This window comes from Gossypium arboreum, chromosome 13, assembly GCF_025698485.1.
Source record: "Gossypium arboreum isolate Shixiya-1 chromosome 13, ASM2569848v2, whole genome shotgun sequence".
Taxonomy (NCBI): domain Eukaryota; kingdom Viridiplantae; phylum Streptophyta; class Magnoliopsida; order Malvales; family Malvaceae; genus Gossypium; species Gossypium arboreum.
In genome coordinates this window covers 28,812,232-28,884,320 of record NC_069082.1, presented here as the reverse complement: position 1 = coordinate 28,884,320, position 72,089 = coordinate 28,812,232, and the positions used below count along the sequence as shown (strand labels likewise).

The 72,089-nt window shown below is 33.0% G+C and overlaps 4 protein-coding genes and 1 non-coding gene across 7 annotated transcripts; 3 read left to right on the top strand and 2 right to left on the bottom strand.

The window, feature by feature from the left end:
* Positions 1–24,822: 24,822 nt before the first annotated feature.
* LOC108463406 (xylan glycosyltransferase MUCI21-like) lies at positions 24,823–28,488 on the top strand. Its single transcript, XM_017763350.2, has 3 exons — positions 24,823–24,973; positions 25,088–25,269; positions 27,070–28,488. The coding sequence occupies exons 2-3, from the start codon at positions 25,092–25,094 to the stop codon at positions 28,317–28,319; spliced, it is 1,428 nt and encodes a 475-aa protein (XP_017618839.1). The 5' UTR covers positions 24,823–24,973; positions 25,088–25,091; the 3' UTR covers positions 28,320–28,488.
* Positions 28,489–31,730: 3,242 nt separating this feature from the next.
* LOC108461329 (chorismate mutase 3, chloroplastic) lies at positions 31,731–35,459 on the top strand. 2 transcript variants are annotated; one of them, XM_017761141.2, is made up of 7 exons: positions 31,731–32,013; positions 32,744–32,972; positions 33,057–33,143; positions 33,895–33,967; positions 34,224–34,303; positions 34,629–34,721; positions 34,835–35,459. In XM_017761141.2, the coding sequence occupies exons 1-7, from the start codon at positions 31,835–31,837 to the stop codon at positions 35,075–35,077; spliced, it is 984 nt and encodes a 327-aa protein (XP_017616630.1). In that variant the 5' UTR covers positions 31,731–31,834; the 3' UTR covers positions 35,078–35,459. The 2 variants fall into 2 exon arrangements, with proteins under 2 accessions (XP_017616630.1, XP_017616631.1); XM_017761142.2 differs by lacking the exon at positions 33,895–33,967 and having other exon boundaries at positions 31,737–32,013; positions 34,160–34,303.
* Positions 35,460–35,826: 367 nt separating this feature from the next.
* On the top strand, positions 35,827–38,074 carry LOC108461441 (uncharacterized protein At5g01610). The gene is made up of 3 exons (XM_017761282.2): positions 35,827–36,170; positions 36,912–36,966; positions 37,546–38,074. Exons 1-3 carry the CDS (start codon positions 36,069–36,071, stop codon positions 37,923–37,925), a joined length of 537 nt encoding a protein of 178 aa, XP_017616771.1. The 5' UTR covers positions 35,827–36,068; the 3' UTR covers positions 37,926–38,074.
* A 681-nt stretch (positions 38,075–38,755) lies between these two features.
* LOC108461901 (protein RETARDED ROOT GROWTH, mitochondrial-like) lies at positions 38,756–42,423 on the bottom strand. Of its 2 annotated transcripts, XM_017761878.2 has the most exons (7): positions 41,992–42,419; positions 41,771–41,882; positions 41,194–41,353; positions 40,634–40,782; positions 40,318–40,469; positions 39,633–39,747; positions 38,756–39,107 (listed from the first exon to the last, which is right to left on the bottom strand). In XM_017761878.2, the coding sequence occupies exons 1-7, from the start codon at positions 42,276–42,278 to the stop codon at positions 38,967–38,969; spliced, it is 1,116 nt and encodes a 371-aa protein (XP_017617367.1). In that variant the 5' UTR covers positions 42,279–42,419; the 3' UTR covers positions 38,756–38,966. The 2 variants fall into 2 exon arrangements, with proteins under 2 accessions (XP_017617367.1, XP_052880280.1); XM_053024320.1 differs by lacking the exons at positions 38,756–39,107; positions 39,633–39,747 and adding an exon at positions 39,856–40,035 and having other exon boundaries at positions 41,992–42,423.
* A 9,311-nt stretch (positions 42,424–51,734) lies between these two features.
* LOC128287365 (small nucleolar RNA R71) lies at positions 51,735–51,841 on the bottom strand. Its single transcript, XR_008278065.1, has one exon. It is a non-coding gene; the product is annotated as a small nucleolar RNA R71 (small nucleolar RNA).
* Between the last annotated feature and the right edge of the window lie 20,248 nt (positions 51,842–72,089).

The window sequence follows — 72,089 nt, the reverse complement described above, 5'->3', positions numbered from 1 at the left end:
TATCACCACACATTGGATGCGCAGATCTTCATCATACCATAATGACTCAAAGAGTCAAACTTGTCCCATAAGTGAAGCATATAGCTAACACTCTCCAACACACCACATATACATATCCCGATGAATGGAGCTTAGCTCACATTCCCTTATCTCTCTGAAATTGTTCCTGGGCCTCAACGCCCCACATATATCATAACACAAAGTTGAGTACTGACAATTCTATGGCATGCCAACTATATTCAACAGTCTCATAAGGTCACAAGGCCAAAATATCCACATTATTATCACATATTTGCTTACCGATTTTCTGTACATATTTACTGCGTATTCATATTAGTAGCACAATATAATTTGTCATATGGCATGATGACATATCCACTAATTTACTGTCACATGGCATGAATAACATATCTTCATATTCACTTTCCTAATGGTCATCACAAACTTATAGCATATATCATAGCATTTCATATATGTTCATGATTCCACAATTTCACAAATTCACAAGCAAACATATTTCATATTTAATCATAGGTGTGAGAACACTTACACTCAGAATTTAGAGTAGGGGTCTAGGCTACCTCTAATTCCCAATTACACAATGAATCATCTACGAGTAGCAATCTCAAAACACTCACTAGGAATATGCTTTCACCGAAAAGCCGAAAGCTTAGACAATCTTTTCTTTGCCTTTGTCTTTACTCGTTGAAGGCCCTATAGAATCCGACACTTCAACAAGACAAACCATACAAGCACACAATCAAAAATCAATCGGCGACTCACCTTAAACGATAAAAAATAATAGCCTAAGCTTTGTTCAATTTTAACCGAAACTTTCGACATGAAAAACTTTAAATTGAAATATCTCAGCTTACACTTCATCTTTTCGCACGAAAAAAAAAATTTCATCTACATAATCATCTACGACTAATTCCCAACCTTTAAACTACACAAAACTACACATTTTAAGGTATTGACATTTTTCGACAAGTTTTGGCTAGTATGACGAAAATTCATTAAAACTCGAGAATTCCTTAACGAAACTTCAAAATAACTTTAGAAACCTTCTAATCATATTGAAAAAAAAGTTGAAAAACACTTTAAAACCAAATTTTAATCCACAAACCTGAAATTCACCATTAATGACCAAAATTTCAAGTTTTATCTAAAACATGCATTTTAAAGGCTAGAAATTCTATTTAACAGTCTAGATAACATTTAAAACTAATAGAAAGATGATTGGTTACCTTGAACGTAAGAAAAACAAACTTTGGCAAAATTCCAAAAATATCCACTCTTGAAAAAGATGATGGAATTAATGAAATTTTTGGGTATTTTCTTGGTATCAATGGAGATTTATAGTTCAAGAGATGTTGGAAATCATGAGGGATTAGGAATAGGAAGTAAAAATCAATTGGGAGAGAATATGAAAGCAATTCATGGCACAAGTATGGAGAATGAAGAAACTAACATGAAACCAAATTAGAAAAAGGGGGTTTTAGGTTGAAATTTAAAGTTTGGTCAAATTGCTTCATAAAAACTCTCAATTTTGACTCTTTTACAAATCAATCCTATTTCCAAAATTAAAGATATTTAAAACTCATTTTCAGAAATTGGTTTAATATCCTAATAGCCTTTGTCGAAAACATTATAAGTTACTAAACTTATGAAATTCCGAGCACATATAGGCTAAAATTCTTAAAATACCCTCGAAACTTTTAGGCCCAATTTTGGAGTGTGACAACTCAACTGTTGAATTTTCAAAACAACAATCAAAACAAAGTTTCCGAACAAGATACGAACTCCTCCCCACACCTGCATTTGCTTCCAACAAACATAAAACACTAGGATTTTCAATATGTAACATATCACAACTGTTGGAACATCTCCAAAACATATATAATGTTCCAATAGTTGCAAATAAAAAGTTATGTCACATTGTTATGAACCAAAAGTTGTCACTAGGGATGAGTGTTTGATCGAATCGAATGACAATTTGTTAAGTTAATCAAGTTGATGAATCATATTTTGTCTCCTAACTCTATTTGAAATTTTCTCAAATTGAGTCGAGTGAGATGAAATTCGAATTGAATTAAATCGAATGTATTTGTTCAAGTTACCTTAGAAAATGACTCTGATGTTGTTTCAAAATCAATTAGGGATGGAACATCTTAAAGTCTTCAATAAATTATTTTAAGCACAATTCCAAAATTTTTTTAAGGCAAGATCCAGATCTAAAGCTGCTACTCCAACTTAAATTAAAGTAAAAAGTAAGGAAATTGATGCTTATCAATAAATTGTAATAGTAAAAAAATTTATAGGGTTACCTTTCATTCTAAAAACTGAAGAAAACATGCACAAGACCGAGATTTCCTCGATTCAATGGTGGTCCTTGAATTTACATAAACTAACTAGAAAAAAAAAAGAGTACCAAACTAGTAAATTAAAAAATTACTAAACTTTAAGTCTTGATTCCCATAATAAAATATAAGAAAAATGAAAAAAAAAACACAAAAAAGTAATGCAATGACCAAAGAGGTCAATTGTTGCTCTTCATCTCTAGGCTGAGCAAATTTGCGATTTGTTAGTTCGTGAGTGAAATAGGTAATGAACCGAACCTATAACAATCCCACAAATCTAAAATAAAAGCAAAAATGTTTCATAACCAAACCTAGGCTACTGGGTCTAAGGTTAAGAAAATGTAGAAAAGTCGAGGTGAAGAGTGAAGACTGAAGAGAATGAAGCAGCCAAAAGGTACGCTAGTTTCGGATATCCAATGGTAGTTTATTTTGCAGTAACAACAACATCAACAACCTTTGCCACAGCAGTAGCTTTTACAGCAACAATATTAGCAACACCAAGTACACATAGCTACAGTGAGGGACAGTGAGAGATTTTCCTAACTTCAAAAACTGATGAAGAAGAACTGAAGAAGGATGGGGGATTTGATTTAGGGATTTTGATTTGGGAATAAGAAATAGGAATGAGATTTTCATTTGAGGGAAAATGGTGGGGCAGACGGGGGGAATGTAAAATAATTATCGATTAGAGTAAATAATATAAATTTAAAATTTAAAATAATATAGTTTGGTATTTAGTTTATTCGAATTATTTGATTTATTTGAATTCGAAAACTCAACTCGATTCGAACTCAAAATTTAAAAAAAAAATTGAGTTGATCAGATTAACTCGATTCAAATAATTCAAAATTCAAACTTTTTTCAATTTTTTTTAGTCGAATCAAATTTTTCTCACCTCAAGTTATCACTATTTATAGTGATGAGTTATGTCTCTTAAATTCAAAAGCTATTTCATTTGATTATTAACAAAAAGTCATTATTATTCAAGTATATATCTATTGAATACTTATGCTTATTGTTAAAAGCTGTGACTACCCATTTAGATATTTGTGTTCCTATGAATAAACATGAGAAATACTATAAATAAGGGTCAAAATTCAATTGTCTAGCACACCAGAAAAACATATCAAAGTTTTCTTTTTATTCTTCCACCATCTTTTATATTCCTAGATTATTCTATAAAGAATTACTTCAAAAATTCTTTATAGAAATTGATATCCTTGCTATGCTCCGCTCGGTGAACTGTTTTTGTCAGTTCAAAATGTAGACAGTTATTGGCCTTCATTGGATCCTCAAGGTTCATTTGCCAATAACTCTTTTGCACAACATAATATAGGTGGGGGTGAATAAAACCTTAAAGAAAGTGGTATTGATACACACCTTAAAGCCTTCACTAATTTCACATAAGTTTATTTTTATCCTTACATTCTAACAACGACAACTACATAAAAAAAAGTTTATTACCAGTCCCTCAACTATTCCAAACAACTATTTTCATTGGTCAACAACAAAAGTAAGTTGTTGTTCCTATGAGTTAAGTTTATGCATTGCCTGCGATGAATTGCATGATTCCATTCCAACCTCCATCTCTTGCATGGTGGTATCGAGTGAGTCATCCGAGCGTTTCGGCACATGGATAGTCTTAGAAACCAAACTTGAAACAAGAGCCAATTGTCAATTGGGGATAGCTGATACCAAAAACGTCCCCAGTAGCTGTGCATCCAATTGGATGTCGCATGTCAGCTGATAAAAGTAGTAGGACAAGATAAAATTAAATTAAAGGGATTGGATATGAAATTTGAATATTATAAAAGAATTAAACCAAGATGAATGAATGTATTCAATCATCTTTAATGCAATAACTACCTTGAATAAATGAAGTTTTAATTAGTAAATTTAGAAAAAGGAGGTGGGGGGCAATAAAAAGAACCATATGGAAGATGAAAACGTAAGATTTAGGCATTCCAATTTCAGTTAAAACAGGATTATCTTACCTTAGTTGGATTACTTTCATTAAGTTTGAGTGATGAATAATATGGGGAGGGTAATTATAATTTCAGAAAACCAGTGAAAGTTGCATTGAGTTATTATTATTAGAGTAAATGAGATATGACTCACATAATTTCAACCTTTGCTCCAAACATGCATTACCAATATTTCAAGCTTCATTTGAAATAACAACTTAAAATTAAAGAATAAAATGTAAAATTTTATAATTTTATTGAGGTAGGTAATATATCATTTTAGAAAAGTTGTATTTAAATAAGTTTTATTTTATAATTAAACTTATGCATTCTATAAATATAAAATTAATTTTATTTTTCGAATTTAAGATTCTAACGGTTATGTATGAAAGCGCTAACTAGAAGCGGAAAAATAAAATAAAATAATTTTATATTTAGAATGCATTTCAAAATTCACCTAAATTTATTTTAGATTCAACATAAAAATGGATATAAATCATATCACTTTAACTTGATAAAAGATGGAAATTTGAGACCAATTGTTTGCTAGATGGTTGTGAAAGTAATTTTAAAACATTTACAAGGCTAATATGGTAAATCCAGTGAAATGCCAAAATGTTAACTCCGACGCCGATCTGTGTCCACGAATCTTGGGCTTGGGGAAAAAGAACAAATCAAAATGACGAAATTACCCTCCTTTGGTCCCACACGAAAGTGGAGCAATCAAACTTGCTTTTCGAGAAAGTAACTACAAAAAATTGTCACCCTCTTTTAGAAATTTACCATTTTTGTCTCCTTTTAGTTTTTAAGGTTAAAATATAAGCAAGATGAATTAAAAATATTTAAAATTTTGGAAAGTTTTGTATGAATATGAGACCTTCACCATATTACCAAAAATTAAGGTTACAGGGCTTCCGTCTCCACATTCAAGTTTATATTTCATTATGCTAATCCCACATATATTATAATATCAGACATAAGGAGGCTTTAGTGTATGAGACCGTCAATATGGGGTACTTACATTAAATTTGATTTCAGTCTCACTAATCAACACGTGTAAACTCTATCCAAACTTTTTTTAACCAAAGTTTGGATATATTCTATATCTACATTTCTGCATTACATTAATTGATTCTAATTGTAGTTATATGAATTTATTATTTGTAATTATGTAGCTTAATAAACATGTAAATTTTATATTTTAAATTTTTTTTGAACTAAGTTATTTTGGAATTATTTTTAAATTAAGGTTAATATATTATTTGCTCTTCAAAATTGTACTCAATTATCAGTTGGAAAAATTGTAATTTTTGGAAACTTTAATACATATTCTTGATTGGTAAATGTGAAGAGTTGAATTATAAAATTATGGTTTTATATTTTGCTCCAAGAGACCTTTACAATGGTATATCATATGCTCAAAATGGTTAAGTGATGAATGAGAAATTGATACTCAAAGTAAACTAACTGTGAATATTTGTTAAGAAAAATGAAAGTTTAAATCCCACATTGGTTAAATACCAAGTGTGATATATATATATATATATATATATATATATATATATATATATATGAGAACCCACTTGAAAAGTTGTTGATTAAAAGCTTGAAACCCATTCCACCCAACACAAAAATTATTTTTCTCATCAAATATTATACAAAATCTATTTTAAAAGGACATATATCTTAATTTGGTTTGATTCCAATCTATTTTAAAAGGACATATATCTTAATGCAGATTTGTATATTTATTCATGAAAATTTTCATAATTCCACCATATTGAATGCTTATAAAAGTCTAAAGAATTCTATAGAATATTTTGACAGGCACACAACCAAAAACCTTTCTCTTTTCTCTCCAAATTTTCCAACGTTTTAGTGATAGAAGAAGGTAAGGTTTGTTCGTTGATCACTGCAAATGTATTACTGTCGCGATTATTTTGTTGTTGTATCTTAGGAGACAGTCGACCAATGTTTCTCCAAGTACTATAGAAACGGTCGAATCTATCTTAAGAAAATTGTGAAAACATACCTCAACATTTGTAAAACTCGATTCCTTTATTTCATTTCTGGTTTTTCAAAATTCTTGTGTTTTCAAATATGAAGTTTTTAAATTAATATAAATATTTATTTAATCTGTTTTATTTTAAATTTGGTGTTTTACATAAATATAAATATTTGTTTATATTATTTTATTTCAGATCTTGTATTTCTTATAAATATTTATACTTATATTTATATTTATATTTGTTCACTAATGTCTTTTATCCAACAATTATCACTTTGGTGTTTAAAGAAATTTTTGTTTCAAGTTGGTACCTAAAGTTTCCAATTTGTTATTAGTTTGCCCCAAACGTTAATGTCATTAAGAAAAAGGGTGATGTGGCACACTTTTTATGAAATAAATTAAAAAAAATTTATAAAATAAAAGTATATAGAATTATATAAAATTCCAAAAAAATTATTTTAAAAATACATAAAACACAAAAAGAGAGAAAATACAAAAAATTGTCAAAATATTTTAATAAATCAGAAAAATATATGGAAAGTTATATAAAATTTATAGAAATTTAAAAATATATTTTTTGTTTAAAATACATAAATTTTAAAAGAGAAAAATAAAAAAATTGTCAAAAAAGAAGAAGAAAAATCTCAAAAAATTATAAAATCAGACAAAATATAAAAAAACTTTAAAACATGAAGATTGACTGTGAATGAAATTATAATTTTTTTTTAAAAATGATTTTGGTTGTTTTTTTTCTTTACTTTATATGGAAAATTTTAAATTCAATTATTAGATTAAAAATCTTTAATGACATATTACACTATGTGAATGAATATGTAAAATCAAAGTGAAAGAAATTGTTTTCAATATTTTAAAGCTTTCCATATTCTTTTTCCAATTTTATATTTTTTGAGATTTTTTAAAATTTTTAATTTTCACTTTTTTAACTATATGTATTTTTAAACAGAAAATATTTTTTTTATTTTCTGGAAATTTTATATAACTTTCCATATATCTTTCTGATTTTTTTTTTGAGATTTTTCTAAATTTGTTTGATAATGTTTGGATTTTTTTTCTTTTTCTTTTGTGTGACAATAAAATATTTACATGTGAAAAATAATAAAATAAATAAATTATTCATGAAGTTAAAAAATAATTCTTAATTTAAAGAAAATAAACGTAATTATCTAAAAAGGGTTTTAAATGAATGCATACGTTTGATTCTTGAGAGGTTTCAAAAGATAATTAATAAATCAAACCGAAATTACTAAATGTGTGCATTCATTTTGAAATTTTTTTTTAGATAATTACGTTAGGTTGATGGCAAAAAAAAGCTCAAAAATATAATTAAGGCTATTTTGACAAAACATGTAAACGTTAATGGCTAAATTTGTCGTTAAGAACATTAATTGCCAAATTTGTTGTTAAGCCTTTTTAAAAATAAAAACACAATATTTGTGATTTTTATATAATTCTATATATTTTTATTTTTATAAAATTTGAGATTTTTCTGAATTTTGACTTTTTCTTATTCTAATCGTTTTTCTATTTTAAAATTTATTTTTAAGAAAATAAAGTTTGGATAACGTGGCACACTCAGCACGTCATTCACCAATGTTTTTTTTTAACGATATTAATAGTTGAAGCAAATTGATAACAGATTGGAAACTTGAATTAACAAATTGATATTAAAATTCTTTAGATATCTAAGTGATAATTGAGTACAATATTAGGGAGTAAATAGTAGATTAACCCTTTAAAAAATTATTTTTTAGTGTTATCTCCATAGCTATGAATGTGGATGTGGATGGCTAGGCCTATTATACTTCATATATACTTTTCTACAAATTAAGGGGTACGAGATTCATGGAAAATTGACACCTAATGAATCTTGAGAACACAATTTATAATATAAAAATCATAAATTTTTTAGTAAAATAGATATTGCACACTGGAGTGAATTTTTTAAAAATATGGTTAAATTTTTATATTTGTTAACAACAATAATTTGATTGGATTAAATGAAATATATAAGTGATAGATACAAAACCAAAAAAAAAGAAGAATATAATTTCACCCTTACATAAAAATAATACTGTTATTTATATTAATTAAATGAATTATTTGCTATACTTCAAAAAAATATATATCATAATTTTTAAAGTTATATTTAAAATATTGTATAAAATAAAATCTTATATTTGTAATTATTTAGTATATTAAAATATTAATAATTTAATAATAAAACAATATATCATTTCTTTTACGTATTTTTATTTTTCAATGCTCTCCTCCCTTGCCAGTTCCCTCTCCATCTTCCTCATCTCTCAAGTTTTTTTTTTTTTCTCAATCATCTAATGGAATAGAGCAATTTAGAGGTTATAGAAAAGCATGTTCTTACTTGCCATTCTAATCCTTCTTTTATTTCTCCATTTCTCTTCTTTCTAGTTTGTTCATCTTCCCTCTCCATCCTTCTCATCTCTCTATTTTTTTTCTCAATCATCTAATTTCATTAATGGAGTAGAGTCCTTCAAAGGTTCTAGAAAAGCCCATTTTCACTTGTCATTCTAATCTAATCCTCCCATCTTTTTTCTCCATTTCTCTTCTCTCTAGCTTGTTCCCGTTCCCTCTCCATTTTCCTCATATTTCTATTATTCTTCATTCAGTAACCCAAAAAAGCAAATTTTGAGAATTACTACATGCATTGCTCGTCGCTTCATTAGTTCATATTTGACTCCAAATATATATATTTTTTTTAATTAAGAAAAGAACTCATGATTTCCTTACCTTTAGATTTACAGGTACGGCATTTACTTCCCATATTCTCTTCAAGTTGAAAGAAATTTTTTGTTTTTTGATTTTTTTTTTTAAAAAAAAGTTAAAATATTTTATTTTGACTTTGACTTGTGATTTGTGGTAGAAATATTGGATGTATGAAGGAGATGTTGAGAAGAATTTTTTTGTAACTTCCCCAACTCGGCCAAGACGTTAAGTTCGAATTCGGAAGATTATATTGGCCACCGAAATGGACCAGTAAGTTATCAAAGTCATTTTTAAACGTTTGTTTATCATTTGAAGAAAATTTAGTTAATTTTTCATTTATTTTTTACTCACAATTTTAATTACAATCTAGGAGAGGGAAAATGACATTCAACTTAGTTATAATTTAATAAAATCAGAATTATTTTAAGTATCATTAATTCTGAATCCATGTTTCCATGACCTAAATTCAAATTAAATATCATGCATGCTTAATAAACCCAAAATTGAAGTTCCCATATCACAATTCAAATAACGCGATATAGTACCAAAACAATAATAATAGAAAATAGAAAATCTATAATACTTCTAATAAAAAGATCAAAACAGTTCTGAGCCCTTTGAATGTCGCACCCGCGTCCTTACCTGATGGGTTATAAGGATGAAAAATAAAGGGGAGTGATCTATGAAGCTTAGTGTGAGTTCTCTTACAAGAAAATCAGTGCAAACGATTAAGCATACAAAATCGTGACCCATAGAATAATTCATCATAACAATTTCATAATATTAGTATTTCAGGTCAGCTCAACAATATATATCATCACAGAAATCTCAGTACTGTATGCACATGCTTTATGAATGTAATACAGTTTTGGTTTAGCAAAAAAGATCCTACACCGCTACTACACACCATAGCAAGAGTTCCCCAGAACTAGTCCATCCCTACACACTGGGTTGTGGATAAACCACAAAGTTACATGTTAATATGTCACTAGATGGTTGTAAATGAACAACATTTTTGCATATGAGAACTGCTAGAATATAGGTGGATGAAACACCACTGTTGCAGGTTAATACACTACCAAATGGTTGATAATGCACAGCCTAATTGCAAATAAAAGCTACCAGAAAATAGGTAGATGAACCACCAGTGTCGCAGGTTAATATACTGCTAGATGGTTGTGAATGTACAACATAGTTGTAGATAAAAGTTGCTAGATAATCTGTGGATGAACAACCAGAGTTTTGTAGATTATTAATTTGCCAGAACTTCCTCATTTCAAAGCGTCCCACCCCATTCAATGTAATATGACATGCTTTTAACAAATCAAAAGGGTAGCAAATAAAGTAATTATAACATATCAGTATAACAACAATAGGTATGCTTTTAATTAATCAATACAATAGCAAAACATATGATTTTCATGGATTTTTTTTAACAATATCATACAACATGTGTGAACGTATAATTAGAAATACAAATGCAACAGACATATCTTTTACTCACATATCATGTATATATAATATAATATAGTCAATCAGATAATGGATTTTAACATGGTTCATATTATCAGGGACTGTATTGAATAAACTAAAACACTAAAAATGGTTTTGGGAATAACTAAGGACTAAACTGCACATAACATAAATTTCAGGGCAAAACTATAAAAAAAAAGGGACACGACCGTGTAACCAGGTCGTGTGAGGTGTTATAGGCTATGTGGAAGGGTTACATGGTCATGTGTTTAGGCCATGTAATAGATTGTGGCCATGTGAAAATTGCAAAATTAAGTTACAGAGGAGACACGACCGTGTGGAAGGTTCTGGGCTGTGTGAGATTCAAACTATAATAGGGTTTCAGAGGTACATGGCCATGTGGCAAACCATGTGGCCCTAATCCTAATCATAGTTTGCCCCGGTTCGCTTGTAACAGTACACACCTTTCACCAGAATCCTAAACGACGTCTCTCACGGTCAAATCTGGTTTGATGCACCTAAAACAAGTCCTTCAAAATACATTTATACACCGGTAAACTATTGATTTCAAGATTGACAAGATTTACTCAAGATTTAGGTAAGAATCTACTAAAGATTATTTGATTGAACAAATATTTACGTTGTTCATTACTACTAAGCAATTTACAAGGTTTGATCATTGAAACGAGGGGTCCTTACCGATCTTGGAGGAAAAGAAATAGATGTTTTCAATGGAAAAATCGACAATTAATAGAAAAATGATTTACACGAAAATTGATTTTGATTTGAGAGATAACAATAATTTCAGCAATTGAAGAGAAAATATGATGCAAAAAAGATGAAAAAGAAAAGGGGGAAGAAATAGGAAAAAGGGAGGAAAATTCTGTTTAGATCTGAAAAAGAAAGCAAAAATTCTAATGTAATTAGGAATAGAGCTAAATACCTAAGGTTTTCAAACTTTAGGGGGTTGTATAGTATTTTACCCTTGTTGCCGAAAATAAAAGGGAATTGGTGACTTGAACCTAAGACCTCTAGGAAGTGCATTAACTACTTAACCATCAAGTCTAAGTCATTTCTTGGTTAATTATTTCAATTCACCTCTATATTTTAGGGCATGACATTTTTTTTGTACAATGAGGGTTTGAATAGCTATTCTGAGCCTTCGTGTTAGGATATTATTATGGGATATTATCATTTAGCAATTTGATTCCTACATAACTACTACTTTATATATATACTCTTAAGGTCTATAAATAAAATTCAAGAGATTACCCTATTTTTGTCATGGCATATGAGCAATGTTTTTAACACAATTTTTTTTCTTTTTTATCATTCTAAATTACTTGGGACGAGACTTGTCCTCCTCCACCACCATTACCAAAATTGAACCTAACTCTCCATTTTTCTTGGGTCATTAAGATCGACTCTGTAACACCCCAAAATTGTGCTTTAGAGGTTTTGAGAGAATTTTAGGATTTTTAGTTTATAAGTGCTCAAAATTTTGCAAGATTGGTAATTAATAATGTTTTCAACAATAGCTATTAGGAAATTAAGTCAATTTTTGAAAATGAGTTTTAAATACCTTTAATTTTGAAAATAGGACTGATTTGTAAAAGAGTTAAAACTGAGAGCTTTTATGAAGCTATTTACCCAGAATTTTAAAATCAACCTAAAACCCTATTCTGCAGTTTGTTTTCACTAAAGCTAGCCCCCTCTTATTGCTTGTTTTGTCCATTTCATTCTCTCAACTCTCCCAATCAATTCCACTTCCAAATCCTAATTTCTCTAAATTTCTAACATCCTTTGAACTATAAATCTCCATTGAAACCAAGATAACACTAAAAAATCTATTTAATTTCATCTTCTTCTTCAAGAGTGAGTTTTCTAGGATTTGCATCAAAGCTCATTTTTCTTGCATTCAAGGTAACCATTTATATTTATAATAGTTTTAAATGTTATTTAGTTCTTTAAATCGAATTATTAGCCATTAAAAGATATGTTTTAAATAAAACCCAAAAATTTGGTTTTTAATGGTGAATTTTGATATTGTGGATTAAAATATGGTTTCAAAGTGTTTTTCAACTTATTTTAACATGATTAAAAGGTTTCTAAAGTCACTACAAAGTTTCATTAAAAATTTCTCGAGTTTTAATGAATTTTTGTCATAATGGCCAAAACTTGTTGAAAAATGTTGATATCTTGAAACATGTAGTTTTGTGTAGTTTAAAGGTTGAGAATTAGTCATAGATGAACATGTAGATAAATAAAATTTGTTTCGTGTGAAAAGATTAAGTGTAGGTTGATATATTTGAATTTAAAGTTTTCCATGTTTAAGGTTTCGGTTAATAATGAACGTAGCTTAAGTTATTGTTTTTTATTGTTTTAAAATGAGTCGGTGACTGATTGTTGATTGTATGTTTGTGTGGTTTGTCTTGTTGAATTTTCGGAGTCAATAGGACCCTCAATGAGGAGAGAAAAAGGTAAAGAAAAGCTTGTCTAAGCTTTTGGCTTTTCGGTGAAAGCATAATTCTGGTGAGTGTTTTGGAATCACTGCTCGTAGATGATTCATTGTGGAATTGGGAATTTAGAGGTAGCCTAAACTGCTACTCTAAATTGTCAGAGTAAGTGTTCTCACATCTATGACTAAATATGATATGTGTGTGTTTGTGAAATTATGAACATATATGAGATGCTATGACATATGCTATAAGCTTATGATGACTAATATGAAAGTGTAAATGAGGGTGTGTTGTTCATGTCATGTGGCAGTAAATATGTGGGTATGTTATTCATGCCATGTGACAGAGATTATATTGTGCTACTAATATGGAAAATCGATAAGTAAATATGTGATAAAATATGGATATTTTGGCCTTGTGTTATTATGAGATTGTTAGATATAGTTGGCATGTCATAAGATTGTAAGTACTCACCTTTGTGATATGTTTATGGAACGTTCAGGCCCAGGGACAGTTTTTCGAGAGATAAGGAGATGTGAGCTAAACTCCATTCACCGGGATATGTGTGTTTTGTGTGTTGGAGAGTGTTAGCTTTACGCTTCACTTATGGGACATGTACGACTCTATGAGTCATTATTGGTGAGTTGGAGATTCGTGTATTCGATGTGGGTGTTATGTGTACTAATGTAAGACATGTCTGGGACATGCATCAGCTACAGCATGAGAGCCAGTGTAAGACATGTCTGAGACATACATTGGCCTCAAGATATTTAAGCCAGTGTAAGACATGTCTGGGACATGCATCGGTATAGAGACGAAAGCTAGTATAAGACATGTCTGAGACATGCATCAGCCTCACGATATACAAGCTAGTGTAATAACTGTCTAGGACATGGCATCGACACCGATAGATAAGAGCTAGTGTAAGACCATGTCTAGGACATGGCGTCAGCATCTTAACCCATGCTAGGGCTATTGAGTATCCGGTAGTATTCCAAATGGTTCAACTAAAGGTTTATGATTTATATTAAAATGAGAAAAGTCATGATCATGTGATGAGTGGTACAGGTACCTAATTGAAATGTATGAGACATGGGCTCAATGTATGCAATATGAGTTGTACTGGATGGTGATGAGTAAGTTGTACTTGCGTTTAATTATGGTATTAATGAATAATCTATGAAAGGTTATGAGCATATTGCTTTATGATAAGTAGTTGATGTTTATTTTCATGCAACTTACTAAAACTTTATGCTTACCCTATTTCCCTTTCCATTTTTTTATAGTACCGCCAGAGTAGCTCGAGGATCATTGCCTACGTCGGAGAAGCTAGCCATACTATCATCCAGAGCACTTGGTATAGTTAGATCTTTTATTTTGATTATGGCATGTATAGGACCCTAACTTTTGAGTTTGTGTCATTGTTAATTGGCCAAATGTGTTGGCTTATTTTAGCATTTTGACTCATTTTGTATGAGGCCACGGAAATGCCTAAAGTTGAAAGTTGTTATATGAATACAAGAAGTTCTTTCATAAATGAGTAATTTATTGGTTGCTTAATAGAAATGAAATGTCTGAAGGCCTTAGCTGTGGTTGGTTGGTTGAGAAATCATATTAAGTTAGACTTTGATATGTTGGTTGTCATTAAATCATGTTTCAGGGTGGCAAAAAGCTTGGTAGATAGCCTTATATTGTCTACACAGGTAGACACGCGGGCGTGTGTCTAGGCCATGTGTGACAGATGACCAGCCCCATGGGCGTGTTGTCCGGCTGTGTGTCCCCTACACGTAAAAATTTCAAGTCAGTATGCATGGTAGTAAACACACAGGTAGAGACACGGCTGTGTGTCTCAGCCATGTGAAGGGCACGGCCTAGCACACGGGCATGTGCCTTGGCCGTGTGACCCTTAAGGATTGTTGACATCAGAAACAGAAGTCAAGGTTTTTAGACACGGGCTAGGACACGGGTATGTCATAGCCGTGTGAGAGACACGGGCCATAGACACAAGCGTGTGTCAAGCCGTGTGAAAACCTCTGTAGGTTGGAAATTAGAATTTAATTCGCATAGGCGTGGGACACGGGCATGTCCCTAGAGACTTAGGCCGTGTGTATCACACGGGCCATCAGCACGGCCATGTTCTAAGGACCACACGGGCGTATGTCCTATTTTAAAGGTCATTTTCCTAGTGTTGGTTAAAGGGTCCGAATTGGTCCCTAGTGGTTTCCAAGAGGTGTTTTGGACCTTATAGGCCATTGATAAGAAGTTTTAGACAAAGTTGGAAAAAGTTTTTAATGTGACCGAGTTTTAATGACATCAAAACGTGAAATGCATGCGTTTGAGTTTAGTAATGCCTCGTATTCTGTCCCGGCATAGGGCACGAGTATGGGTTGTTAGACAAGAAAGTTAGTTTTGCTAGATGGTATTGATATTTTATCATGAGTATCGATACTCGAGGTGAAATTATCGATACCTCTTCTGTAATACCAGTATTTTTCGATTTTTGGGTTTTTTCAATGTGAAATAGTAAGCTAGTTTGGTATCGATTTTCCAAGCGGTATCAATACGACTTAAGAGAATTACTGATACCACATTTTCAGTATTGATACCTATGTAACATTTTTGAGATATTTTGCTAAGTGGTCCTAATACAAGTTTAGTACTTATTTTATGTTTATTTAATGAATGTTTGACATATTTTATTGATAAAAACCAAATTCATGACTTACAATTCATATGAATGCTATGTTAAATAAATAAAAAAGAAAGATGTATGCGCAATAAGTGACGATTTGAGATGAACATGATGCGAGACGATGGTGTAGTGTCTTAGAATATTTTTGAACTCACATGATGTAAAAATATGAAAAATCAGCTTTAGAAACTCTCTTATGGTTGTTTTTTGCTGAAGATTGATGAAGAAATGTCTAGATTTTCAATTTAATCTTTATTTTAATTTTTATCTTAATTCCCAAATGACCATTTTGCTCCTAAGTCATCAAATTTCAAGATTTTTCTATGCACATATTTCAGCCTTCTAATAAATGTTTAATTGCCTTTTTGGTTCTTCCTTATTTACCACTTAAACTATTTAATCACTATTTCTTTAATTAGCGAGTTTTTCACCTTTTTCAATTTAGTCCTTTTTATTTAATTAACTATCCAAACGTTAAAATTTTCTAACAAAAATTTAATACTAACTCAATTACACTCTATAAATATTTATAAAAATATTTACGGCTCGATTTATGAAATTGAGGTCTCGATACCTCGTTTTCAAAACCACTTTACCAAATAAATCCTTTTTGAACACAAATCACCAATTCAAAATTATTTCTAAAATCATATTTGACTCTTAAATAATAAATAATAAAATTTTTGAACTCACTCATCAGATTTAGTGGTCTCAAACCACTGTTTCCGACACCAATGAAAATTGGGTTGTTACAGATGATCTTCGTGTGCTTGGTTTCTTATGTTTTGCTCATAATCCACGTTTTAAAAGTGAAAAGTTTGTTAGTCGAAGTTGAAAGTGTTTTTTTTTTTGTATCTTTTTGGCAAAAAGGGTTGATATTTATATGATCTAGATTTTAATATGTTTTTTGTGTCTCGTGATATGAAATTTTTTGACGATATTTTTCCTTATTTGGATGAGAATGCAGTAACTATTAGAGCCTGACAATGTTGCCTTCCTTTATGGGAGTGTAGACACAATTTTTGATATATATTTTGGTGAGCAAGAGGTGTTGCAACTTGTGGAAGTTCTTCCACTTGCTACTCTGCAGCCTGTGAGTTTGCCACTTATGAGTTCTCCGACACCTGTGGTATCTTCTTCTTCCTCTAATGACACGGTGGTACAGGGGCTTTGGTTAATGATGCGCCTAAATTGGGACGAGGGCATAAAGACAAATTGCCCCTTTGTAAAGCTTAGAGATTTTTTTACTCATACCATCATAAAGAAAAGTCTATCTCTCATCTTACCTACTTCAGAGCCTTCCTTAGGTATTCCATTTCCTATAGCATATTATGTTAATTGTGACAAATTTACTGTGAAACACAAAAAATTCCTTGCTGCTATTACTGTAGGGGTCAAGCCATAATCTTTTAAAGAGGCTGTGAATGATGCAGGATGGCATAATTTTATGCAAAATGAGCTTTGTGCTTTGGAGGATAATGACCAGTGGTCTATGGAAACACTTCCTCTTAGAAAGAAAACATTGGGAAGTAAGTGGGTGTACAAGATTAAATATAATCCTGATGGAAGTATTGAGAAACTTAAAGCTCATCTTGTTGTTTTCGTAATCACCAGGTAAAAAATATTGAATATAATGAAACTTTTGCACATGTGGTGAAAATGGTGACTTTTCGTGTTTTCTTAGCTATTGCAGGTTCGAAAATTTGGGAGTTAATCATGTGTATGTCCATAATGCCTTCTTGCATGGTGATCTTAGTGAAAAAGCTTACATGAATCTTCCTCTAGGTTTTACTCCTGATAAGTTTGGAATGGTTTTTTGTTTAGGCAAGTCTTTGTATAGATTGAAACATGCTTCTCGGTGTTAGTTTGTGAAGCTTGTTACTGCACTAAGAGGGTATGAATTTCTTCAATTATATTATGATCATTTTTTCTTTACATATACTAAGGGATCTGTAAACATTAATGTGTTAGTTTATGTTGATGATTTTCTTATTTCTGGAACGACTCTGCTGGTTTGAAAATTTTTAAAGGGTATTTCAGTTCTTGCTTCCATATGAAGGATCTTGGCATTTTGAAATAATTTTTGGGGATAGAGGTATCTCGTAACTCTTTAGGTTTATTTCTTTGTCAAAATAAATATGCACTCGATATTATACTGGAGGTGGGTTTTTTAGGAGCAAAGCCCCCTTAGGATCACTAATAAAGAAAAATTATAAATTAGAGCATGCTACAGGGGCAATTTTGTCTAATCTTGATTCGTACAGGCAGTTAATAGGTCATTTGGTTTATTTGGCAGTGACCAGACCTGATGTGGCATCCTCGGTTCATATCTTATCCCAATTTATGCATGAGCCAAGCTAGGAGCATTGGGGAGCGACTCTACATGTTGTCTAGTACTTGAAAGGCTCTCCTAGCTAAGGAATTCTTTTGAAAGCTAATAGTGATTTGTCCTTGAAATGGTGTTGTGGTTCAGATTGGGCTACTTGTCCACTAACTCGATGTTTGCTTACTAGCTGGCTTGTTTTTCTCGGACAATCTCCTATTTTCTGGAAATTTAAGAAATAATATATTATTTCCCATCTGCTGAGGATGAGTATAAGTCTATGGCTTCCCTCACTTGTGAGCTCAAGTGGTTGAAGGTCTTGCTATTGAACTTAGGTATTCATCATCCTAAAACAATTCTTTTATTTTGTGATAGTCAAGTTGTGTTGCATATTGCATAGAATCTCGTATTTCACGAGCGTACTAAACATATTGAAGAGAATTGTCACTTTGCTAGGTATGCAATCTAGGATGGGTTAATTTACTTATGTTCTGCCCTCCATTCAATTGGCTGACATTTTTATAAAGGCGCTTGGTAAATCGCAATTTGAATAACTTCTAAGCAAGTTAGGTATTTATGATATCTGCATGCTCCAACTTGAGGGGGTGTTAGGATATTATTATGGTATATTATCGTTTAGTAGTTTGATTCCTAATGGGATATTATATGATATTATCTCTTAGCAATTTGATTCCTAATGGGATATTATCTTTTAGGAATTTGATTCCTACGTAACTACTACTGTACAGATATATATACCCTTGAGGTCTATCAATAAAATTTAAGAGATTACCCTATTCTTGTCACTTAACCACTGAATCACTATTACTAGACTTGAGGGAATAGAGGTGAATTAGAATTCTGCAAAAGCACTCAAGCGGTGAACCAAATAAGTGAATTACTGTAGCGCATTTAATAGTGATAGAATGACTTTTATTTCGTCCAACCAAAAATGTTGTTAGAGTCTAAATATTTTCAAAGACTTTCAAAATATTTAAAAACATGTTCTAAATGTGTTTCAATTTGTATCAAATGTTTTTGAGTTAATACGAAAGTGTTTCAATATGTTTAAAATATTTTTAAGGCATTCTTGTAGCTAAATATCGATACTAGGGTCCACATATTGATACATTACATACATTGCATGTCAGTAGCTTCAAAATCAAATTGAGAGGCAATGTATCAGTACATACCTTGTAGATATTGATACACAGTCTAAATGCATCGATACATGCAAGCATGTATTGATAACCTAGGTGTCATATCGATTAGTAATAGTTGCATTTCATAGTAAGTGTTGATAACCTCTTTGTGGGTATCAATATTTGGTTTACAGGGCCACTTTTCCAGCATGAAATTAATGCTTGCAACAGCTCTAATTCATTCATAACGATTAAATTTCATTTCATTGATATAAATACAAGTAAAAAACATAAGAAGACACAAAAAAGCTAATACAAGCTAAAAGGTTAGGAGAAAAGCCTCCAAATTTTTAATTCTTCATTTTCTCTTGTACATATCTCTTGGAACTTATTGAAATATTTTTGGTTATTCTTATTTCACTGTACTAGTGAGCTTAACCTTGCAAACACTCAACTATTAGAGGTTGATCATTGATTTGCTCATTTTCTCTTTGTAATTAAAGAGTGTGTTTAAGGTTTTTGGGTAGAAAACCTTGAGATAATTGAGAGGTTTCTCTTTGAGCCTTTATAAGAGCTATAAGGTTTTAGTTGAGCTATAAAAATTAAGGCTAATGTTTTATCTAAGCATTGTGATAAAAATAGAGATTGTAAAGGTTGTATCTTACCCATGAAAGGTATCAATTCAATAAAATTGAATTGGTAAAATATTTTATTAAGGTATACCAATATAGTGGAGGTAGACAATTGAGATCAAACCACTACAAATCGATTCATGTATGCGTTTCTTCCTTTGTTTTTAATTTAGAAAAGTTTGTAGAAGTTTTCAAAATTTCAATTCAACCTCTTTTGGTATTTTTTAGCCTAATAATAATCTAGGCCCCTACTTTTATTTTAAGAAATTTAGCCCTCTATTTTTTCAAATTTAAAATGTAAGTTTATTTTTCAATACTATTAAAATTTCTTTGTTAAATTCAAGTTCATTGCAAAAGGTCATTTTTATTACATGGCTATCAAATGAGTTTTTTTTTATTTCAAAATGACGCACTAATAAATTAACAAAATAATTTTAACAATATTAACAATTGAACTTGAATTTTAAAATCTAAAAAGTATAAGAACTAAATTCTTTAAAATAAAAATAAAGAGACTAAATTTAAATTGTATAAAATATATATGTGCTTAGAGCATATTTCAATTAAAAATATTTATAAATAAAAAATTTAACAATATTATTTTAATATTTTTAATAAAAACTTATTTGTTGTGAATAATTTTTTTAAAAAAACTAAAGGTGGTATCTCATGTGACTTTCAAAATATTTTTTCTCAATATTTTTTAATTAGTGTGTGTTGAGTTAATTTGTCACGTCAAATTAACTCGCTTTTTAACAATGATATAGATATGCATATTATTGAGATTCAATTTAGTTGATCCATTCAATTTTTTAATAAAATGACATTCAATCAATTTAAAGTTCTATTTTTATGGTAATTTATAATTTTATTTATCAATAAAAATTAATTATAATATTTGTTATATATATTTTTTAATTGAGAGAGAGAAATGAGATTGATAAACTCTTATACCTGAAATATAATGCTTCATTAGATTTATTTTAAATTCTTAAATACAAACTTTCTTTAAAAAAAAAAGATAATATAAGAGAGTTTGGGTTTTTCTTTTTCTTTTTACATAAAGGTAAAGAGTTGGATTTGAATGTAGTGAAACTTTCAATTTTTAATTTATTTAGACTCAATAATATGGGGAATATGGTCCCCAAATTGATGTGGCCATATCTTTTGTTTGCACAAATTGTCATTATTAGGCAAATTTATTGTTTCTTATTAAAGATGTGGTGATATTTTTATTATGCTTTGATAACATGAACATGGGTTTAATCACACAAAATTTGTCCAATTGTTGAGATCTCAGCCCCCTAATAAAAGAAAAAGTCACAACCATGAATGATGTGATTTATCATTGGTAAATAGAGGCATCAAGATAAACCCCTTCTCAAAATTCCATGTCTGACAAAGGTGTAGCCATGTTAAGAGGTTTATAACAAGAGGAAATGGAATTTTATATATATCATCCCCAATGTGTCCTACCCTGAAAAAATTCTTTCGACTGTTATTTTCGATTTTGTATTAATTCAGTTAGTTTTTTTATTGTTAGAATTTTATTGAATCGATAAGTTGAATTAGTAATTCACTCGGTATCATAAAATTGAAGAAGAGTTGAGTTAGTAAAAGATAAATTGAATCGTTAAAAAAAATCAATTAAAATATTTAATTTTGTTATTATAGTTTCTAAAATAAATGTTTACGTTCCTATTATTATTTTTTATTTTTAAAAATTTTCATGATTGAATTAGATGAAATGAGAAGCGATAATTTGACAATTTCGATTACTGATTTAAATCTTATAACACTTATCGACATTAATATTATTTGTGGGATGTGCCTTGCATTTGTCGAACGTTTTGCAGGCACTTATCAAAGACAAACAGATGGCATTACGACGAAGAGATATGTGATGTTGTGATAATGCAACGAGCAAGGGGTGATGTCACAACAAGGGCCGCTGCGACTCGAGAGGAGGCAAAGATCTCTTGAGGTAGGAGCAGGGGCGATGTCATGATGAGGAGAGTCATGATGTCGCGACGATATCTCACCTAATGTAGCCACATTTTAGACTCCAAGCATGACTTTTTCTCCCAAGTTGAACTCTGATTATTCCAGAGATATTTTAATATGATTAGAACTCTAATCTAAACCTATTTAAAAGGGTCATTATATCTATATTTTGTGACACCAATCAACTAGGGCTTTTCTTTGAGGGCAACAAGATGTAGTCGCATATGGTGTTTTGGTGTTACCTAAGTTAGGGTTTTATTTTCAAGATTTGGGTATTACGTTTAGTACATTTAAGTTTATTTCTTTCATATTGTATTCTTATCTAGTGAAAAGACAATACCTCCTTTTATCGTGGTTTTTCCCTCTTTGAAAGCTTTCCACATAAAATATTTGTGTTCATTCCTCTTCACTTTTATTATCTTGTTGTTTATATCCCAACATTGTTCTAAACTTTTAAAAGCTATGGATTTCAAGCAAATTTAAATATTGGTAAAACAATGATTCAAATTCAAACTATCCCCGAAAAAAACAAGCATACTAATGAACCACAACTTAAAATTATTAGACATCCATTATTAAGTAAGAATAAGGTTAAGTATAATAATATAAAATATTATAATTATTTACAAACTTAAATTTTTTGTCACAATAAAAGAATAATTTTAATGATGTAAAATTGAATTGAATGGACTGTCCAAATCATTTCAATTGAAAATTAGAGATTTATTCCATACGATGCTATACAAAGAATAACGTGTTACTTCAATTCACATAAAACCCAAGAAAATGAAAAATACCCCTTTTCTTTTTTTATAATATTATCACAATAAAAAAATCACAATATTTTAAGTCTCTAACTAAAGGTTTAATTAGGGGCGAATAAAATTCGATTTGACTCAAAAAAATTAAATTTCAAGTTAAATGAATCGAGTTGTTTAAGTCAACTTGAATTTTTTTCGAATTTCGAGTTCGTATCAAGTTTGATTTTTGAACTCGAATAATTTGAATAAACTGAATATCAAACTATAATATTTTATATTTTTACCCAAAACTCTCAAACCTCTTTACTTTTCATCCAAAACTTTTACTCCTTCCCACTTTTCCCCCAAAATTTTTACTCTCCTCTCATCCCACCCCCTTCTACCTCAAACCCATCTCCCTTCCCCCCAAATTTTTTTGAATATTCCCTCCCAATTTTACTCTCTCATTTATTTTCCCCAAAATTTTACTCTTTCAACCCCAAAACTTTTTTATTTTTTCCCTAAACTTTTACTTCTCACCCTTTACCCTCAAATCAAAAATTAAAATCATCTAACAAAATCTCTAAACCTAAACAATAATAATTTTATTTATATCTACTATTTATATTATTAAATTAAATTTCACATTTTGTACTATTTATATTATTGAATTGTTTAATCATATTGAACCTTTATAAATTTTTGTTAAAATTGAATTATTGATGATGCCATAAAATATTCGTGTTAAATTTTTATGTTGGTATTAATTTGACATTTTATCTTTAAGATAACTTTTATTAAAAAATCACAATTTTTACATTTAATATATGTTTTAATTTCAAATTGCATAGTAACAAGAATAAGAAGATAATTGAAACAATTAAGTAAGCAAAGAAACTAATTAGTATATAAAATATTAATAAATAAATTATGAGGGATGAAAGTTAATAACAAATTTGATTATGGTATGTGACAAGAATTACAAGGATCAAAATTTTTTTTAATTTAACTCGAATAAATATATTCGATTCGATTAATTTCATCTCACTGGACTTGATTCGAGAAAATTTCAAATCGAGTTAAGATGATAAAATATGATTCGTTAACTCAATTAACTCACAATTTTTCATTCGATTCGATGAAATGCTCACCCTAAGTTTAATAACTATTCTAAAGTAAGTGTGTTACATTGATTTTAATTTAAGTGTTGTATTTTTACTTTTAACTAGATTATTAATGTAATAATATAAGAAAAAATTCATTTAACATTTACGTTCTGACATAAAATAAATAAAGAATAATTATTATAAAAGTTAAATATGTAATTAAAATGATAAGTAAAACAATCACAAAAAGTAAAATCAGTTCAAAATAAGGGAAAATTTTCTCTCTTTGTAAATGATTAAAATTACAATTTATAATTAGATTGTAGCTAAATAATAATTAAAATATATGAAAAATTTAATACGTAACATTACATGACTAAGTTAGGCCATGAAAATTGAAAGCATCCCATTATGATGTGACCTTACTATAAAAGAAATGTAATAAATTATAGTTATTCTATGTTAGACAAAAGGTGAAAAAATTGGGTTTTCGACTGGCCAACTTGGTGTCTTGGTCATTTTCAACACATTGAAAATTGGAGGCAATCAACCAATAGTGGACATTCATATTTGGCTTCATTTTCTATCTAGTAGTTTTGCCACAAAAGTCTTTATCTTAGGTTCTTCATAGATGATTGCTTTTGAGATACTGTCAAATAGCCCATAGTTGTATAAAAAAAAAAATGAAAAATGCAGTTGAATGGATATTGCCCAATTGATAAGTATATGGGCTTGTAAGAAGGTCAATTGAAAATGTTGGGTTGTTTATAAATGCACCTAATTAAAACATCCAATCTATTTTTTTTAATTAAATTTATGTTTTTTAATACAGTCCCTAAATTTTTTAATTTTAATATTATTCTTTATAAATAAACTTCACAAGACAAGGGATGCATGGGAAAATAAATGGGAAAGCCCATTACCAGAGACATACTAATCACTAACAAAATTTCAAACTGAATTAAAATATCATTCATCAAAATCCATTAATATTTATTAAATATTAATTTCTTTATTGTCCAATCATAATAGAGGAAATATATATATACTCATAATTGAATGAGTGTGTGGCATGCCATAATAAATAATATATAAATTCAAACCAATCAAATAATTAAAAAAAAAAAAAAAGTAGGTAACTAAGTCCAAAATCGATCGGCTTATTTAAGATTCCCTCCCTTCATCATAAAACAAGTTCCCAAATACAAAACATTGATTACTTCTTAAATGAAGTTTCAACATCAATCTCCTCTTCACTAAACCCAAATCATTTCTTCCATTCTTTCATTTATTTTCAAACACTAACATAGGTACAGTTTTCTTCACGACTTATGTGTGTGTATGTGTATATATATATATATATATATATAGGTTATATATTTTTATGGCATTGCATTGAAAGGAATTTGCCCCTTTTTGGTTAGGGCGATGAAGAAGATACTTGGGAGCTCGAGAGCCGCCATTGCGACCACCCTTTTTTGTTTACTGTTGTTGTGGTTTCATACGATGAGCCTCAGCATGTCGTCGATTTCCAGGATAAACAACATAATTGCAGCCACGTCGTTGTCCTGGTCCTCCTCCACCTACACCTTCAACAATGATCAAGGTACCATAAAATTAGAACTTCATAATCCTTTTTGTCTGTCTTGTTTAGGAATGGAAATGAGATATCCGAGACATTCAAGTTTGATTCAAAAAATAATTTAAATTCAATTTGGTTAGTCTTGAATCGAGCAAGCTAAATTTGAATATTTTAATACTCAATTCATAAAAAAAAAAAAAAAATGTTAAGTGCCAACTGAGTCTCCATTATGCTATTGCAATATTTTTGAATATGTGCAGTTAAAGCATATAATATTTTTCACTTTAGATATTGGGATTGTAAATAGTTGAAGAATGATATTGCTTTTATATTAAATTACTATTTTACACTTGTAGAAAGAATTTGATTGTGTTTGAATTTAGGGATGGAGAAGTTTAAAAGTTGCAGGAAGAAAATATATATTAATATGAAATTATTACTTAACCTTTTAAAAATACATATGGAAAGAAGCGCGAGTAATAGATGATATAACCAAAGCTGAAGTGTAGGAGTTCAAATTTGGTTTAAACCAAGTTGAAGGTTAGATAATGAAATTTAACCGAGTTTATCACTATTCAATGCCTGGCTGGATTGCCATTTCTAGTTCTACCAACCATATCCTTTGACCTCATCACCTCTTTGCATTGCATTAATATATGCTCTGTTTGTTGGGATACTTAATTAGTTTGGTTCTATATCACTAACAACTGCCCACATCAATGTGGAAACATACATTTATATTACACTCATTCATCAAGTATTTATAACAAATTAAATTCATGCAATTATTATTTAATAAATTAACATTTAAAATGTATTTTATTTAATAAAATATATAAATAAAATATAAAGTTATATTTTATTACTTTTTAAACAGTAAAATGCATTATTCAACCATAGGCATGTTCATGGGTTAGATTAGTTACTCAAGTCCAAAAGTCCACTAAAAATTTGAGAGGATTTACACAAAAATATTAGGTTCGAAAAATAGATTTTAAGCAAAAAAAAATAATAATAAGGCATCGCTTAAAATATGGGTTAGAATTGGGCTCAAATATTCGAGGTCTTAGCCCGGTCTGCTTTTTAAGTTAATAACGTTTTATGTTATGTTATTTTTATATATTATGTAATTTATAACACAAAAATTAAATCTAGAGTAGTATATAATACTAGTATGATGTAAACATTAAAAATTGTTAAGGTGACTATTTTAATAAAAATTATTAAATATCAAATTAAAATAATATAAATATATATTTTAAAATTTTAAAAATAATATGGATGAGACTTAAAATGGATTTAGATTAATCATTTACAAATATGGGTGAGTTTGGCAAATTTATAAGTTAATATTTCAGAACGGACCAAACTTGAGTAAATATAAAGTATGTTAATATCATGCATAGGCTCAACCCATAACACTTTTATTTGGGTGGATTGGAACTAATCCAAACTTAAAATTTTATAAAATCAATCTCTAATATGATTTAACCCATCTCATGAATAACCCTAGTATGAATTTTACTAGAATAATTTGAGCCCGGAAGTTTTCAAATTTACAAGAACAAAATCAAGTAATAAAGATGGGTTAATGGTTTCAACCTTGGGAAAATTTGTAATTTAATTAATTTTCCAACTCTTTGTTAAGATATTATATTTGATTTGGTCTAAAATTTCAATAAAAAAATATGTAGTTGGCATGTACTTGTTAAAGAATATTTTCTGTTACTAATAAAATATCATTGGCCAACATTTTTGCATTTTACTAATACAAATTATTTTTTTATTTGTATTATTCATCAACTCTTTATTCCTTTGCAACAGAGACACGCATTCAAATACCAACTGTGGCAAGTCAGCAGAACCACCGACTTCTTCCACGTGGCGAGCTTCCAATGAGTAACCAAATCAGCTGCAACCGTACCTGTCTTCGCTATGATCTCTGCACAATAGACGGCTCAACTGTCTTGGACCCCACAACCTCTACATTCTTTACCATGGACCCCACGAGCCCCGTCCACGTGGAGAAAATCAGGCCTTACCCAAGAAAATACGAAGACTATATTATGGGCCAAATCAAAGAGCTTAATCTAGTATCGGGCCCATCAAGCCCACAATGCACGATCCGGCACGAGGCTCCGGCCATTGTATTCAGTGCGGGAGGGTACACTGGAAACTTATTCCATGCTTTCAATGATGGATTGATCCCCCTCTTCATCACCGCTAGTTCCTTCTACCCTGACGGTGATTTCATCATCGTGGTCTCGGAGTTCCATGATTGGTGGCAAAGTAAGTATGCAGAAATACTTAAGGTTCTTAGCAAACACCCGATTGTTGCCCTCGAAAAGGATAATGCCACTCACTGTTTTCCTTCAGCCACTCTAGGGCTCATAGCACATGGTTTCATGACTATGGACCCAACGTTAATCCCAACCTCAAAAACACTGATGCATTTCCGGGATCTCATAGAAAAAGCCTATACCCAAAATCCTATTCTACCCTCTCCTCCCCTTAATCCAAAACCCGAACGCCGGCCACGCCTCGTTTTAACATGTCGAGGCAACGATGTGTCATCACGAAGGATACTAAATCAAGATGAAGTGATTCAAGTAATGAAAGAAATAGGGTTCGACGTTATCGTGTTCCAACCAAACCGTTACACATCCCTTAGCGAGGCATATGCAATGTTGAATTCAAGTCACGTGATGGTTGGAGTGCACGGCGCGGCCCTCACGCATGCATTGTTCCTTCGGCCAAGGTCAGTGTTCATGCAAGTGGTACCGATCGGGACTGAATGGGCAGCAGATGCGTTTTACGGGAGAATAGCTAAAGGGTTAAATGTGAATTACTTGGAATATAAAATAAGGGTCGAAGAAAGTAGCTTAATGGAAAAGTATGGGAAAGATAATGTGTTGTTAAAAGATCCATCAGCAGTTCAAAAGAAAGGGTGGCCAACTGAGATAATGGACATTTATTTGAAGCAACAAAATGTGAAGCTTGATTTGGTAAGGTTTAGAAAAAGCTTGAAGAGTGCTTATTTAATGGCAAAGAAGTTTATGCATAAGGAAAGATAGTTCATTCTTTTATCATAGAGATCCAATATATTATAGGAAAACACCATTTGTGTTTATAAGCAAAGTTTGTATTTTCATCTCAATTTGTGTTAATTTTGCGTTCATTGACGGCAGCTTGTATATGCTTCCATTTTTATTTTGAAATTTTACGTACTTTTTTTTTTTGAAATTTTTATAATTATAAATTATTTTTTGAATTTTTAAGATTAGAACCAAATTGACAAAAATGTAAACATTGAAGGGAAATTTGTTGAACTTTTAGAATAGGACCAAATTGACATATTGTGTAAATTGTTGAGGGCTAAAACTATTATAATACCAATCAAAATTTGAGTTGTTTACCCTATGTATTATTATTGAATTATTGATACGAGCAAGGATGAGTTTTATTTTTTGGTTAAAATGTATAATTATAAAATTAGTCCCTTTTAATTTTAATAATTCAATTTTATTCTTTTAATCTCTTTGCTGAATAGTTGAATTTAGTTCTTTTAACCTCATTATCAACCCACAAATTTTCTAAATTATATAAAGTTTAATTAAAATATTGTATTGTATTGAAGGAATTTAAATATATAGTTGTTTAAATTCATCTAATTATATATCCAAATCCATTCTAAATTTAACTTTAAAATTATTTTTATTAATTATTAATTGTTTTGAATTTTTTAATTTTAGTAAATATTTTTATAAATTTTAATAATGTTTTAAAACTTTATAATTCTTTTAAAAATAATTTTTTTATAATTTAAAAGAAAAACTAAGTTTGAACCTAGACACTATTCAAGTTGATTCCAATTTTATTTTTGCCATGGCAATTGTTATGATGCTATCACATCATCAACAGTCCATGCCAGTATTATTTACAGCCACGTCAGTAAGCAAACAGTAAAAGATGATTAAAGGGCTTTTTAAAATGAAATTTACTTTTTTTTAAACTCAATTGAGTGTACAAAATTACGAGAGTTTAATTATTATTTTTGAAATAATTTGAAGGTTATCTAATTTTTTAAAAAAATATGTTAATTCAATATATTTTAAAATTTTAATTCTAATAAAAAGAAAATTAGTAAAAAATCTAGAATTGTAAAAGTTAACCTAAGAGAAACTAACATAATTGAACTGCTATGTATAAAAGGAAAACATTTACTTTAAAAAAAAAAAAAGGAAAGTATTTATTAAGGGCTTCTTCTTTTTAATTATTAACAAAATATTAAATTTCAATGGCGGTCGCTTTATTTTATTAGATTATATAAAATGGTCTACTAATTATTATAATATGCTCAATTATGAGATTTAACCTTTATACTTCAATTTTAACATAATTTTAACATTTCAATATTTATAATATAATTAGTTAGTCTAAATATTTTACTATAACTATATATAAGCCTTCTTTTTATAACAAGTGACCACTTTTTAATATAAAATAGTCAAATTTCAATTTCAAATCATATATTATGCTCAAATTTTAGATTTGCTATTTATATTTCAATTTTTACTATAACAACGCTTATACTACCTTTAGTTAATCTGAATACTTTATTTTAATTAGAATGATTATATGAATTTTAAGAATTGTTAATACCGTTAAAATTCTCTATTAGATTTAAGTTCGTTACAATGTCATTTTTTGCCACATGGCTACCAACTGAGAATTCTTTTTTAAAAAATAGAAAGTCAAACGAGCAAATTTAATAGAAAAATTATAAGGTGTTAACAACTAGACCTGGAGTTTTAAATTTAAAAAAGTAAAGAGAAAAAATTCTTGAAAATAAAAGTATGAGGACTAAATTCTAGATATACAAAGAATATAAAAACTTCAAACATGCTTTTAACCTTTAAATTTTAACTATATAATTTAACCCAAAAATAATTAATCCATCACAAAGTGTGGGTCAAGAACCATCCTATTAATAATAAAACTTCACTAATTCAAAAGTAAGTGAAATTTAATTAATAGATTTGAATGTTATGAAGAAGCAGAAGCAGAAGCAGAAGCGATATTTAATCTCTAAACTTGATAGTATTTCTCAACTTGATTTTTTTTTTTTTTTTTACATGAGTCCCATAACTTGGCAATTTGTTCATTTGTCCCAAAGGCGACAGGTAAGCAAGGGCGTTGCCTCCTTAGAAATGGGAAAATTTCTTTTTAGTCCCTCAAAAATTTTTAAAATTTAAGTTCATATATGGTAACTTATACTTTGACTCTTAAGAATAATAAAATTATGATATAGTCCTTTATAAAAAAAAACAATAAAATTATAAACTAAGACAATGAAAATAATTATATTTTAGTTCTCATAAAGCTTATAATTTAACTTTGGCCCCAAAAAATTTCTAGCTTCGCCGTACTTGATCACAAAACTTAGATTTTGTTAAGATGGTTTGACATGGCTTTATGAGATTTTGTCACAACAATACCTATTTTTTTTTAAAAAATTTATATAAATGTCAAGAACTAAAAAAATAAAATAAAACATAAAGAATTAAAAAAAAAAACTAGGTGATGATGTGACACAATTTCAGAATGCCGCATCAAACATTAACAAAATTCAAGTTCAGTGACTAAAGTGAAGGAAAAACTACCAAGTTCTTGGACTAATGTGAACAAAAAAAAGTTCAAGGACTACTGTAGAAATGTTACTAAGCTTAGGGACTAAATGTTAATTTATCCCCAAAACAAATATTAGTTGATTTATCCCAAAAACAATATTAGTTGATTTATTCCAAAAAACAATACTAATTGTAAATGGACCAAGAAAATTACTAAGTTTAAGGGTTAAATGTTATTTTATCCTCGAATAATAATATCATTTGTAAATTTATCCAAATCAAATGACACCAAAAACGTGGACGTAAAATTATATATATAGTGTTAAATTATATTTTGATCTTTAAACTTGAGGTTAATTCCTAAATTTTAATTTGATATAATTTAATTTAATTAATTTAACATCAAATCGAATTACACCAAAAATAGGACCGAAAATAAAATACATATGTCAAATTATCATTTTGATTCCTACTAAAATTAAAATTTAATCTTTATACGTTAAATTAACATAATTTAATCTTTTATTTTTATAATGCCATTAATTAATATAAATTTTCGGCCATTAAATTGACATGTAAATTCTTTTATTGATTTAAGTTGTTTTGCTAGAATATTTTAAAACACATTTAAGCATTCGATTCATGTAAATTGTTGTTAAAAATTTCACATTAGCATTGTATTGAAAATAATTAACGGTATTAACAATTTAACTAATTTTAACAATATAAAAATATAAAGATTAAATTAAGTAAATTAAAATACAATGACTAAATATAAAATTTTAGCATAGTAAAAGGACTAATACCAGAATTTGGCCATACATAAATAAAATATAAATAAAATAGCAGGTTTCTAGGCTTTAATTGCCCGAACGTGAAACGGGGAGTTGACACTTTCGTTACAAATAATTGGAACCGTGAAAACCAGATTGTCAGCCTCTTTTTTCTCGTTTGTATCGATGGAGTCCAAGCTACTTGAGCTACCATTTTCTTCCATTTTCAACCAAAATGCTGCAAAATCTTCCACACCCATTTCTCATTTTACACCTAGAAATGCTTTCAAAGTTATGGGATCGAGTTTCGGTGCAAATGTTTATCGCTCTCTTGGAATTTCCCATTCTTCTTCTTCAAACATAAGGTCAGAACATCAAATCTATACGTGTTTTTTTTTTCTTTTGAAATCTGGGTACTTGTTTTTCTTTCTTGGGTATATGATTTTGTTCATTCGTTATGGAATTTGTTGATTAAGTTTAGCTAATGAGGAAGTGGTAAGTGGAGGGTGGATATTGTTGAAGGCAATGGTAAAGATCTTAAAAGGAGTCCATTTAAGCTTTATTATTATTATTATTATTATTATTATTATTATTATTATTATTATTATTATTATTATTTTGCTTAGGGAAGATGGAGATGAAAATTGCTTATTCCAAATGTTATGGAAAAATGAAATTTAAGGTGATTTTTGAAACTTATTATTCGATCAAAAGATTTTTCCATCTTTTCCCCCTTTGTACCAAGCAAAGACTGCCCTTTGTCCGTTGAAATTTGTACTTTGAAGTTTGGGAAATCCATATGAACATATTGCATAAGGGAGAGCTTTGTGATTGTTCATTCCTTTTTGTTGCATTCAGTGCTTGATTAAGTTAAAATTAATTTTTTTTGTTATATTGAAAATAAATCCTAAAATTTATGGTTTAGAATTACTTTATTTGTTTGTTTGTATATCAATTAGAGATAAGACGAGGTAAATTTAGCTGTTTGTATATCAATTAGAGATAAGACGAGGTAAATTTAGCTGAAGATAGTAAAATTTTCTTTGGGATACTATGGTTACTTGTAATGCATATGCTTGTATTATTTTCATACAGATTTTCAAAGAAGCCAAGGGTGGATGAGAGTGAGAACCTTACTCTCAACAGTATAAGACAGTCCTTAATTCGACAAGAAGATAGCATAATATTTAGCCTTTTGGAGAGAGCTCAGTACCGTTATAACCCAGACACATATAACCAAGATGCATTCTCCATGGATGGATTTCATGGGTCTTTGTCTTTGGTTGAGTTCATGGTTCGGGAAACCGAAAGGCTCCATGCTCAGGTAGTGTTCTCTATGTGGAGAAGATGTTAGGTAAACAGATTAAATCATGTGTACAACATTCTGATGATTTTTCTATGTGAATAGGTTGGCAGATATAAAAGCCCTGATGAACACCCTTTCTTCCCATCATATCTACCCGAGCCAATGCTTCCACCTTTGCAATATCCAAAGGTCAGACTTTTAGATGTTAACATATGAATAATTGGAAGTGACTCATGATTTCTTAATCAGTAATGATCCTACTTTATAATATTTAGGCTTCATGGTCCTACTTTTAAGGTGTGGGCATGCTTAAAGTACGTAAAACAACAAAAGAAAAAAAGCCAAAGTTTGATTTTCCATGATAGCCAACCATATGACTTGAAACTTTAGTTTGATAGGTTCATGTTAACACTAATATTTAACATATAATTAATTGGAAGCGACTCTTGTTTCTTTTTCATCAATGATCTACTCTTAAGCTGTGGGTATGCTTAAAGTTAAGTAAAACAATAAACAAATGCCAAAGTTTGATATTCCATGATAGTCAACCATATGACCTAAAACTTTAGTTTGATAGGTTCCGGTTAACACTTATATTTCATCCTTGCACTTCCCATCTCTTGTGATCCTACTAAGTTTTGCAAGCCGTTACATAACCAGCCTTGCATTTACAATATGCTGTAATTTATTTTAACATGACTGGGTTACTGGAATTCACAATTTGGTTCATAAGAAGTAAACGCTTCATAAAAGTTAGCATTATGGATTTGGTAAACTACGGCCAACGATATAGTATTGTGCATCAAACATTTTATCTAGCAAAATCAGCAACACATGTTTCCCATGAGCATGCTAATTATACAGGAAATTCTGCTCTGTATACACTGTTAATTGTGCATCATAGTTTAGAACTTGATGAGAAGTAATGTTTTTGTTTCAGTTCAATGTTTCATCACCTAATGCCAGCATATCGTGCCTCACTATATCCTCGACTGATATCATCACTTTGATGAGTATTTCCATTCATAACTTTTGCCTAAGCTTGAATTACACTATTAAACTAGTCCTACATTAAAAATCTTAACTGATTCAACATACTGAGCTGCCATTGGATCTTTTAAATATCTTGATACCTTATTGACTGTCAAGGTTGTGTTGCAGGACATATCCGTTAACCATTGGGCATTTCTTTTGTTTGATACTAGGTTTTGCATCACTGTGCTGCTTCAATTAACATAAACAATAAGGTTTGGAATATGTATTTTGCAGAGCTTCTACCAAGATTGGTAAAAGCTGGAGATGATGGTAATTGTGGGTCTACTGCTGTATGCGATACAATGTGCTTGCAGGTATGCCTTATAAGCTATTGTTCCTTTCATCAATTCTTAGCTGCTCTTATCTGGATTTAAATCGTGAATCATTGTTCATCGATAACATTCAAACAGTAGAGAAGATGGGATATTTTATTGTAACCTCCTTTCTCTTTCCTCTTAGGGAGGGTGGAATAGTTTAGAATTTCCTTTAGTTTTCATCATAAGTCTCCTTTGTTTACTTTGTTCCTATTATAATTTTAGCCCCTTTTATTTCCTCCCAGGGAGGCTTCTATTTATCTTTACATGTTAAAGGAATTTTGTTTTGGAAACCTTGGTTATTTTTCAACTTTTCCCCTTACAGGCACTTTCAAAAAGAATTCACTATGGAAAATTTGTAGCAGAGGCGAAATTTCGAGAATCACCTAAAACTTATGAGGATGCCATTAGAGCAAAAGTGAAGTTCCTTTCACATTTATCCTACTTCATCCTTTTTGTTTAGGCTGCTTCATATTCATAATTAACAGATTTCCTTCCTTTCCTCTTTGCCTTCGGAACATCACCTAACAGGACCGGTCTCGATTGATGGAGTTGCTAACATACGAAACGGTGGAAACAGCAGTGAAAAAGAGAGTAGATATGAAAACGAAAACATATGGTCAAGAGCTAAACTTTCAACTGAATGGTGTTGCAGCAGTTCCAGATCCTGTGTACAAAATCGAGCCAAGTTTAGTAGCTGATCTCTACGGAGATTGGATCATGCCCTTAACAAAGGAAGTTCAAGTTGAATACTTGTTGCGACGGTTGGACTAATGTAAAGTTTCCCTCACAACTGACCAAGGGAAGGGGAAACCAAAGGGTGTATGAACATCACTACCTTTTACATGTTAAACTACAGAATTTCAGTTTTCTAAATTATAGCACAACTTTCCAAATACCCAGTAATGTTCTTCATCAAGAAGGCAAAGGGTTCGAATACGGAAAAAGAACTCGTCCCTCCTATGTGATCATCTAACAGCAATGTGAGCTTCAAGCTTGTGTTAGTAATACATTCATTTGAGTTCAGGAAGGGCAGCTTCTCTTTTTTGTAAACTCATTTTAGTTTGATTTACGTAGTGTTTAAAAGTTTCTTCTAAAACAATGGTTGTCATTGTCAACTTTTGAGCTGGAAAATGAATGAATCTTGATCCTACCATGTGCAGCTCTCATGTTTTAATCATAGCTTAATTATATTATAATATTAGAGCACAATTATTAAGCTTCTTGCACATAAAAAAGAGTAAAATTGGAAAACTTTTATAATCTTCTGTCAATCACAATGTCATCTTTCCTTTTTCCTTTCCAATTTTCAACCTTTTTAGCTGCTGAGAAGTGACTGAAGTAGTGACTTTGAAGTCTTCGTGTCCCACAAAATAAATTCATTTAAGGACAGTTCTGTAATTTTCAATAGATTATCTCCAGAAATAGAAAAAATATCTTTTTAAAAAAAATGGGATAATTGCTACAAATTAACAGAAAAATTTTCAAATAGCAGAAAATCTGGAAAAAGACAACAGAATAGCACTGTCACCGTCATTTTTCAAATGACATAAACACCCTTGACAAAAATTTAAATGGTCGAGAATCCCAACCCACAAGACAGCCGCTTTTTTGTTTCATCTTCTTCAATGTACAGCTAGCATGTGAATATTTGTCTGTTGCTTTTGGGATTTGTTCCTTCATCTTTAGCTTTTCTTTCTTTTAACTCACTGAGCAAAAGAGGGAAAGCTTTGCTCTTTTGGTGAGAGGCAGAGACAAGGAGAAAATGGAGAAAGCATTAACTAAAGTTGGGAGCTTGAAAGTTGGAGGGTTATGGATCTCAAAGAAAGCTAAGGAAGAGTTCTCAAACATCACTGAAGATCTGACTGTAAGTAAAATTCTCTTCTTTTTTGGGTTTTTTTTTTGGCTTTTTTCTTCTTTGTATTAGTATTTTGGTTTATGGATTTTGTAATGTGGGTTGATATAAGGATAACCTTTTGATAGTAAATGGAATTGTTAGGTAATGCAAGATCTGTGGGGTTTTACTTTTAAGCAAAAAAGTACTGATTTCAGAGATGGGGTTATGAACAAAACATAAACATATTTGTAAAAAAATAAAATGTTTGGCTGAGATGAAAATGTATTTTTGTGATAAGATTTATGTGTAGGACATTCATTTCTTCATTTCAGATGATAAAGATTGCATTTTGTCTTGGAAGATAGTATTGCAAGTGATTTGATTTTTGCTCAATTTCTTGTACTTCTGTGTGGGATTCCCCCTGATTTCAAATTATCATATATGTTTGTCTTAGACATGTGGAAACATTTCAAATTTATTCTAGAGTTTTAGGACAAAGGTTTGGTTCAACAATGGATGTTTTTAAGTATCGTCCTTTCATTGCATTAGCATTACTGTAGTTATCTAGTACCAAAAGACCACCTTAGACCTGATGTTTAAATTAGTTTTATCTTATCAGTATATAGTTGGGAAAAGCCATCACTGAGTTGAACTTTTAAAGAAGAGTACTAATGCTAATAGACATTGAAACATGATTTCGAATGTCCATTTGTATATTTATAGTTCATGCTCCTTTACCTTTCAGTTTCTCTGAAATGTTAATTTCTGCAGACTTTCTCAAACACCGTTGAAGAGAAGGCAAAATGGGTTTTCAACAAACTGAAAGGTAAAGAATTATTTTATATGCGTACTCATTTTTTGATTGTATCAGTCAGCGTGACGAAGCATAGACTGAGTAGCGAGTAAGTGCGTATTTTTCAGTTAAGGAGAGTGGCAGATACTTACTTTTTTGTGGTCTTCAAATGCTTTGCAATGCCTAATATTTCTGGCTCCTACCTTGCTTCATTAAAGTAGATTCCAAGCATGAGTCCTTCCCTCCCGTTCAGCTATTATAAGGGAAAAAAGAAAGGGTTTGCCGTCGAAAATCACCATATCTTGAAATTTTCAGTTCCTAACCCTTTCATGAACACTGATATGAGAAATATGAACAAATCTAGTGTGATAGTCAACTATCAAATAGTTGCATTATCTCCACTCTTGTGATGTTCAGTTTGTGGTTAAAATCCTCCTCTGGCTTGCTTCAGCTCCTTGTTCTTCGATATGAAAAAGAAATTTCTATCAGTGGTCTTTCTTTTGCATGATGTGTTATTGATTGAATATTTCGTTCAAGAACAATATTATGCATGACTTTGTTCTGCTTGCTTTCCTGAATATATTGCACGAAATAACTAGTTCTTTCCTACAGGAAAGCCAACGAAAAGCTTGCCGGATCTCCTTCGAGAGTACAACTTACCGCCAGGCCTCTTTCCCCAGAATGTTATCTGTTACGAATTTGATGAAACCAAGGCGAAGCTGATTGTTTACATGTCCTCTCCGTGTGAGGTCAGCTTCAAGGATTCCTCGGTCATAAGATATGCAACGCGTGTGAAGGGGATTCTCCTTCGGGGAAAGCTGACAGGCATCGAGGGAATGAAGACAAAGGTCCTAGTTTGGGTTAAAGTGACAAGTGTGGCAGTTGAAGGCTATAAATCAGACAAGGTGTGGTTTACTGCTGGAGTTAAGAAGTCAAGGCCAAAAGATGCTTATGAAACACCCAGGGATGCTGTTAGAGTTGAAGAATTTTGAGCACATATTATTCATCACTGCTTATTTATTTGGAGGGGGTATAGGCACAACTATTATATTTATAATTTTGGGTTTACTGCTTAAATAGCTTTGGATGGTTTACCAGTAATGTTTCAAAGGACTCCTTTTTCATTTTGCTTAAAACGAAACCAATTTCATTCATCTAGTCCCTGCTCAAACAAGTTGGCTGTTATTTCTAACTGCTCAAATTATAGTTATAGTCCTTTTACTATGATTTAGTTTCTTTAATCTGACATAATTTGAGTTAACATGGATTCTTCTTTAAAAAAATATAGTAATATTTAGCCTCTAAACTTGGTTGTTTTTTTTTTTTAATACCTTAATCCTTGAACTCTTTTTAGTCCACATCAAATCTTAGAATTTGACAAGTTTTTTTCAATTTAGCCCTTGAACTTAATTACATTATAGTATGATTACATAACACTTTTAAGATTATAACATCACTCAAAATTTAAAAAAAAAAATTTAAAAATTCATTATAAGATTTTCTATAATTTTTTTTTAAAAATTTCAAAGTGCCACGTCATTATACCTCAACAAAATCCAACTTCAAAGACCTAATTAAAAAAAACCTATGAAATTCCGAAAAGGTGAACCAAAATTTAAGGACGAAGTTAGAAAAAGTTACCAAATTCAGAAACTAAATGTTAATTTATCCCAAAAAGAAAACACATTTAAGCATTTTAATGACATTAATCTCAAATTTTAGCATAGTATAGGGACCAAAATCATAATTTGACCTTTCTGTTTCTCATATTTGAAGACCTAAAACGGATACATGGAAAGGGTTTTCACCACGGATGTCCCCATTGCCAGTAAAAGCTGCTATGGCTTCAATAATTCAATAGCTATAAGCTTTGATTTCTGATACATAAAAACTTGGTTGCCTATTGCCTACTGATAAATGAATTTATTTTAAATGATTGATGTGCCAAATTAGCGGAGAAAGAATACATGTTAAATATGAATTCAACGTTTGATCTTTTGCTACTATGATAAATTTGCCCATACCTCACAAAATCAAAAAGAAACTCCGGTTGATTCGAGGACAATCTCGTATATTGCTATTATATTCTCGATAGCCAACAAGAAAATGATACACCATTCCAAGAGATCCGACCGTCTATTTTGGATAACTTCCTGAAGGAAATGAATATTGTGCTGCAATAAACAAAATAAAAAGCTTCAGTTTAGACTCCTAAAGATTGTTACATATAGGGAAGAAAATGCACCATCATTTTACCACACAAGACTATCACATGTAATGCAATAACCGCTAAATCACAGTGGCAATCAGTTCCAAAACTTTAATATATGAAAAATTATTATGAAAACAAAAGCTTCGAGGTCACACAAAGCTCTAGACTGATAGTTGTGAGGGAGCCGTTCCTTTGAGCACTTCAGCCTATTGAATAAATTATAATTCCTTACTTTTTTTATTATTAAGAATATATTATAATTCAGCATCTAAACCCTTAAATATTTCGGTTTATCTAACTTTGAATCCAAAGAAAATTCAGTTGTTTTCTCAGTCATACTGATACATTTTGTTTCCTGGGGAACAATCAAGTTTCTTTATCTATATGCCTATAACTTATAACCCATCATTTCTTAGTATGAAAAATATTCTCTTTGAAATTCAACTGGAACTGAATTACTATGAGTGTTATCGTAACACATGGTTACCTCTACAAATTTTAGCTTGAAATCTAGATTCCCAAAGCGTTGTGTCACCTCATACTCCTCCCGAAGGTACTCATATATTTGAGCATACTTTGCTTCTCTCCAAGCAATTTCTGATCTGGACAATGAGAAGAATCACAAAAATATCGAATATCAGGTGCTCACAAATCTAACTCATGCATCTAATGCTCAGTCATTCAATGTTTAACAAGAAATGGAAGTTGCCTGTATTCATTTCATTATTCATGCGTATTCACCTTGTTGAAATCATGCAATAAAGGTTCTCTCAGAAACTTTTTTATAAATAAAAAGATATATAACCAACATTCGAGATCCTTCGTAAAAACAGTTGAATGATCAAGGATAAACAATCCACAAATATCTCCTTTGTGTTCCCACCACCTTTCTGAAGGAGAAAAGAAAAGGGAAGGAGAGGGGTAAAAACTGGGAAATAGTTCGCATAAACATAGACACCTAATAAAACAATCAACTTAGTAGCTAGATTTCTCACATCACCCTTTAATGACTGCAAAGCAAATTCAGTGCAATGATTCATCTAAAACATTAAATAAAATAACAAAGAAAAGAAACAGAGAGCAAAATCCCGACTTGGAATGTAAAGTATAGAAAATATCTTGTCACACCATAAAGCATTGTGTAAAACAAGTACTGGTGCCAGAGGTCTTACCTCTCAAAAAGACCAACTTTAAGAATTACATCAGCCAAATTTGAATTAGCTTTTCCAACAAGTTTAATGAGCTTTGTCCTATCCATTGTGAAAGTTCCTGTCTTTTCCATTGCACGATTTATATTGGCAAACTCTTCAACCATACCATCAACCTGAGGTACGTGTAGAGAGACTATATTCAGGTCCCCATAGAAAATAACTTGCAGTATCACAGCTTTTAAAGCCTTGAATTTGGAACAAGCAGTATTGTAGTCAAAATTTAAATAAATACCTTCTTTCCTGCCTATAAATGCTTCATGCAAATTAATTAAAATACCTGTGAAACAAAATAATCCAATGCTATGCTTTGACCAAGAACACTTCCAATAATGCGGATACTATCAGTGTCCAAAGTTTTGACAACAATGTAGTCTGGTCCTCCCTGCATATCCTTAGCCAAGAGTGGCTGCTCTTTTACACAGTAATCTAATCCAAAAGATCAAACAGACATCATATTAGTTTGTGATCAGCGTGCAAACTACAGGATAATCTAAATCCATAACCCTAGTTGTGAGAAAAGTTATATAGGGCAGAAAGAGGACAAATCCCTTATATACGAACACAGTTTTTACTCAAAAATTTCATGTGGTTTGCTAGATTAGCATACAGTAGTAATATCCTATAGCAGATAGTTTAGGTGTCACTTGAGCAACTTGAACCAAAGTACTAAAAAATACGCCCAACAGTCCACCTTTTCTTTCGATAACACTAGCCTTGATTGTTTATGGACATGGGCAGCCATTGCTAATGATATAAATACAAGGGAAAGAAATTTCGAGGCATATAAAAATTTATATGATACAAAATGTAACCCCACACCCACAAAAAGGAATTTACCGTCTCTCCTCATTTCTGGAAGCAATCCAGAAGCATGTCTCTGAACTATTTCGAGGTAGCTCTCAACTTCACGGTCCTCAATGTTAAACAAGACAGCAGAACCATACTGAAAAATGACCATGTAACGGCAGCTACTGACTTTGTCATTCATTCCAAGTGCCTAAACCATAGAGGTGTTAGAGAAAACAAGTTCAATCGAACAACAAAGACAAAGGGCATTCGCAGAATTGGCAGTTTAATACAAAAATAGTACAACTCAACATGTTACTCAACTCAAAACATTCTTAACATGTGCTTGACACTAAAGATAAACGGTAGCCCGAGGAATGAACTTAGGATGCTAAAATAAGAATCATAATCAAACTTATATCTCAACAAGGAAAAGAAATACTGTCATAAGCCTATACAATGAAAAGGAACTTCCTTATCAAATTCGACTTAATCATTGCTAGTGCTACAAACTGTTCCTTCTAATAATTTCCTCAAAGATCAAGAAAATGGTGCCCAGCAAAATTAACTAGGTACGAACAAGTTAAATTGAAGTTGAAGAACTAAATTAACTTGTTAAACATCTTACAGTAACACCTGGAGGGAAATCACAATATCTGAGAGCAATATAGTTTGATGAACGAGAAGGAGGAGGTACGATGTTGCTTAAATTCTCAGCTTGCATACTCTTCAAATCGATACTGCCAAAACCAAAACCAAATTGTAACAAGAAAAAAGGCAAACAATATATCAAAAATTAAAATACTATCTTTGAATCAAATTTGAAACATGGAATATCATAAAGCAAACCTGGTACAAAGGAAATAAGCTTTGATGGGAATCTTGCCAATTTCCTCTTCTTCTTCTTGTGAAACAAACCCATGATTTTGTTGGGAAAAACAAGGAGACCCATTTTCAGAATCGCTAGGATAAATGGGAAGTTGAGATAGGAGAGCTGAGAATGGTCTTGCAAGGAGAAAACAGAAAGCAGGGCTTGAAGAAAGGGATAGGAAAAGAGGTTTGGGAGGAAGAGAAGGGAAGGAGGTTTTGGTTAAGTGGGTGAAGAGAAGCGAAGCAGCTGCTCTCCATCTACCCATTCACTGGAAACACAAGGAATGGGTTTTGTTATGCTTAGATAGATTGCATACAAAAGCTTTCTTCCACGATCGATTCATCGACTTTCTTTCATTTCTCTCCAACTGAATTTGTGGTGTCCGACCACATACAATATTATTATTTATTGAGTTAATTGTATACTACAGCCTCAAACTATGAAACTCAATTTAAATTGGTCCCTAAACTTTAAATTATTCTAATTATATTACCAAATTATCAATATTACGCAATCAGATCCTTCATTATTAAAACGATTAATTTAACCCTTAAATGATACATTAAATCTAATGTAGTTAAATTTAAAATAAAAATTTTAAATAAAGAGAATGTTGTCTCATAACTTTTAAAAAGTAAAAAAACCAAAAATAAAATAAAACTTATGTAAAAGTTTTGAAAATCTCAAAACTAATAATTTTAAATATTTATTTTATAATATTTAATTTTCTTAAAATTTTATTTAAATGATATCGCATAATAATTTTAGTAAGAAAAATATTTCAACAAAAACATTGAAAACATAAAAGAGAGAAGATCATAAAGATTATCAATTTAATATTATAGTTTTATATTTTAGTTCCAAATTTCTATATCAATTTTAATAGTATTATGTATTAATTCAATTTTTAATGGTTTTTTTTGTTGAAAATATATATGAAGTTGCTAATGGAGAAGTAATTTTTTATTCACAAAAGTGTTTTATTTGGGCAATTTATTAAAAAACCCTTTTATTTCATTGTTTATTGAAATGGTCCGACTTTTTCATTATTTACTGAAATGATCATTTTCCCAAAAGCGTGTTCACGTCGGTCTTGAAGTCGTAATGCGTGTCGAAAAACGCTTTGCCTTATTTTTTAGGGTTTAAAGTTTTTAGGGTTAGGGTTTTTGATTGTTTTAAGATTAGGGTTTTAGTGGTTTAGGGTTTTAGGGTTTTTTAAAGGTAAAATTAATTTAATTAGAGTTGAGGATTAATTAATTAAATTAACTATGAAAATAAAAAAAATCAATTAAATTAGGGTTTAGGGTTTTTTAGAGTTGGGTTTTTTTTTTATCATTTTAGGGTTTAGGATTTTAGTGATTTAGAGTTTTAGTGTTTTTAAGGAAAAATTAATTTAATTAGAGTTGAGGGTTAATTAATTAAATTAACTATGAAAATAAAAAAAATCAATTAAATTATAGTTTCGGGTTTTTAAGGCTAGGGTTTTGATTGCTTTAGGATTAGGGTTTTAGTAGTTTAGGATTTCGTGGTTTTTTAAGGGAAAAATTAATCTAATTAGAGTTGAGGGTTAATTAATTAAATTAACTATGAAAATAAAAAAATCAATTAAATTAGGGTTTAGGGTTTTTTAAGGTTAGAATTTTTGATTGTTTTATGATTAGGGTTTTAGTGGCTTAGGGTTTTGTGTTTTTAAGGGAAAAATTAATTTAATTAGAGTTGAGGGTTAATTAATTAAATTAACTATGAAAATAAAAAATTAATTAAATTAAGGTTTATGGTTTTTAGGGTTAAGGTTTTTGATTGTTTTAGGATTAGAGTTTTAGTGGTTTAGGGTTTTAATATTTTTAAGGAAAAAATTAATTTAATTAGAGTTGAGGGTTAATTAATTAAATTAACTATGAAAATAAAAAATCAATTAAATTAGGATTTAGGGTTTTTAAGGTTAGGATTTTTAATTGTTTTAGGATTAGGGTTTTAGTGGTTTAGGTTTTAGTATTTTTTAAGGGAAAAATTAATTTAATTAGAGTTGAGGGTTAATTAATTAAATTAACTATGAAATTTTAAAAATCAATTAAATTAGGGTTTAGGGTTTTTTTAGGGTTTATTAATTAAATTAAGTATTAATTACCGAAAAAAGCTCTCACGTGGACGTTCTTTTGCTATAGTAGTATCTGAAAAAATAAATTTGAGAAGATGTTTCTGAACAAATAGTGTCAAAAACACTTCAAGAAGGATGCACTATCAGCAAAATTACGGAAAAACACTCCCATGTGGACACTCTTTTACTATAGTAATATCTGATAAAATAATTTTGAGAAGATGTTTCTGAACAAATAGTGTCAAAAACGCTTCAAGAAGGATGCACTATCAGCAAAATTACAGAAAAGCTCCCACGTGGACGCTTTTTTGCTACAGTAGATCTGATAAAATAATTTTGAGAAGATGTTTTTGAACAAATAGTGTCAAAAACGCTTCAAGAAGGATGCACTGTCAGCAAAATTACGGAAAAAAACTCTCATGTGGACGTTCTTTTGCTACAGTAGTATATGATAAAATAATTTTGAGAAAATGTTTCTGAACAAATAGTGTCAAAAACGTATCAAGAAGGATGCACTGTCGGAAAAAAGCTCCCACGTGGACGCTCTTTTGCTACATAAGTATTTGATAAAATAATTTTGAGAAGATGTTTCTGAACAAATAGTGTTAAAAACGCTTCAAGAAGGATGCACTGTCAGTAAAATTACGGAAAAAAGCTCCCATGTGGACGTTCTTTTGCTACAGTAGTATTTGAAAAAGCCTTAGACTATAAATGAGCCAAATTTCATTCTCAGGTTGCATAAGTTATAGCAAGAGAAATTGAGGCTAAAGTAAAATAGAAACTAAAGATGAGTGAACGTGTTAGTGCTGCTATTTACTATGATGGCGAGGTCCGTGACACCGAAAACGGTGTTGTTTTTTTATCTGAGAGCACAACGCGACTGGTTTTTAACCAAAACATAGATTTGACAGCACTTTGTAAAAGAATTAGGCATAAAATCTTCGGAACGACGCCAATGAAAGTTTTTTCTATTAAGTATTGATTTTGTACTTCGGTTGATCCTGTGAGATATGACTCATTCGACATCAAAGGTCCTCGTAGCTTGGAGGCAATGCTGCAGACTCATCTTGCTAGTGGATCACCCAATCTTGAGTTATATGTACAATTTTTATCACCAAATGATGCATTTGCGACTTTGACATCTAATGCTGTTCGAGAGGAATACACGACCCCTGCCCAACACTCCATTAGTGGGTGGCAAAACACGAAAGCGCCCATGTTTGGTAACAGTATGGAATACACAACCCCTGCACGACACTCCATTGGTGGATGGGACATGCACCTCGATGGGTCGATGTTTGATACTGGAAATACGTACTTAGAAATGACATCAATTCTAGTGGTTGGCAATCCACGTCGGATTGGAGACGTTATGAAACATCCAGAAGAAGGGATGGTATACTCCCTAAGACATCCAAAGGTGAGGGGACCTCGTTCATTGCAGATAATGGTGGGTCGAATGATGAGTCTGATGTGGATCCACCTCGAGAGCCCGGCCACAATGGTGCAGAAGTTGGATTATTTTCTGAACCAGAGCCTATTCCAACCATACCTAAAGATGTTGAAGGGGGTTCAGATGAAGAAGAAGAAGATCCGTGATTCAGGGCGTACTCGCTTTCAGCCTACATACATAATGTCGATCTATTTCAAGATGATGCGTTGGAGTTTTCAGATCTACCACACAGAAGGCGTGACCGTACAAGTTCGTCATTGGATTCGGGTGAAATTGAAGTTGGTAGGGAGTTTTCCAATAAGGATAGTTTTCTTGTTGCATTGAAACAACATAGCATCATGAATGGGGTTAACTAAAACGTGGTTAAATCCAAATCCAATAAGTTTGAGGCCAAGTGTGTAGTGCAAGACGGTACGTGTTCATGGAAAATCATGGCCTCATTGAGGAAAAGGACAGGCTTGTGGGAGATAAAAAAAGTACAAAGGTCCACATACATATGTTGGCAGTAAAGTATCACTAGGTGTTTAGGGTTTTTGAATAAAACTATTATTATGAGATGTTGCATTATTTAACATACTTCGTTGACAGGTGTTTCACAGGATCATCCCAAGATGGATTCAGATATGTTAGCTAGCTTAATACTACCGACGGTGAAGGCAAATCTAAAGATTTCAGTGCCAATTTTAATTGTCAATATTCGTAGCCAATTGAAGTACACGCCCTCTTACCGCAAGGTTTGGATAGCTAAGAAGAAGGCGTTGGAAAATATGCATGGTAGGTGGGATGCTTCATATAATGAAGTGTGGCAGTGGTGTTAGGTGCTAGAGAGATATGTCTCAGGTTGTATAACAGACCTTAAAACGGCACCTGCATACTACAACAACTGATTGCTCCGTGGATGCCAAGTGTTCAAGCGTTTGTTCTGGAGCTTTAAGCAATGTCGAGATGCATTTATATACTGCAAGCCATTGGTACAAATTGATGATACGTTTATGTATGGTAGATATACCCATCGGCTATTGCTAGCTGTGGCATAGGATGTTAGTGGGAGAATCATTCCAATTGCATTTGCAATAACACTGGGGGAGTCAGCTAATGACTGGGATTTCTTTTTTTCTAGGTTAAGGGGGCATGTCTGCCCCCCAACCTGATATTTGCGTTATATCGGATCGGGGCACTAGAATACTAGCTGCAATTGAGCGACAAGGAAGCCAATGGCATCGCACACACTATCGGTATTGCCTAAGGTACGTTGCGTCCAACTACTACAGGCAATATCGATCTATATCTGAACGACGATAAGTGACCAACATGGGTATTTAATCTCTATTAATATAATTTTGTTTGTAATATTCAATTTATTCTAAATGGAAGAGTGGTATGTAATTTTCGTTATCAACTCATATTGGCAGGTATGAGATAAGTAAAGACCATTTTCATGAGATGTTAGTGGTTTTGCGTTCAGTTAACAAAGAAGGCGTAGACTACCTTTGTAACATACCTTTCGAACAGTGGACACAAGCATATGACGGTAGCCTACGATATGGTTATATGACCTCAAACCTGGCTGAATGCATAAATTTTGTTCTAAAAGGAATGCGTCATTTATCGATAACAGCCGTTGTGCGAAAGACATATTTTTATTTAGCGACACTATTTCCAAAGCGAGCAGCGAGTTATAAAGGCCAAATGCAGGGAGGCCATGTATGGTGTGCGAAGGTATTGCAAGAGATTAACAAGGTGAAGGCACGAGCCAACACCATGCATATAGTGTGTCACGATCACAACAACCTATGATTTCGTGTGACGAATTTTGACAGATCGAACCAAGGTATTATTGGCGGGCAATATCGTGTACACTTGAGAAATAGGACATGCGATTGTGAGGTGTTTGACGCACTACGTTATCCATGTGCTCATGTAATTGTAGCTTATCAGAATCTCCGTCTGGATCCCATGACGTATGTCGACCAAGTGTATAAAATAGAATACATGTACAATGTGTGGAGACACGTATTCCTAATGATCCCAGATGAACGTAAGTGGCCGTCTGTATCGCTTACTCCGTTTAAGCTGTTACCGGATAGAGAATTGCGTCACAAACTAAACAGTCGACCTTGCTCGACTAGAATACGTAACAATATGGATATCCGAGAAAGAACGAACCAATAGAGGTTGTGCGGATGGTGTAGGAACCCATGCCATATAACTCGATCATGTCCAAATTGAAATAGCTGATAGTTGTTGTAATAAAATTATGTTGCATTATTTATATTTTATTAAAATATAAAAATATTAAAAATATTGCCGTAGTCAAAATAACATTTATTTTAATAAAATTATTGGCTAATTTAAAAGAACATTTATTGTATTAAAATTAAAAAAAGTATAATACAATTCAAATATTAAAAACAACTTTTATTTTATTATATCAAACTATATAAAAAAAGTTTCTACAAATATATTAAAAAAATCAATGTTGGTGTCAGTCGAAATCAGTGCCACATGGGGGTCGTCGATGGTTACATGCTGGATTCCTCATTGGTTCAACTTTTCGCGAGGGTTGTGGTTGCTCCGGCAGGAGATCTAGTTGTGGGTGTTGGGAGGATGACCCACCTTGATAAAACAATGAATGCGGAGGTGTTTGAATCACCCATGGTGGAGGTGTTTGAATCCCATAAGGCGATGGAGAATGGTAAAAAGAAGAGCTTCCCAACGGAGCATCGTGCGATCCCTCATGCGACGGTGGCCTATTGATCGGTAGTTGACTCGGAGTAATTGGGAACGGAGATGAACCGGGCCGTGCATTCCAACCTGCCATAGAATTAGGAAAAGGAAACATAAAAAGGTTAGGATACATATAATGGCTAGGATACGTACCTCGCATAATCTGAAAAAGGCTGTGATATGGGTGCCGTCGGTTGAAGTGTTGGCACAGGTGGCTGTGTGGGTGCTGTTGATGGGCTAGGTGATTGTGTGGGCGCTGCTAATGAGCCCGCGTCGTCATCTCTTCTTCTTGGATTTAAAAGGCCCCATCGTTCCCTTTGCACACAAATTTGTCGTCGCATTTCCTCTTCTAACAGTAAATATGGCTTGCCATGGATCCTAAACTATGGCATGTATTTTGGCACGCATGCTAACTCAGGAAAGATGATCGGTTCCAGAGTAGGTATATAGTCATACCGATGTTCTCATATTTCGATATATTCTAACCAGTGTCTCGGCCAATCCATATTCAATAGCTGTAAGTTGACTTTGTGCTCATCATCTAGTACCTCAGGTTCTACGGGAATCAGTTGTCAGAATCCAAATTACTGCAATACCCTATCTGACTGGTGCATCTCCACGATAGCATAGTTTACCAATGGAACCTTCACATGCCAAATGTTCGGATTTTGAAAAAAATCATCCGGAATTACTACCCGAATTGCCAGATTCTTATATGGTGTCCATTGAAACTATATGAACATGATAAAAATATTAGTTATATAGGTAATACTAAATAATAAATACTAAATTACGAAACGACTATTTTATTATGTATATATATTTTATTTAATACTTACTTGTGCTTCCGACCGTTGGTTTAATAGAAGTGTATATCTTTAATAGATATGGGTATTCCAACATAACTCGCTGAATGGTTCCACCTAATTAAATAATTTTTTAGCATACAATTATATTTTAAATCTACGTAATAATTATAAAATCTAATATAAGATTTACCTCGTTATTAGTGGGAATGTATATGGGTGGTTCACTCGATGACGTAAAAATAGAAAGTGAAACCGTGCCAATGATTGCAGTAGTGATAGGCATCCTCCGATTTTGGGTTTATTCAGTCGCGTCACCCCGCACATCTCCCGGTACAATGTTGCTAACACGGCAAACCCTCAACTTAATTCATCTGTTGCTCTAAAATCAATGAGTTTCAGCAGCCATCTTAGATGTACGCGGTTTCGTGACAAGTCTGGCATCAGATAACCTCCAATCATCTCAAGGATGTATGCCTGAGCATATCGTATTCTTTCTAATTCAGTCGAATCATTGTCCAGCTCCGAAAATGTGTCTCGTAACCAGCCCATCTCGATTCGACCTCCGTTAATATTATCCGGAATAGCACCCAAAAGCTCGTAGCATACGGCCCCCCTATCAGTAGATTGAGCTAACCCGGTGACTGAGTACCCATCGACTGACAATCCCAATTGCAATTACACGTCTTCCAGAGTGATAGCACACTCTCCGCATGGAAGATGGAAAGTGTGCGTCTTAGGTCTCCACCTCTCTATCAATGTACTGATTAGTTTCGGGTCCAACTTGCACCCTCGGCCTATCGTGGCAACGTGCCAAAAATCCACTTCCTGCAGGTAATTCTCTATCAACGGCGATGGAGGACCAGACATATTACGGATATATCATTGTAACACTCGATCAACAGACTGTTATAAAAAAATTATAAAATAAATATTAATTAAAATTGCATAAATGAATAAAAAATTAAATACTATTCAAAAATAAATTAAACTTATCACTGACCATTGTCATTTGGTCAATGGAGATGTGTTTCGTATCAAGACGAATTAATTCTCCGGCCATTGCTAACACGATCGAATATTTTTGTAATTTAAAAAATAAAACTAATTCAAAAAAATTAAACACAGCTTTTTTACAAAAATTAGAGACAACTTTGACAAAAATTGAGAGAAATTTGAGAAAATTTGGAAAAAATTTGGAGAGATTGTGAGAGGACTATTGTGTGAAAAAATGAAAGGGGGGAGGGGCCTTTTATAGTTTTTTTTTTTACCGTTGGAGCTCAAACGGTCATATGACCGTTCAGGTCAAAACGCTTCCCTAGGGGAGTGTTTTGTCCACGTCAGAAAAGCACACCTCAAGGAAGCGCTTTGTTCGACGTGGACAAAACGCCCCCAGAAAGCGCTTTTGTCGACATCGCACTCGACTTCATACCGATGTGGACGCTTTGGGAAAAATGGTCCTTTCCTATAAATAATGAAAAAGTCAGACCATTTCGGTAAATAACAAAATAAAAGGGTTTTTTTAGTAAATTGCCCTTTTTATTTTATGATTTTTTTTAATAATCTAAAAGAGCACATGAGTATTAAATACTTGTTTTACTTTGTTTACTTGGAAACGAAGAAAATTATGAATAATTATTAAAGATATTTCAAAAAATGAATTAAGTCTTTTATTAAGAGTTTTAAGTTAATCAAAATGCTACTTAATAGCTCTTATGTTAGCTTATAAAAGGCGGTTAGTTGCCGCACAAGTTTATCAAAATGCTTTGGGCTGTAATTACTTTTTATGTAAGGGAATCAAAATAATTTGAATAAAGGCAAATCTCATTTCAAGATATTAAACAATAAAAAAAAATAACTTGTAAATGATATCTTATTGTAGTAATCAAAGACCGATAATAAAAACATGTTGAACAATAAAGTTTCATTTGGGCTGATTTGTTGTTCATATGTAAAATTGAATAACCATCACATGTTTATTACCACAGTTATACATGTAATTTTGTTAAATATTAACATTCCTTTGGGCCGATTAATTTACCATCAATATTTAATTTTGTTAAATATTAACAACCAAACACATTCTTTTAGATTATGATAGCGAAATTGAAAGTACAGCTTGTAGAAACCACAGAAAAGTAAGGCAAAGTCAGAAAAATTTAGTAGACGAACAAGAGGACATCACTATTATTACTGAGGAGATGGGTGATAATCAGAATAATCAACTACCTCCTGCAGTTGCTGCGAATCTTATAGATCCTACTTTTGTTCCTCGTACTATGTATGATTATGCCAAGCCCACTCTGACTGGGGCTGAATCGAGTATTGTGATACTTGCCATAACTGCAACCAATTTCGAGCTGAAGTTGAACACTATTCAGATGATTCAACTATTTGTTCAGTTCGATGGTTTGCAAGACGAATATCCAAATACTCATTTTGCTAATTTTCTGGAAGTCTGTGATACTTTCAAGATTAATGGAGTTACTGATGATGCCATTCGCTTACGGTTGCTCCCTTTCTCGTTGAAAAATAAAGCTAAATAATGGTTGAACTCTTTACTACGAGGTCGATCACTATATGGGATCAAATGACCGAGAAATTCCTACTGAAGTATTTCCCATTGGCTAAGAGAGCAAGTTAAGGAATGATATCTCTTCCTTCGTTCAGATCAACTTAGAGACCTTACATGATGCATAGGAGAGATATAAGGATTTATTGAGAAGGTGCCCTCACCATGAGTTACCTTTATAGCTACAAGTTCAAACCTTCTACAATGGTTTGAATCTCTCAACAAGGCAGTTAACCGACGTAGCAGCCAGTGGTACATTTAACAATAAAACATTTAAAGCGGTTAATGAATTTATTGAGTAGATGTCACTGAATAATTATCAATGGCAAATCATGAGGATGAAACTGATGAAAGCAACAGGTGTTTTCAACTTAGATGTAGTCACCGTGTTATCAAATTAGGTAGAACAATTAAATAAGAAAATTAATGGTTTATATGTTTCTACATAGGTAAATCTGGTGATGTAATGTGATACAAATGGAGGTGGAATGAACAATACAGAATGTTTACCCTTCGCTCCTAGCACAGAGAACAAACAAATCAATTATATGAGTAATAATTTTAGGCCTCAAAATAACCCTTATAGTAATTACTATAATGCAGGTTGGAGGAACCATCCCAATTTCTCTTAGGGTGGTCAAGGAAATCAGAGATTATAAGTCCCTCCAAGCCTCCAACAACAACCTTACCAACAAGAGCAGAAGCCAAACCTTGAGGAGATGTTGACGAAGTTTATCTTGGTGTCAGAAACTTGTTTTCAAAACACTGAGGCAACACTGAAAAATCAACAAGCTTCGATTCAAGGACTCGAGAACCAAATCAGTCAACTTGTTAAATTAATTTTAGAAAGACCACAATATAGTTTGCCTAGCAATACCGAAACTAACCCAAGGGACCAACTTCATGCAATTACTATTCGAGATGAAGAAGGGTTAGTTGAATCTGAATCTGAATCGAGAAAAGAAATTGTGGTAAATAACGGTAAGGTTGAGGTAAGCTAGAATAAGCAAAATTCAGTTGTTATAGAATATAAACCTCGAGTACCATATCCTAACGCGACAAAAAAAAGACCACACGAATGAACAATTTGGTAAATTTCTTAAACTTCTGAAAAAACATATTAACTTACCGATTGTTGAAGCTCTTTCACAGATGCCCGGTTCCGTTAAATTTTTAAAGGAGCTTTTGGAAAAGAAAAGGAAGTTAGATGATTCATCGACTGTAGAGCTCAATACAATTTGCTCAGCCATCTTGCAAAATAAACTACCCAACAAACTGAAAGATTCAGGGGGTTTTTCTATTCCCTGTTTAATTGGTAGTTTGAATATTGATAATGTTTTGGCTAATTTAGGAGCTTGTATTAATGTCATGCCCTATAAAATGTTTAAGCAATTAGGTCTTGGAAAACCCAAACAAACTAGGATGAATATTCAATTAGCGAATAAAACCATTAGGGGTATCACTGAAGATGTACTTGTAAAAATTGATAAATTCATATTCCCAATTGATTTTGTTGTTTTAGACATGGATGAGGATAGTGACGTACCTTTAATTTTAGGATGACCCTTTTTAGCAATTGCTAGAACTATTATTGATGTTGGTACGGGTGAATTAGTACTTTGTGTAGGTGACGAAACAATTACTCTCCAAGCTCGTGATTTTGTTAAGATATCTAGTGATCTAGATGATTCTACAAGTTCTGTTAATATGAGTAACCATATGGCTCAACCTTCTCTGTAGGAAGCCCTTCGGAAAAACATAATGGATCCATGTTTCAGTCCATGTGATAGAAACAAGACAACTCATGAAGAACAAATGTTACAAATCGATGAACTAGATGAATGGTGAACACATGTTAAGGAGAAACTAAAAAAGTATGATGAAGAGCCAAAGTGACGCCATGATGAGTATGTGGATGAAACAAACCAATTTAAGGTTGGAGATAAGGTACTACTGGATAAAAAGGATCCACGGATTACCACTTTGGAGCTTGATGCAAATGGATCAAACCCTTTTACGGTACTGAACGTCTTTCCATACGGTACAGTCAAGGTAACGCATTCTGAATTTGGCACATTTAAGGTAAATAGTACTCGACTTAAACTTTATTTTGATTATAGGATTGATAACGAGAAAAAGGAGTTTTGGCTCTACAAACCACCATGATCGCACGTGCATAAGGTAAGTCAAGCTTAGAATTTAAATAAGCGCTTCTCGGGAGGCAACCCGAATGTTTAACTTTTTCCAATTCCTTTAAATCTATTGCATGCTAATTTAAAATATTAAATAAAAAAATGTGTGTTTTTGACCCATACGGCTTGGGCACACGGGCATGTCCTAGGCCGTGTATAAAATGGGGCAATCGATAATGTGTCACACGGCCTAGCAACATGGCCGTGTAACCCACACAGCCTGGAAACAAGAGCGTGTCATTGGCCATGTGCATAAAGGAGCATTCGACAGTAAGTTAAACGGCTTGGCAACATGGCCATGTCATCTACACAGCCTGGACACACGGGCATGCCCTTGGCCGTGTGGATCTTGAGACTCTTTAAAAAATTCGAAGGACACACAACCTAAAATGGTCTACACGGCCATGTGACACAATCGTACGACATGGTTGTACGACATGACCGTGTGGCACATACGGCCTGGGCATACGGGCATGTCCTAGACCTTGTGAGTCCTAGAGGTAAATTTTTTTAATTAATTTACAAGCCAGAGAGTTACACGGGCAAGAGAAACGGTCGTGTGTGAGACACAGATGGTTTACACGAGTGTGTGGGGTCTCATATGGGCGTGGGAGAAGTGAAGGAACACACACATGGCTTGGCACATGGCCGTGTACATGACTGTGTAAAAATCGGGTTGAAATTTTTATCGCATACAGGCTGAAAAGAAACCACACGGGAGTGTGACACGGCCGTGTAGCCTAACACGGGCTCTTACACAACTGTGTCACCCATTTAACCCTCAAACCCTAACTTTTTTTACTTTCATCTTTCCCAAATTTTTTTCCCTTAACCCTAGCCGCCATCAACTTTTCCCTTGCAACTCCAAGCACCCACCCCTGATCGTCCCTCTTCCTTACAAGACCGGCCATCGTCATCCCTACTCCGTTCGCCCCTACAGGCTCTATTTCTCCTACCTGATTTCCCCTCCCCCTCCCCCTCCCCCCATCACCTTTGAACCTCGCACACCCTCACCCTATCCGCATTGCACCCCCTCGCAGCTTTCCCTTCACACTGACCCACCACTGAGCCAAAGTCCTTTCTCATCAAGCCCCACCAAGCCGTTCTCCCTTTCCCTCACTATCGAACAACCCACACGCGCAACTGCCCTGCACCACTCCTGGCCTTCACTCAGCCTTGTCGCGCACCTCCAACCACCGTCTACCCCTCCATTGGTCTTTTTCCCCATTTTCTATTTATTTTATTTCTTTATTAATTTAATTTAATTTATTTTATTCCTTTGCTTCTTTTTATTTAATTTAGTAATTAACCCCATTTAATAATAATATTATTATTTGATTATGTTTTTTTGCTCTTTTTGTTTTTATTTATTATATTATTATTTATTACTACTTTTATTTCTTTAGGTTAGTAGTTATTTTTCTTATTACTATTTGTTACTTTTATTCTTCTAATTATTTCTTCAAGTGTCTTTAAGTTTCTATGTTAGTTTATTATTCCTTATTGTTGGTATTATCCTTGGTTTGACTTATAATCATTTAAGTATTTGGTTTTTGCATGATTCAATATTCATACATGCTGTTTTCGGACTAGATTTCTATTTTAATAGTTTGGATTTTATTTGTTGGCTCTTTGTTTGTGTATTTGGTGATGCTTTATTTATTGTTGAATTATTTTATTTCAAGCACACCATGAGAAACACTCGAGGTAAATCTAAGGTCGTAGTTCCTGCTTCGAAAAAGTAGAGGACTTCAAGCATGACCTCTTTTTCTGGCGCTTTTGTTGATGCTCGCCATCTATTTTTATGATTTTTAGCCACGCCCAATAGGACTTATATCAGATTCTTCGACTTCGGTCACTCAGTGTGGGCCGATGTATTGATTGGGCCGCTTTGAACCTGGTTGTAACACCCTAAATTTTGGGCCTAGAAGTAATGGGCCTTGAGTTTGGGATCGGTTAGAAGGTGGCTTAAAAAACTTAAATGTGTTTAAATATTTTATAATTGCATGTTTAGTTTAATTGTTAAGTGATTTAGGAAGGGTTGGTAGCGTGGAAAAAGTCTTGGGTTCGATCCAGGGCTTTAGCAAAATTTTACATTTTTTTTAAAGACCCTGAGCATTAGGTAGAAGACTTGTTAATAAGGCCTGGTAAAATCTGACAAAAGGAAATGCTTGGCCTAGTGGAAAAAGACGTTGGTAGCAAGCAGGAAGCCAAAGGTTCAAATCCTGGCCTTGGCAAAAATTTTTATTGCGCATATAATTAGCAGGGAAGCTAGTGTTTAGGCCTTATAAATATGTTTGGTGGAAATATGGCACAAGAGCGTCTGGGGGCAGTGGCGAGAAGCATGCTATGGATCTGAAAGGTTGCAGGTTCAAATCCCAAACCTAGCAAAGTTTTAAATTTTTATTCTTTAAGGAAACTGAGACTTAGGCATATAAGCCTTATAGTTAATTGTGATTGAATGGTAGTGCAAGATAGGTGGCGGTGCAGTGACCAGTAGTGTGTTGGGAAGTTGGAGGGCTGGAGTTTGAGTGGTTTCATGCGCAAAAAGAAATTCAATTTTTGTTGTGCAACGCAAGGAAGGATTGTCATTCGGTGGAAGCAATTTGAATGTTACGGTGAAGATAAGGATAAGGATTAAATGTGGATATGATGGTGATAAAATTCAAGAAATTGAAGGGAATTTAACTTGACGAGTTTAAGTTGATTGGGGAGTGTAGGTTTGTATTTTTTTAGTATATATACATGTGTCGTATGGGCAAGTAAGGGCATTTGTTGTTTTTGTGTGCTTCAGTCGCATATTCTTAGGGGAAATTTCTTCCAACCTCTTGACTCTTTTGTTTTGTTTTTTTTTTTAAATACCTGAGTAATCTCAAACCCTTCATCTCCTCTTTTCTTTAAGCCAAACTCCTGATCTTTTCTTCCCTATTTTAATCAAATCAACCTCTTCCCTCTTTAACTTAGCCGGTTGTTTTTTTTTCATTTAAGAGCCGATTTATACACTTTGGGGGTTGATTTTTTGTTGGCAAGCGATCTCGCGATCGGTGAGTGAATTAGATCTTCTTCAGCTTTTGTTAGATATTTCTAAGTTCTTTCATTTCTACACTCTTAAAAGCCGATTTTTCTTTATCCTTTCCAATACCATTACTTTCTTTAACCTATGGTTTCTCCATTTATTTCTTTTCTCCCTCTCATTCAAGAATGTGATAACTGGATAAGTATGAGTTGATGGAAAAAGGGGGTTCTAGCAGAGAGGTTGGGATAGAGGCTCCCAAGTTTAAGCGACGTAAGGTGTCAGCCATTAGGGACTTTTCGCCTAGATGCGGAAGGGGGACTACGTCAGATTTTGAGTTACATAGGCAAATCGCAGCCGATCAATCTAGTCAAGGCAAGTGTAGGTTGTTCTTCTGTAAGTAGTGGATTTATTTTGAATTAATGAGATGTGACTAATGGAGTATAATGTTGAATATAGGTTCAGGCGATTATGAATACTTAGTACTCCAGATGATAAGGTGTGTACTTCTACCCTATGATAGCTTGATATAAAGCCGAAGGTGTGTACATACACTGCACACACGTTAGATCAGCAAATCTCGAAATGCCAAAAATCTGAAAGTCTGGCTACGGTAGTCTTGCGAGTGCGCGAACACTCGTAAGGGGGAAATCGATATGTTGACAAAGGCCCCATAAGCGATCTCATGGATCTGGGCCGTACTTAGGCCATTTGGGCCGGAATGGGATACATGGGCCAGACGGGCCGTGGGCCTAAAATAAGTGAATTTGTTGATTTGATAATAAGTGATGAACTAGTCATGTTGGTTACATGGCTTGGAATTGATTCAGGCCAGATGGGCCATATGAAGTTGATTTGGGCCATATGAATGAGATTGGGCCTAGTGGGTCATATGCAGGTATGTAGACTTGTTTGGGTTTTGTAAGGGGTTTTGGGCCTAGTATCTGATAACTGCTTAAACAGACATAAAACTTAAATAATTAATTAATCGTGACTATGGACAAGTCATAGGGTTAAAGTGTGGCAATGGGTATATGCATGTCTAAGATTGGATCTAGGGAGAGCTTGGTACTTAAGCGGTGTTAATGGCTCACCTCCTCTTTGCTGGAATCCTACCTGGCGCGTAGTATCTATTCACTTTAGCCAATAGGGACTTGTTAATGGGCCGAGATAGGTAATGAACCCATAATAAAGAGAAATTACCGAAATGCCCCTAAGGGCGAAAAATGACTAAAATACTTTTATGTGTTGAATGTAAGATTTATGAATGTTACATGTATACCTACTGCATTCATACGATGTTCTGTTTAGGTTGCATATGGGTTGGGAATTATGGAACGGAGGAAGTATAGGAGGATCGCATGGTTGCTTGACGCGTGGATCCACCGATGGCTATTAAGCCTAATATTTGATTAGCAGCTTGCTGCAATGAAGGTAGTACCGCAACCGAGCTACCATTGATGTGTATCGAATGGGTGGGTCGGTATTTATATCCCCACATGATGTGTACCAGGGGACGGAGTTGGTGTGTAGCGGTTGGATTATTGGGGTGGGTTGCACAGTATTGCATGTATGATATTATAGTGATATTATTGTGATGTGGGCTTCGGCCCAACTAAGGCTAATATGGGCTAAGGCCCAAAGGCCACCGTTATTGAATTGGGCTCAGGCCCAAAATAACTGATGATTGTTTTATACTCATTGAGGGCTGTACTGTTATACTGCAATATGTCTTAAGCTATTAATTGTTTATATTCAATAGGATTTCCTTAGATATCAGATTGTATTAAAACACTTGAATCTGAATTTGATACTTATTTTGTGTGTGTTTGAGAATGTTTACGATAGATGGATGTTCTGGATATATATTAAAATTATTAGGATCAGAGTGCGCGGCGGTAGCTTAGTGGGATAGTTGATACACGACTACCCTGTTATTTAGAAATTTCGAGGATGAAATTTTTTTAGGATGGGTGAATTGTAACACCCTAAATTTTAGGCCTAGAAGTAATAGGCCTTAAGTTTGGGATCGGTTAGAAGGCGGCTTAAAAAACTTAAATGTGTTTAAATATTTTATAATTGCATGTTTAGTTTAATTGTTAAGTGATTTTGGAAGGGTTGGTAGTGTGGAAAAAGTATTGGGTTGATCCGAGGCTTTAGCAAAATTTTGCATTTTTTTTAAAGACCCTGAGCATTAGGTAGAAGGCTTATTAATAAAGCCTAGTAAAATATAACACAAGGAAATGCTTGGCCTAGTGGCAAAAGGCGTTGGTAGCAAGCAGGAAGTCTAGGGTTCAAGTCTTGGCCTTGGCGAAAATTTTTATTGTGCATATGATTAGTAGGGAAGCTAGCGTTTAGGCCTTATAAATATGTTTGGTGGAAATATGGCACAAGAGCACCTGGGGGGCAGTGGTGAGAAGTATGCTATGGATCTGAGAGGTTGCAGGTTTGACTCCCAAGCCTGGTAAAGTTTTAAATTTTTATTCTTTAAGGAAACTGAGACTTGGCAGATAAGCCTTATAGTTAATTGTGATCGAATGGTAGCGCAAGATAGGTGGTGGTGCAGTGGCCAGCAGCGTGTTGAGAAGTTAGTTGGAGGGCTGGAGTTTGAGTGGTTTCATGGGCAAAAGGGAATTCAATTTTTGCTATACAATGCAAGGAAGGATTGCCATTCGGTGGAAGCAATTTGAATGCAATTGTTGGCTAAAATCAAGGTTACGGTGGAGATAAGGATAAGGATTAAGTGTGGATATGATGGTGATAAAATTGGAGAAATTGAAGGGAATTTAACTTGACAAGTTTAAGTCGATTTGGGAGTGTAGGTTTGTTTTTTTTTAGTCTATATACGTGTGTCGTATGGGCAAGTAAGGGCATTTGTTGTTTTTGTGTACTTCAGTCGCATATTCTTAAGGGAAATTTCTTCCAACCTCTTGACTTTTTGTTTTGTTTTTTTTTTTTTTGCAAATACCTGAGTAATCTCAAACCTTTCATGTCCTCTTTTCTTTAAGCCAAACTCCTGATCTTTTCTTCCCTATTTTAATCAAATCAACCTCTTCCCTCTTTAACTTAGCCGGTTGTTTTTTTTTTCATTGAAGAGCCGATTCATACACTTTGGGGGTTGATTTCTTGTTGGCAAGCGATCTCGCGATCGGTAAGTGAATTAGATCTTCTTCAGCTTTTGTTAGATATTACTAAGTTCTTTCATTTCTACACTCTTAAAAGCCGATTTTTCTTTATCCTTTCCAATACCATTACTTTTGTTAACTTATGGCTTCTTCATTTATTTCTCTTTCTCCCTCTCATTCAATAGTGTGATCGCTGGCTAGGTATTAGTTGATGGAAAAATAGGGTTCTAGTAGAGAGGTTGGGATAGAATCTCCCAAGTTTAAGCGACGTAAGGTGTCCTCTGTTAGGGACTTTCCATCTAGATGCGGAAGGTGGACTACATCAGATTTCGAGTTACGTAGGCAGATCGCAGCCGATCAATCTAGTCAAGGCAAGTATAGGTTGTTCTTCGGTAAGTAGTGGATTTATTTTGAATTAATAGGATGTGACTAATGGAGTATAATGTTGAATATAGGTTCAGCCGATTATGAATACTTAGTACCCCAGGTGATAAGGTGTGTACTTCCACCCTATGATAGCTTGATATAAAGCCGAAGGTGTGTACATACACTGCATACACGTTAGATCGGCAAATCCTGAAATGCTGAAAAGTCGAAAGTCTGGTTACGGTAGTCTTGCAAGTGCGCGAACACTCGTAAGGGGGAAATCGATACGTTGACAGAAGCCCCATAAGCGATCTCATGGATCTAGGTCGTACTTAGGCCATCTGGGTCGTAATGGGCTACATGGGCCCGACGGGTCGTGGGCCTAAAATAAGCGAATTTGTTGATTTCATAATAAGTGATGAACTAGTCATGTTGGTTACATGGCTTGGAATTGATTCAGGCCAAATGGGACATATGAAGGTGATTTGGGCCATATGAACGAGATTGGGCCTAGTGGGCCATATGCAGGTATGTAGACTTGTTTGGGCTTTGTAAGGGGTTTTGGGCCTAGTATCTGATAACTACTTAAACAGGCATAAAACTTAAATAATTAATTAATCGTTACTATGGACAAGTCAGAGGGTTAAAGTATGGCAATGGGTATATGCATGTCTAGGATTGGATCTAGGGAGAGCTTGGTACTTAAGCGGTCTTAATGACTCACCTTCTCTTCTCTAGAATCCTACCTGGCGCGTAGCATCTGTTCACTTTAGCCAACGGGGACTTGTTAATATGCCGAGATAGGTAATAAACCCATAATAAAGAGAAATTACTAAAATACCCCTAAGGGCAAAAAATGACTAAAATACCCCTATATGTTGAATGTAAGTTTTATGGATGTTACATGTATACCTGCTGCATTTATACGATATCCTGTTTAGGTTGCATATGGGTTGGGAATTATGCAATGGAGGAAGTATAGGAGGATTGCATGGTTGCTTGACGACCGTGGATCCACCAATGGCTATTAAGTCCAATATTTGATTAGCAGCTTGCTGCAATGAAGGTAGTACCGCAACCGAGCTACCATTGATGTGTATCGGATGGGTAGGTCGATATTTAATCCCGACATGATGTGTACCGGGGGACAGAGTTGGTATGTAGTAGTTGGATTATTAGGGTGGGTTGCAAATGTAACACCCCTCGCCCGTATCCGACGCCGGAATAGGGTTTGAGGTGCTACCTAACTTAAACTCAATCAGTCTTAGGAAATCAGGTCATAAATCTTGATCAAACTAAAACCTTTTGTTTCAAATGCAATCTGTCCCTTAAGTGGGCTTACGAGGCCCAAAACATACTTTCAGGATGGTTCGGGACTAAACCGAGGACTGATGATAAATTTGGGAAAACTTTATGGTTTAGGCTCCACACGTCCGTGTGGCTTGGGCACGCCCATGCCCTTAGCCCATGTGTAACACTGACTTTAAGACACAGCTAAGGTACACGCACGTGTGCTATGGCCGTGTGATATTTAGCTAGCTACTGACTTGAGACCACGGCCATATGACATGCCCATGTGTCTTAACTGTGTGATCTTGTGAGGTTACTGCTTTGCACACACGGCCGCAATGCACGCCTATGTGGCCAACCCGTGGAAAGTACTGACTTAGAGACACGGCTATGGCACACGCCCGTGTGGAATAACTGTGGACAGTACTGACTTGAAAGTTTAAGTACGGGGGACGCACGACCATAACACACACCCATGGAGGTGAACCGTGTTTCACACACGGTCTAGACACACACACGTGTGACTTCACCGTGTGGACAAAATAGGCTATCTTCCAAGCCATTTTGTCACCCATTTGGCACAACCTACACAAGATCATTTCAATATGCTAATTCCGTCCCAAAAGACATCAATTCATTCATAGAAAGAACATCACATACATTTACTAAAATGAATAATAGCCATCATCTAGGCTTAATACAAAATGAAGGGCTTTTATCTTAAGCTAATATACATGAACAATTTCTCAATAATACGACTTTCTAGTCTAGCCTTATACATGCCACAATCAAAAATATGAATCCAACTATACCGAGTATTACAGCTGATAGTGTGATCGATATCTCTGACTTCAAGGGATCCTTGAACAATTTGGAGTATTGAAAAAAAAGGGAAGGGAAAGAGAGTAAGGACAAAGCTTAGTAAGTCGCATATAAATAAATATACAACGAAAACTTCACCATTTATAAATTATACTCAAAGGTAAGCATAAACTGAACTTACTCATTACCATCAACTCAAGTCATATTTTCTAATCGAGCTCATTACTCATGTATACCAAATAGGTACCTATAACACTTACAACATTATTACACTTTCCTTATAAAATATTTTTCTTAACTCTTAAAGTTGACCCTTTTGGAATACTACCGAATATTCTATAAGCCTCAAACATGGGTTAAGTTGCCGATGCCATGTCCCAGACATGGTCTTCCACTGGCTATCACCATCGAGGCTGATGCCATGTCCCAGACATGGTCTAACACTAGCTCTTGTGTATACGTGCTGATGCATGTCCCAGACATGTCTTACACCAGCACTGTGCTTAGCCGATGCATGTCCCAGACACGTCTTACACTGGCTATCATCATCGAGGCCGATACATGTCCCAGACATGTCTTATACTGGCACTCATCTCTACACCGATGCCATGTCCCAGACATGGTCTTACACTGGCTCTCACATAACCCAATATTATGGCGTGAATATTCGGTTTGTTTTCTGGGGTTCTCACTAGATCTTTCTACTTCCTCAATCATAAATATGCAATCTCAGTTCAAATTCTAGAAATTCATTTTATATCAAATCAATAACAATTGAATACATGCATTTACAATATAGTTGTATTATTTACATACAACTTACCTTGGTTTACAAAAGTACTTGATTAGACGGCTTAATCGGATTGCTTAACTTTGCCCTGGTCTAGGCTCGATTTTGGCAAATCTTGATCTATAATAACAAAATATACTCATTCAGTCATTAAACACAATTAGGCTATCTAAAATTTACATCTTTGGTAAAATGACCATTTTTTCCCTAGATTTAGCAAATGACCATTTTAACCCTATGCTCAAAATTTGATTTTTATCGAATTTCTTCGTATTTCAAGCCTAGCTAAACTCTTTTTACTACTAGAGCAATCTCAAATTCTCACTATTTCACACACTTATTACTTAATTTGCAAGGTATGCAAACTAGTCCCTTTAGGTGTTTTCATGCTAACACCCTTCACAAAAGTTGTTTATAACACAACTAGGACTCATATTCCTCCATAAAAACTTAGCATATATCATAAATACATCCATGGTGAAATCCTAAACTCTTGACCTTTTTTGTAAAATATCACCCTCATTTAAAAGCTCATGCTTCAAGGGTCTCAAAAATGTGAAAATCTTGAAGAAAACTCATTAAAATCACTTACTTATGAGTGCCTTAAGTTGCTGCAGATTTTTGAGCTTTCAAACCTCTCCTATGGCTGGTAAAAATCGGTAGAGAAGAAGAAAATAAAGAAGAAATAGCCTTTGTTTTGTTTAATATAAAACTAGCCAAAATTGATGACCTAATCCTCACCTAATTTTGACCTTCTCTCCAATTGTCTCCCTTTGGCCGGCCAAGCCATTCCAATATGGTCTATTTTCCCTTTAAAGACCCCAAATTTTAATTCTCTAGCTATTTAATACATTTGGGTACTAAAATGCAACTTTTCCCTTTTATGCGATTTAGTCTTTTTTTGCAATCGGGCTCACAAACATTAAAATTAACCCACCTAATTTTTCATACACTAATATAATCATGCTATAATCTCAAAATTAAAATAAAAAAAAATTTGCAACTTCAGATTTGTGGTCCCGAGGCCACTATTTCGACTAGGCCCTAAATCGGGCTGTCACAGCACAACATTGCATGTATGATATTATAGTGATATTATTGCGATGTGGGCTTCAGCCCAACTAAGGCTAATATGGGTTAAGGCCCAAAGACCACGGTTATTGAATTTGGCTAAGGCAAAAAATAACTGATGATTGTTTTATACTCATTGAGGGTTGTACACACTGAGTTTTCGAAACTCACCCCCCTCTTTTTAAATTTTTTAGGTGATCCTTGGTAGGCGGTTCGACGGATGGAGGGACTCGGAGGTGGCCAACTAGCAAAAAGTTTAGTCTTAGTCTTTTATGTAATTTTTAATATTTTGATTTTACTATTTTTTATTTGGGGTGTAATAAGGCCTTTCCTCTGGTTATTATTTCAAATTAGGATTATTACTATTTTTATGCTTTATATTTGTTAGAAGTAGAACATGGTTTCTCCTAAACCATAATTTTTTTTTAAAATACTACGTTTCCGCAACTTAATTTTTAAATGACAAGTTTTCATAAATCATCTGTTTTAAATAAAGCTTTCGCAACTGAAAAGAGATTTTACAAAGTAATTATAATCATACAAGAAGGAATAGTTTTTTTAAATACACAACGCTTTGAAAGCAACAAATACAAGCTGGGATTTTACTTATGGTTTTTATTTTAAAGAAGGGTTTTCAATGAAAACAAGGTTTTCGATAAAACACTTCAATGTGACACGCTGGATCTGGCCATAACGTTCGAGCCGAGTTTGGGGTGTTACACTGGTCAAATTAGCTGATCACATCCGCACCTTCATTTCTACTGCACCATGAAACCGATTCTTTTCTATCATCGAGCCCACTTACATAGAGTTTGCTTTAGAGTTTTGTTCCATATTTACCCTTCAGTAGGTCATGTCGTCCCACAGCGAGTCGGGCACCATCACTTTTCAACTTGGCGCTATAGCACGACATATGAGTGTCCCTGAGTTTGGATCAGCGTTAGGACCTCACACGGTGAAGTTCCTTAGTGCCAACAACTTCCCTCGATTACATTGGCACATTTACTACTAGCCATCTCTTTATTTGGTCGACCTTATGGCGAGTATGAGACCTTATGACACAAGTCGCTCGAAGGCAACTTCTCTTCCTCTGGCTTTACAATATATTCATGCCATCCTAGCCCACACATTGATCGGTCGAAGGGAGAGTACTGGAGTCATCGGTACCACCGATGCATACTTTCTATAAAGCATTAGGACGGGGCATGTTTTCGATTTAGCCTACTTCATTGCCCTCGCTATTCGACATCAAACGGAGCGTAGTAGGAAGGGTCCTATCTATTTAGACCCTTATGTGACTTGACTTGTATGCCAAGTCTTCTTCGTTTACACTCATCGGCCAGATGTCCCCGCAGGGATTATCGAGCATGACACATATGTGGATGATCGAGCAACTTCATGGAGTGGATCCTCCTCAGTATCAACTATTCCATTCTAACCCTCAAAATAAACCTGCGAACTTCACTGATGATGTCCCTTTCCATCACAAGGATCCACCTCATCATCCACCTTCGAGTCACCAACCTGCTTCTTCTGCTACTACATTAGAGGACCTCTCCAAGTGGTTCACTCGCTTTGAGTAGCACTGCTTTCAGAGGTTCGACAATATTGACGTGAATTTACAACAGATCTGTTGACACCTCTATATCTCCTCATCAGCACCGACGACTCACCCTACTGATGCCTCTGACGATAAGGATCATTGATTTTATTTGTTTTCTTTTTAATTTTAATTTTAATTTTTTATGTTTATGTCTATTTTTAGTTGTTTTGTTTTATATTTATTTTCTTGTACTTCTTTTAATTATTATCTTTTGAACTACATTTTTATGGTTGTTTCTAATCGAGTTATAACCCTTTAATCTTCTTTATTATTTGTGTTTATTTTCTTATTAGTTTGCTCAGAATCATACGCTACATTTAAATTTGACTACAATTCTGCTGTTCACTATTCTGGGGATTTTATCCAATATTTAGGGTAGTTTCAGTTTTCTCCCCTCTTATGATATTCTACTTATACTATGATTATAACTGTTTGTACATTGAAGACAATGTACATCTTAAGTGTGGAGAGGTTATTTATATAATTATTAGAAAATCCCTGAATTATGACTTGTGTTAAGTAATCTTCTCATACTTTTATTAGAATGAATTTTTATCAATTTGAGATTTTTGTTGATGTATTTTGGATTAATTTGTAGATATTTGTGTGTTGCTTGATTTAAACTTTAAGACATGAGAGAATCAAGCATGATAAGTTTATTTTCAAAATTAAAAATTTTAGGTTGTTTCTTTGAATTGAGATATTATCTTGAAGTTTTAAATTTACAAGTTTGACATCAAAAACCATATTCTTTTCTGAGACTTTGAGCCTTTAGAGCATACATTTTTCTTACTCATTACATTATTGGTTATGACTATGTCAATTTGATTTGTTATTCTAGAACCTGCTTCGATTATACATGTCAATACTACACCTTTGATTTGATAAACTATTGAGTGCTTATTCTTGAACCTTAAACACTTTGAGTGATTTGAGTGAATTTTCAGTGAGGATGTCAATTCTTGTCGATTTTGAATTAAAGATAATTACTTAGATAAGGGGAAATACTTATGCTTTCGTGTTTTAAAATTTTTCAACTTGGATTATTTGAATCTTTAGTGCTCGTTTAGTTGAATTATTAATATATGATTATTTGTGAATTATTTCAAAATATTATTGATGAGAATTATAAGTTGAGAAAGATTAATTTTAATTGTGAGTTAAGGATTTTGCTTGAGGAAAAGCAAACGCTTAAGTGTGAGGATATTTGATAAGCTATAAAAGTAATATATTTTAATCTTATTCTTGATGCATTTTTGGATGATTAATTATGTAAATTAGTGAATTTGATGCTCTTAATCCTTTAAATTCATGTTTCTATACTAAGGTGAGTATAGGGGAGTGAAAAGAGCAAAAAACAAGTCAAAATCAGACAAAAAGAGCTATTTTCAGGATCTACATGACCTAGGCATTTCCACACGGGCTGGGTACATGCCCATGTGCCAGCACGTGTCGATTTCACATTCTACTTTCCAAATACGTGGAAAAACCCAATTTTTAGGCTTTCTGAGCATTGTAAAGTCTATAAATACCTATTAGAAGAAGACCTAAGGGAGCCATCAGAGAAGATTGAAGAAAACACTTAAAGAACCCCATCAAAATCAACTCTGAAGCGGATCTCCATCAAGATCGAAGATCTTCTTTTAATTTCTTTTGAAGTTTTATTGAGTTTCTTTATATCTTGTGGTTATTCTAACTTTGTGAACTAAGTTCCCTAGATACCTAGGGAAGGTGAAACCTATGATGAATCTTATTATTTGATTTCAAATTTATGCGATAAATACTTGACTCTTAATCTCAATTATATATGCTTATTTCTTGTTTTAATATTTCTAGGATATTAATTCATGTTTAATGTGCTTAATTCAGTGGAGCAAAAGACCCTATTTAAAAGTAAATCAAGCATAACTGAGTGGAGTTGCATTTAATCCTTGAAATAGGACAACATAAATCTACCAGGTTAGAGTCAAATCTAATAAGGGAATCCATAGATCGAGTTAATGCGATAACAGAGGTTTTAATTAGAAAGAGATTTCAATTAATCAACCTAGAGTCAGTTGTTCTTACTCTCGAAAGAGATATTAACATAATTTAGGGATTTCTACGAATCAAAACACAAGTGAATAAATCATTTAATTCAAATTCATAATAATAGATGAAGTCTAGGTGGATTCTTTCTTGGGTATTATCTCTCTCATTGGTTATCTTCAATTATTTTCCTATTTCATTCTCTATTGCATTCTTAGTAAATTTGTTTAGTTAGTTTTAGATTAAAACAAATAACTCTAATTTGTCTACTAAAATAATAAGAAGATGGAAATTACTAGTAATTTTAGTCTTCGTGGATACGATATTCCCTACTCACCATAGCTATACTATTGTTTGATAGTTGCTTGCCTTTGTCGTATTTATAGTTTGTTTAGTGACCATCAGAACAACATTCATGGAAATCTCTGAAGGGAATGTCTCTTATGGCATACTCTATTAAAGTTGTTCTTGCGATGAACTCTGAAAGGACACACTCTTAGCGTGTAATAAGAAAACTCTCAATGGTGTATAGTAAAGAACATCCCTTGTAGCAAACTTTGTATCGGATGATTATGGTATGCTTAGTATGGTTCGTATGTGTAATTAGTGAAATTCGTAAGACTCAGAATCTTAATGGGATACAATAATGTATGTTATCAGACTACGAATCAATAGTGAATAATGAATTGAAAGGATAGAGAGAAGTCATGGGTTAGCATAAAAAAAAGGGCAATCATAGATGTATGTACTTGAAAAAGGTATCAACCATCTCTTTATGGAATCATTATGAGTCTCGATAAAATGATGACTTAGGGTTAAGTATGCTAGAATGATAGTGTTTCGATTGAATGGAAAGGAAAGTGATAAGGATTTATGAGGGTTCAAGTTTAAGAAGGTAAAGGATACTACGAAGATGATGATGGGTAAGAAATAATCTTAGAGTAAGGTATGATGTCTGAGGTGTATGAAGATATGGAAAAATTAGAAAAAATACTCGCTAGAGATAGACAAAGGACAGGAACAACAAGTCCAACATTAGGTTTACCAGCTGGGTTGTGCAAATATGATCCAGGTAATTGGTGTCTACATCACTAAGTTATTATGAACTTACCTAGGTGTGTTATGTTACAGGTGAGCTGACTTGGGTCTACGCCGGGAGGGACAACACCAGGACTATGCCAAAGGAGTGGCGTATCGGGCTATTATGCATGCAAAACAAGTTGGCAGAACCTGTGTAGCCAACGACATTACTTGAAGGATTACATTTTTGAAATAATGTAATCAAGTTATGAGTTTCGTTTAGAAGTCCTTATAATCGAATTTCCTTATTCAATAATTGTAATTGCCCACTGTACAATTACTTGTGTCTTGATTAGAAAACTATTTTAAATAAGTTGTACTAGTTGGAAATTATATAATTGAATTAAGTATAAGTCTATATAAGTATAGTAACACTTGAGATTTGGGCTCGTTGAACCGAGTCAGGTTTAGGGTATTACACTAAATGTAATACATTGACCAAAAACATACAACAAATCCACAATACAAACACTCTTCCAAATAAGCAAAATTCAACCATTAACTACATGATCATAATTGCAAACTAATCTCCACCCTTTAAAATACTTCCCCAAAATAACCAAAGCATTATTACACTTAACTCTAGTTTCCAACAAACAACAAACATCAATCCTTAATCTAAATAACCTATCAAAAACAATTTTTTGCTTAAGAGGATTACTAAACCCCCTAATATTACAAAAGAGAAAATCATGGATCTAACACCCCTAATCCGTATCCGTCGCCCGAATAGGGTTACGGAGCATTACTGTAAAAACATAACATAAAACATACATTTTCAGACATTAACATAATCATAGCATAACTCAATCATATACATGCATATCGTCTCTCATTCAAGCCTTCGAGGCCTTAGAAACGCTTTAGAAACAATTCAAGACTAAATCGGAAACATTTGAAGCATCAAGGAAAAAGTTAGAAAAATTTAAACTGTAAGGGTCACACGATTGTGTGGCCAGGTCGTGTGACTCACACAGCTAAAACACACACCCGTGTCTCAGGCTGTGTAACATTCGAAATAAGGACACCCTGTTGTGTCCTAGCCCATGTCCGTGCCCATGTAACTCTCTGAGTAGGGTCACACGACGAAGCCATACGTCCGTGTGCCAGCCCATGTGCTAGGCCGTGTAACTACCTAACTTGCAACCCTTTAAAACCTACAGGGGACACACGGCTATGTCGCATGACCATGTGTCACGCATGGCTGAGACACAGGCCCGAGTCTTTGGCCGTGTGGACAATAAATAGGCCAAAAACAAGCCCTTTCATTCACCCATCTCAAGCATATACCTAAGTACACTTGCACATATGACCAATGCTTTAAAACCTGCTCAAAACCTGTATAAAAAGACCTATACAATAGGCTAATAATCCATACAACCAATATGTCATATAGGCACCTCAAACACATACATCAAACATACTTAAACATATGCTTATTTAACAATTCAACAACTAACTTATTTCTATACCAAAACATATCACAATGGACACATTTCAACCATACCATACTAGATTCATGCCATATCAAATTAACCTTACCATTTGAACCATTTCTCTCAAGCATCAAAATCACATAAGTGACATAAACCAACCATTTCCAAATGGTACCAACAACCAACATATATACATACAATATTTCAATCATGCACATCTATTTAAAACCTTTCCAAGCATACTATAACTTGATCATGTTGAGGTTAATTAATCACCTACCGCTTTGGCCATTCAAACATGCATTAATACATTGTTAAAATAACACACATCAACAAGGCATCAAAAGTACCAGGGTTACATCATCCAAAATGACATATACATGCCAAACTCATCAACTAACATTCAACTAAACATCAACTATAAGTCCACCTATATGTGCTATTATAACCATAACCAACATATCAATACTACCGATATAATCGCTGGATAGTGTGATAGGTCTCCGACGAGTTTCTAAACTAATCGAGTTTCCGATAGTCTGTAAAGTAAGAAAAAGATAACTACGTAAGAAAGAAAAAGATAACTACGTAAGCAATGTATGCTTAGTAAGCTTGTATACAATTTAAACATAATATTCCATTTCAATTATGAACTTTATATGACTAATATAAAGCTATACCAATGCCATAAAATTTGTAAAACTACATAACCATCAACTCACAAATGGTTAAGTCTCTCAACATCACATATACTTTTCATTCATAGCATAATAGGATTTTATAAGTTGTATTGCATAATTATCAACCTTTTTATAAGACTATGAACCATTCTATTTCCTTATTTACCATTCCACTCTAAATGTTTAGCATAAACCTAAACAACCTTATCAATTCACAAGTTAATGTATTTAACCATGATATAGTTAAATTCAAACATAACATAAATAGATTTCTTACATATAAGTACATCAATTAGTTTATCAATTCTTTTTTTTCATACAACATCATGTTACATATGAGATCATCTATGATATATGAAAATTTCCATCTATGAATATAACCTTTAATTCATTAACATTACCATATTATCATACTGCGTCCCAACTATGGACTTACCGTTTCATTCCCTTTTCTTACCTATTTCATTTGCATAGTACAAAGTACAAACATAAACATCAACCATAACCACAAGCTTGGAATAAGCCTAACATCGTCATCAATACACAAGTTAATGCATTTATACATAACTCTTTTAGAATCAATCACTTGATAAGCCATTTCATAAGAAAATATATCTTTTGATTCATACCACCTTTTCATGAAAATAAGCATTTTTCCATTTGGGCATTTACCATTTCAATGTATATCATTTAGATTAAGCATGATATAATCTAATCATAAGGTTGGCACAAGCCTAAGCATCATCAACAACACCTGTTAGTGCATCAATTCATAATTCACTTGAATTAACATAAGGCAAGTCATTAAACATGAACTACATCACTTGAAATCATCACTTTCATGAACATAGACATACTTTCATTGAATATTTCCTTTTCATTCTTTTTCATAGTTTTCATGACATAAGTCATTTGAATTCTTAC

Bases quoted from the DNA above. Each gene is read 5' to 3' on its own strand.
- LOC108463406 (XM_017763350.2), top strand. From the start codon at position 25,092: ATGAAGAAGATACTTGGGAGCTCGAGAGCCGCCATTGCGACCACCCTT. The intron at 25,270-27,069 runs GTACCATAAAAT...CCTTTGCAACAG, and splicing joins CACCTTCAACAATGATCAAG to AGACACGCATTCAAATACCA.
- LOC108461329 (XM_017761141.2), top strand. From the start codon at position 31,835: ATGGAGTCCAAGCTACTTGAGCTACCATTTTCTTCCATTTTCAACCAA. The intron at 33,144-33,894 runs GTCAGACTTTTA...TTTTTGTTTCAG, and splicing joins CACCTTTGCAATATCCAAAG to TTCAATGTTTCATCACCTAA. The intron at 34,304-34,628 runs GTATGCCTTATA...TTCCCCTTACAG, and splicing joins GCGATACAATGTGCTTGCAG to GCACTTTCAAAAAGAATTCA.
- LOC108461441 (XM_017761282.2), top strand. From the start codon at position 36,069: ATGGAGAAAGCATTAACTAAAGTTGGGAGCTTGAAAGTTGGAGGGTTA. The intron at 36,171-36,911 runs GTAAGTAAAATT...TAATTTCTGCAG, and splicing joins ACATCACTGAAGATCTGACT to ACTTTCTCAAACACCGTTGA. The intron at 36,967-37,545 runs GTAAAGAATTAT...TCTTTCCTACAG, and splicing joins GGTTTTCAACAAACTGAAAG to GAAAGCCAACGAAAAGCTTG.
- LOC108461901 (XM_017761878.2), bottom strand. From the start codon at position 42,278: ATGGGTAGATGGAGAGCAGCTGCTTCGCTTCTCTTCACCCACTTAACC. The intron at 40,783-41,193 runs GTAAATTCCTTT...CTTTTGGATTAG, and splicing joins TCCAGAAATGAGGAGAGACG to ATTACTGTGTAAAAGAGCAG. The intron at 40,470-40,633 runs GTATTTTAATTA...CACGTACCTCAG, and splicing joins TGGATTATTTTGTTTCACAG to GTTGATGGTATGGTTGAAGA.